At 48.4% G+C, this 72,089-nt stretch overlaps 2 protein-coding genes and 1 long non-coding RNA gene across 3 annotated transcripts; 1 reads left to right on the top strand and 2 right to left on the bottom strand.

The window, feature by feature from the left end:
- Positions 1-13,887: 13,887 nt before the first annotated feature.
- LOC120969076 (uncharacterized) lies at positions 13,888-16,345 on the bottom strand. The gene has a single exon (XM_073504400.1). The coding sequence runs from the start codon at positions 15,961-15,963 to the stop codon at positions 13,888-13,890; it is 2,076 nt and encodes a 691-aa protein (XP_073360501.1). The 5' UTR covers positions 15,964-16,345.
- A 3,543-nt stretch (positions 16,346-19,888) lies between these two features.
- Positions 19,889-21,713, bottom strand: LOC109786313 (uncharacterized). Its single transcript, XM_020344892.4, has 4 exons — positions 21,387-21,713; positions 21,102-21,282; positions 20,592-20,876; positions 19,889-20,465 (listed from the first exon to the last, which is right to left on the bottom strand). The coding sequence occupies exons 1-4, from the start codon at positions 21,665-21,667 to the stop codon at positions 20,199-20,201; spliced, it is 1,014 nt and encodes a 337-aa protein (XP_020200481.1). The 5' UTR covers positions 21,668-21,713; the 3' UTR covers positions 19,889-20,198.
- Positions 21,714-47,428: 25,715 nt separating this feature from the next.
- Positions 47,429-48,406, top strand: LOC141026423 (uncharacterized). Its single transcript, XR_012188526.1, has 3 exons — positions 47,429-47,545; positions 47,628-47,657; positions 48,035-48,406. It is a non-coding gene; the product is annotated as an uncharacterized lncRNA (long non-coding RNA).
- The last annotated feature ends 23,683 nt before the right edge of the window (positions 48,407-72,089 follow it).

The following is a 72,089-nucleotide window of genomic DNA, read 5'->3' as shown; positions in this document are numbered from 1 at the left end:
AGTGACTAGAGAACTCTGTCAATCACTATCTTATTTGGAAGATTAACTCCCACTTGATTCAAGTGATTGTAGTACTCAAACATTCTGAGCACATGCTCACTAGCTGATCAATTCTCCTCCATCTTGTAGGCAAAGTACTGTCAGAGGTCTCATACCTCTCGACACGGGCATGAGTATGAAATACCAATTTCAACTCTTGGAACATCTTATATGCTCTGTGGCGTTCAAAACATTTTTGAAGTCCCGGTTCTAAGCCGTAAAGCATGGTGCACTAAACTATCAAGTAGTTATCATACTGAGCTTTGTCAAACGTTCATAACGTCTGCATCTGCTCCTGCAATAGGTCTGTCACCTAGCGGTGCATCAAGGACATAATTCTTCTGTGCAGCAATAAGGATAATCCTCAGATCACGGATCCAATCCGCACCATTGCTACTAACATCTTTCAACTTAGTTTTCTCTAGGAACATATCAAAAATAAAACAGGGGAGCTAAACGCGAGCTATTGATCTACAACATAGATATGCTAATACTACCAGGACTAAGTTCATGATAAATTTAAGTTCAATTAATCATATTACTTAAGAACTCCCACTTAGATAGACATCCCTCTAATCATCTAAGTGATCACGTGATCCAAGTCAACTAAACCATAACCGATCATCACGTGAAATGGAGTAGTTTTCAATGGTGAACATCACTATGTTGATCATATGTACTATATGATTCACGCTCAACCTTTCGGTCTCAGTGTTCCGAGGCCATATCTGCATATGCTAGGCTCGTCAAGTTTAACCTGAGTATTCTGCGTGTGCAAAACTGGCTTGCACCCGTTGTAGATGAACGTAGAGCTTATCACACCCGATCATCACGTGGTGTCTCGGCACGACGAACTTTGGCAACGGTGCATACTCAGGGAGAACACTTTTATCTTGAAATTTAGTGAGAGATCATCTTATAATGCTATCGTCAATCAAAGCAAGATAAGATGCATAAAAGATAAACATCACATGCAATCAATATAAGTGATATGATATGGCCATCATCATCTTGTGCTTGTGATCTCCATCTTCGAAGCACCGTCATGATCACCATTGTCATCGGCGCGACACCTTAATCTCCATCGTAGCATCGTTGTCGTCTCGCCAACTATTGCTTCTACGACTATTGCTACCGCTTAGTGATAAAGTAAAGCAATTACAGGGCGATTGCACACAATAAAGCGACAACCATATGGCTCCTGCCAGTTGCCGATAACTCGATTACAAAACATGATCATCTCATACAATAAAATTTAGCATCATGTCTTGACCATATCACATCACAACATGCCCTACAAAAACAAGTTAGACGTCCTCTACTTTGTTGTTGCAAGTTTTACGTGGCTGCTACGGACTGAGCAAGAACCGTTCTTACCTACGCATCAAAACCACAACGATAGTTCGTCAAGTTAGTGTTGTTTTAACCTTCTCAAGGACCGGGCATAGCCACACTCGGTTCAACTAAAGTTTGAGAAACTGACACCCGCCAGCCACCTGTGTGCAAAGCACGTCGGTAGAACCAGTCTCGCGTAAGCGTACGCGTAATGTCGGTCCGGGCCGCTTCATCCAACAATACCGCCGAACCAAAGTATGACATGCTGGTAAGCAGTATGACTTGTATCGCCCACAACTCACTTGTGTTCTACTCGCGCATATAACATCAACGCATAAAACCTGGCTCTGATGCCTCTGTTGGGGAACGTAGTAATTTCAAAAAATTTCCTACGCACACGCAAGATCATGGTGATGCATAGCAACGAGAGGGGACAGTGTGTCCACGTACCCTCATAGACCGAAAGCGGAAGCGTTATGACAACGCGGTTGATGTAGTCGTACGTCGACACGATCCGACCGATCCAAGTACCGAACGCACGGCACCTCCGAGTTCAGCAAACGTTCAGCTCGATGACATCCCACGAATTCCGATCCAGCAGAGCTTCGAGGGAGAGTTCCGTCAGCATGACGGCGTGATGACGGTGATGATGATGCTACCGACGCAGGGCTTCGCCTAAGCACTGCTACAATATGATCGAGGTGGATTATGGTGGAGGGGGGCACCGCACACGGCTAAGAGATCAAGAGATCAATTGTTGTGTCTATGGGGTGCCCCTCTCCTCCGTATATAAAGGGGGGAGGAGAGGGCCGGCCAAGGGGAGGAGACGCGCCCAAGGGGGGGAGTCCTACTCCCACCGGGAGTAGGACTCCTCCTTTTCCTATTTGGAGAGGGAGAGGGAAGGAAGAGGAAGGAGGGAGGAAGGAAAGGGGGGCCGGCCCCCCTCCCAATTCGGATTGGGCTTGGGGGGGGGGATGCCCCCTCCCTTGCTCCTTTCCCCTCCTTTCCACTAAAGCCCATTAAGGCCCATATACCTCCCGGGGGGTTCCGATAACCTCCCGGAGCTCCGGTATTATCCCGATCTCACCCGGAACCATTCCGGTATCCAAATATAGTTGTCCAATATATCGATCTTTATGTCTCGACCATTTCAAGACTCCTCGTCATGTCCGTGATCACATCCGGGACTCCGAACAACCTTCGGTACATCAAAACTCATAAACTCATAATAGAACCGTCATCAAACTTTAAGCATGCGGACCATACGGGTTCGAGAACTATGTAGACATGACCGAGACACGTCTCCGGTCAATAACCAATAGCGGAACCTGGATGCTCTTATTGGCTCCACATATTCTATGAAGATCTTTATCGGTCAAACCGCATAACAACATACGTTGTTCCCTTTGTCATCGGTATGTTACTTGCCCGAGATTCGATCGTCGGTATCTCAATACCTAGTTCAATCTCGTTACCGGCAAGTCTCTTTACTCGTTCCGTAATACATCATCCCGCAACTAACTCATTAGTTACAATGCTTGCAAGGCTTATAGTGATGTGTATTACCGAGTGGGCCTAGAGATACCTCTCCGACGATCGGAGTGACAAATCCTAATCTCAAAATACGCCAACTCAACAAGTACCTTCGGAGACACCTGTAGAGCACCTTTATAATCACCTAGTTACGTTGTGACGTTTGGTAGCACACAAAGTGTTCCTCCGGTATACGGGAGTTGCATAATCTCATAGTCATAGGAACATGTATAAGTCATGAAGAAAGCAATAGCAACATACTAAACGATCAAGTGCTAAGCTAACGGAATGGGTCAAGTCAATCACATCATTCTCCTAATGATGTGATCCCGTCAATCAAATGACAACTCATGTCTATGGTTAGGAAACTTAACCATCTTTGATTAACGAGCTAGTCAAGTAGAGGCATACTAGTGACACTATGTTTGTCTATGTATTCACACATGTATTATGTTTTAGGTTAATACAATTCTAGCATGAACAATAAACATTTATCATGAAATAAGGAAATAAATAATAACTTTATTATTGCCTCTAGGGCATATTTCCTTCAGAATAACCATTACTTAAGATACAAAAGGAATGATCTTTACTACTAGCAAGGAGACCACGAATCTGTGAAGCCATAGTCAGTATTGAGGTCGATGATGACATCACTCGATGGCTGAAAGTGAAGGTGGATGCATATTGCTGCGGCAATTTCTACCACAGGGGCTTTGGGGAGGTAAACTAGTAGGGTGGATTAAACCAGGATGGCCACTTCAATGGTTGAACGAGCAACACCTGTGTAGTGGCACGCTTTGGTGTATCATGCCCTCCCTCTTCATCTTGTGGCTGCAGGGGTTGCATTATGCGGATGCGGCCTTGCGTGCAGCCACACCATGGTCGGGATCTCCTGCTCTGGGGACGATCGTCTTTGTTGGGTCCTCATGTTGCGGCTCCATCGATCGCAGCAGTGGAAGGCGGGATGGGAAGGAACGGTGGGGTGGTGGCGCCAATCGGGCGGAGGAAATGCGAAATGGCGGCAATCAGGGTAATCGGCGAAGAAACAGTGGTGAGCTTGTCCAAATGCATGAGCTTCGGGTGGCGATTTTGGGCAGTCCAGGTGTGTCGGAGTCCAATGCAGGGGAGGTCCGGACACCCGGAAATCTCCCATATGTTTGGTTTGTGGTTTGTGGTATTTCGGACATCTGGATTGGTCCGTACAAATTTGATGATTGTCGTTGGATGGAAAATAATGAATGGACGACTATCCGGTCCAGACATTTAGCGACAATTTGGTGCACCGCATTGGAGATGCCCTGATGCGTGTACCTTTAGTAGAAGAATTAGTACCATACCATACATAAAATAAAAGGCCAACATTATTAATCAGATTTATAACTTAGATTACGTTAGTTATGAATCATGCACCAACGTATATCGGATTTTTAACCCAAATTATGGTATGAATAGTGTAAAAAGCACCATCAATTACAAGAACTCGGCAATTTCAGCAATGACATCACTAGTAGAAAAAGGGCCTTTAGTCCCGGTTCATAAGGGCCTTTAGTCCCGGTTCTGGAACCGGGACTAAAGGGTCGTTACTAAAGCCTCCCCCTTTAGTCCCGGTTCTTACACGAACCGGGACTAAAGGCCCTCCACGTGGCTGCTGCCTGGAGGTCCACCTTTAGTCCCGGTTGGTAACACCAACCGGTACTAAAGGATATTTTATGATTTTTTTGAATTTTTTTATTTTCAAATTTCTGAATTATTTTAACCTCTAATCTCTAATCACCCCTCATCACCGCTCAATTTAACCTCTAATCTCTAATCACCCCTCATCATTCCAAATCATCTAACTTCTCGGACGTCCAGGGGAGGCAGGGGAGGAGACACCGCCAGGCCAGCTACCTGGTCCAGGGGAGGCGCGCGTCTCTTCGCCGACCTGCCTCTTTGACGACGCTCGCAAGCTGTTCAGCGGTTAGCCCGCAAGGTACAAATGGACGCTGGCCACGAGTTCTTGTTTCACAATTTCCTTTGCGACTCGGATGATTCTTCATCCGACGATGAGGAGATGGTGGCTGCCGTGTTGGTCATCCATGACCACTTTAGTAGGCATCGGCCGTTGTTCCGGGGCTCGATCCCGGGCCACACTTCGGCGTTGAATCGCGACCGAGAGAGCGGCCATTTCCTTCTTTGAAAGCACTACTTCGAGACACCCAACCCGCGCTTCAAACATCACCAATTCGGTGCCGTTTCCGTACGGCTAGGCATGTTTTCAACCGTACTCGGGAGGGGCTGGTCGGGTGTGATAAGTATTTTGAGTGCAAGGATGATGTCCTTGAAAAGATTGGCTTCTCCTCTTATCAGAAATGCATTGTAGCTATCCGGATGTTTTCATACGGAGTTCCCGGTGATCTCATTGATGAGTACGTCCGTATGAGCGAGTCTACATGCCTAGACTCCATGTACAGGTTTTGCAAGGTTGTGATTGCAGTGTTTGGTCCTGAGTACTTGAGAGAGCCAAATGCTGAAGACACAGCCCGCTTGTTGGCGATGAATGCTAGCAGGGGCTTCCCGGGGATGCTTGGTAGCATAGACTGTGTGCACTGGGAGTGAAAAAACTGCCCTTCTGCTTGGCAGGGCAGTACAAGGGCCATGTCAAAAGCTTGCACTGTCATACTTGAGGTCGTGACCTCACAAGATCTCTGGATCTGTCACTCTTTCTTTGGCATGGCCGGATCGCACAATGATGTCAATGTGCTTGAACACTCTCCGGTGTTTGCAAGGCTTGCCGAAGGCAACTGCCTGCTAGTGAATGTTAACATGAACGGCCAACACTACCGCAAAGGATACTACCTAGGTGACGGTATCTATCCTCAGTGGACTACGATTGTCAAAACAATCTCCAAACCTGTAGAAGAGAAGAGGAGGAGATTTGCACAAGAGTAAGATAGTACTAGGAAGGATGTGGAGTGTCCCTTTGGTGTTCTGCAATCTCGATGGGGCATCGTTCGGTATCCCGCTAGAACTTGGAGCACCAAGAAGTTGCGGGAGGTGATGACTGATTGTGTGATCATGCAATATGATCGTAGAGGGTAATCGCCCGGAACGTATCTACGACCAAGGGTTTCAGTTTCAGGGTGACAATGTTGTGCCTGAACATAGAGGAGCAACAACGTCTGCACCCAATTTCATCATCAAATGTGTGATTGGAAAAATCACATTCAGCTGCAAGATGATTTGGTTGAGCATATGTGGGCTCACGTTGGCAACTAATAGATGTATCTTATTTTAAAATGTATTTGAGACAATCTAATTTTTATTGGACTTGTAAACTATGATATATTTATTTAGCTTGTGAACTATGATACTATACTTGGTTGTTTGTGAAACTATGTAAAATGTTTGTATTTTGTTTGAATTATGTTTGAAAAACCATGGCAACCCGGCCGCGAGGGCGAAAATGGGTCTACGCGTTGGGCGCACTGCCGACCCAAACACAAAAGAGAGCGAACGACGAGCGGGCGGCCGACCCAAACGAACAAAGCGCGTGTCCGTTTGGGTCGGCGCATTGGTGTTGCTCTAAGGGCATCTCCAACGTTCTTCCTAAAACGGACACATTATTTGTCCTATGGACTTATCCTTCATTTTAAATGCATAGCAATATGAGCAATAGTACGATATTCATAGCACCTAATCACAACCAAAAAGAGGTGGATGCTTACAGTTTTTACATGCGCCCGTTCACAATAGAACCAGTCTGGTAGTCCATTCAAAAAATAACATTTTTGCCCTTCAGACCTGCTGTCCGAGCCTCTTCGCTCACTCTTCCATCGCATCCTCCTCCTCACCATCCGTGTACTCACTATCCGCCTCTTTATGGGATGTCTCCATGGAGGCTGCTAAAAGCTTCAACATTCTAATTCTAACATGGACGAAGCACACGATCATCGCCACATCGAGATCCAACTCGTCCACTCCTCATGGTCAACATCCTCTGAAGCGGCTGGGAGCTCAACCTTCTTCTTTTCGAATTTGGTCTTCTGCTCTTCGAAGTTGATCTTCTTCTCGGTCGCCGCCCCTTCTCGCTTCAACTTCGCGCGGAAATGATTGGAGCGGAGAGGGTGGGTAAGCGTGGGTTTTAGTGCGGAAACAATACGGACCGCTCACAATGCGCATGTGGAGGTCCGGACTCCCGCAATGCCCCCTTGGTTTGCTACTGATTTTCGAGAAAATGGACAGGCACATGCGTTCGCCGACAAATACTTGACCGTGTTAATGACAAATTGCGTCCGGACAGTTTGGTCCAAAAAATTGCGTGCATTTTGTGGGTCCATGTCGACGATGCACGACTAAGTCAAACAAAAACGTACGATACAGTTCATCCATAGACGAATTCAAGATTACATAATCGATGCCAGCATAGAAACAACAAGCGTAAGAATCCCAAAGATTCCTCTAGCTACAACCTGTCGAACGTCCTTGCCGTTGCCGCTGGCACTGCTCGCCCTGGTCACGTCTGGGTCAATCTTGCCGTCAGTTTTCTGCCCCTCCTTGTGGTCGTTATTGTCTTTCTCCTCCGTGTGGAGAGACGGCGGAGCGAGAGCGAAACCCTGGAACTCGACGACTGCCGCATCGGCGTCCACGTCGGTGTCGTTGTCATCGTCGACAGCGTATCCGTCTTCCAGACGTACCACGTAAAAGCAAAACTCCTTGTCCAGCTCCACCGGCGTCTGCAGCTTCACGCAGGGGTTCTCCGCCGACAGCCTCCCGAGCAAGAGGTTCCTGGTGGCGATCTCGACGCAGGCGGCCACGTCGACGCTCTCACCGCCGGCTGCTCTCCCCGGACGAACGAGGTAGACGTCGGTGACGAAGAGGCGCTGGTCGGTGCTCCTAGGTGCTAGCGTCTCCTCCTCGCCGCACTTGAGCCTCGAAAACAAGGGATGTCGTTGCAACCGCTGCCCCTCCGTGTCCATGTCCAGCTTCCTGATCGTGGACGAGACCTCGGCTTGCTTTGTGCCTTTGTGCATCGACGCCTCTGCTTATATACACAGGACTTCGTTTCCGATTGGCGGTTAGCATGCCCCGGTCCCGCCAAACCAATTCAAATTGAAATTCCGACTCGGAGCAGCCGCCTACGTTACGTCCCAGCGTACACATCTATTTTTACTCTTTTTTTATAGGAAGTATACGTTCTTCTTACACTGTACAGTAAAATTATAAATACAATTAAGAAATATATATTATATCTATACCTCGATGGAGTGCGTGGGATCTCCTCGATGGAGTGCCAGCTCACCGGATCTCGCCGGCTTCGGTCGAATCTGGCCGGCTTTGGCTGGTTCTAGTTGTTTGCGTCCGTGGAGTTTCTGCCGTAGCTGGGAGCTCCATTCTTCGGCGTGGGGGTGCTCGTGTGGTGGTGGTGGGTGCCAGATGTTGGATCTGGTTCGTCTGTTTTGGCAGATAGATGGCGAGGGCGGAGGTGGCTCTGGTGCGGCGGTGTCATGTTCGCTGCGTCAGAGGTGTGCGGGCCAATGGAGTGCTGCGTGGGAGTGTTGGTCGTGCTGCTCCAGGTGAAAGCCTCGCCGACACCTGCCAGCCGGCGGCGGTGGCGCCGGTGGGTGTCGCTATCCTCCTTGGAGGCGCTGTCGTGGAGTTTCGCGCTTCCAGCGCTCTTTGGTCATGATTTGCGGGCGAAAGTCACGATCCTATGAAGGATCGGGCAGTGGCGTCGTCTTCAACGTCGTTTTCCCTCTTTGGTGCGCTGTATTCGAAGATCTTGGCCTCTTTTGTACTTCCTGCAGGTTGGACGTGCGCGGAATCACGGTTGGCCGGCGGGCAACCGGTGATGCTAGTGGTTGGCGTTACGACTTGTGTGGCGACGACGATGTTGGCGCGCAAAGCTGGGTCGCGGCTTGTCCTTCTGATGTTGAGGTCCAGTGCGCCAATGGGTGTGTCTATGCTGGCTTCTGGCCGTGACAGAGAAGTCTGAGCTGCCTGTGATGTTTCTGCATCAACTATGACTCTATGAGGGCGGTTTTCAGCGGACGGTACTCTTCGGATGATGTGCTGGATTAGATCAGTGCGACGCTCACAACTTTCTCCTGTGTAGCTCTTCAACAAAATCGGAGTTTTCTTGTCCTTGACGCTTCGGTCAACTGTTTGGCATTTGTTTGTGGCCAGGTCGGCTGTGCGTGCCCCTTGTGGGGTTGTGTATGGGTTTTCGCTTGGTTTTCCTCTAATTAACCTGGAAAATCTCTCATTCTTAATCAATAAAAATGGCAAATCTTTTGCCTCGTTTAAAAAATATATATGTGGTAATGGCATGTCCAACGCGTTCCTAAAATGGACACATTATTTGTCCTATGAATTTATCTGTATCAGTCCACAAAGATGGATACGGAAGCTGGCCATCCAATCACATCCCCTAAAAGCCGCCCAGGTCTGACTATCCTTTATTTTAAATGCATAGCAATATGAGCAATATATATATGATATTTTTGCCCTCCTAGACCTGCTGTCCAAGCCTCTTCGCCGACTCTGCCACCGCTTCCTCCTCACAATCCGCGTCCTCACAATCCGCCTCTTTCTGGGACGTCTCCATCACGGCTGCCAAAAGCTTCAACATTTTAACATGGACGAAGCACACGATCATCGCCGTATCGGGATCCAAGTCGTCAACTCCTCATGGTCAAGATCCTCTGAGGCGGTTGCGAGCTCAACCTTCTTCTCTTCGAATTTGGTCTTCTCCTCTTCGAGGTTGATCTTCTTCTCGGTCGCTGCCATCAACATGTTAAACCTCTCCACATTCTTTTCTCTCTACATGTCATAGCGCTTGACATATGCCTCCTTCGCCAAGATGTTCTCAGACCTCGTCGTCATCTTGACCGGCGCCCCTTTCCGCTTCAACTTTTGGCGCAGAAATAATTGGAGCGGAGAGGGTGGGCAAGCGCGGGTTATAGCGCGGAAACAATACGGACCGCTTACAATGCACGGCCGGAGGTCCGGACTCCTGCAATGCCACCTTGGTTTGCTACTGATTTGCTAGAAAACGGACAGGCAGATGCGTTTTACTAGACTGCGTTAATGACAAATTGTGTCCGGATAGTTTGGACCAATAAATTGCGTGCGTTTTTTCTTTGAGAATCACCGCGGGGGGGGGGGGGGGGGGGGGGGGGAGCTCCCGCACCTGAATATATTGCTCAAAGGACTGCTGTGGCAGTGAGTACAGAATTACATAGGCACGGTGCAACGTGCAGAGAGGTAGGAACGCCACGAGAAGGCGTCCTCCTTGTTTTGAGCGTCCGCGTTGAAGCGCCAATCATGAGCTTTCATTAGTTAATCAGCGGGCTTACAATCGTTCTGTAGACAGGAAACTATAAAAGTAGGTACAAAATTGATCAAAGACACCTCCTTCTATTTGCTCACGCCTGCTTGGCACAAAGATGTGCCCCTTCATTAGCCTCCCGACCAATGAAGTTCAATTCGAAGAGTTCCAAATTGCCGCTGAGCTCTTCAATCTCCTGGTTTCGAAGATGTGCCCCTTCACTGACTCACTGTTCGGACTTGCTCATCATGATGCCGCGCATTCCTCTGACACCACACTGCCCAAGCACCACATAATATGATCGCTGCATCATGTGAAGAAACTTTCTCACTGTCTATAATATCCATTGCCCAAGAATTCTGATGAAGCTCTGGAATGTTAACCGAAGTAGCTGCCTTCAGTTCTTGACAAAAAAGATGCGCCCAGGTGCATTCAAATAATGCATGCATGATGGTTTCATCCCGACCACATGAATGGCAGAACGAGATCCTCTCAACATGTCTTTACTTCTGTCTAGCACGGCAGGGAATAAAACCTTTTATCACACGCCACCAAAAATGACGAACCTTAGGAGGCACATTCATTCTCCATAGTTTCGTCCAGAAGGATTGTTCGGCTCCTCTTTTGAACCAATAATATTATTAACTGTCGAGTTCGCTGTTAGAAGGGCCCTGTAAGCTGATCGTACAGAGAAATTAGAATGCCTCCCCAGGTTCCACGCCCAAATATCCTCAGCTAGCCTTCCTTTTGGAATTTTCATAATAGCCTGAGCAAGGGGATCGGGAGAGAAAGCCGCCGCCGCCAGTGTCTCGTTTCTGCCTGCCTCTGCTCGGTTCCCCTGCTGGCCTAAGTAGCTAGGTCGTCCATTCTGGGCCTCCGTACCGCTTGCTGGGCTTGCGGGCTCATCCGTTCTTCTCTTGGGCCTGACCGCTAGTGTGGGCTGGTGCGGTAGGGGCTGTAGGCTGGGCCGTAACAGTCTCCCCTTCTTGAGAACCAGCTTGTCCCCAAGCTGGAGCTTCTGGATAATGGTGTTGCAACTCGTCACGGTCCTCCCAGGTCGCCAGGGACGCTGGTTGATCAGTCCAGCGGATGAGAACTTGCGGGACTTGGTTCTTGCCACGGCGGTGGAGACGAGTGCCCAGAACTTCCACGGGCTCGGGACTGGGTGCTGCTTCCGCTGGTAGCTCCTCCAGCGCATGCTCTGACGAAGGAAGTGCTCGCCGCAGTTGAGATACATGGAAAACTGGATGAATGCTGCACGAGGCGGGAAGTTGAAGCTTGTAGGCGACTTGGCCGACCCATTGCACCACCTAAAACGGACCAAAATATTTGAAGGAAAGTTTTTGGTTAGCTCTCGTGGCCAGCGACCGTTGGATGTAGGGTTGGATCTTCAGAAACACCCAATCATCCACCGCGAACACGCGTACTAATCTTTTCTTGTCTGCAGAGTCTTTCATCTGTTGTCGCACTCGAAGCAGGTGCTGACGAAGCAAGGCCTCCATCTGCGCTCGGTCTTGCAACCAATCCTCTAGATCCGGTGCAGTGCAGGACAGTGGGTCATCGATGCCAAAGAACCTTGGCGCGTGCCCGTACAGAGCCTCGAAAGAGGACGTCCCCAAGGCAGAGTGTGGTGAGGTATTGTACCAGAACTCAGCTAGAGACAGCCATTGGGACCACTTGGTTGGGCATGCATGGACAAAACACCTCAAGTAAGTCTCCAGACACTGGTTTACTCGTTCTGACTGCCCATCCGTCTGCGGGTGGCGAGCTGTGCTCATGCGTAGTTCAGTGTGCGTCAGACGAAACAGCTCCTTCCACAGGATGCTTGTGAAGATAGGGTCACGGTCGGAGACAATCGCTGCTGGCAATCCGTGGAGCTTGTAGATGTCGTTGACAAAAGCCTGAGCCACTTGGAATGCAGTGAACGGGTGCGACAATGGAATGAAATGGGCTAGTCGCGAGAACTTGTCCACCACCACTAATATGCTGTTGTATCTGGCTGATTGCGGCAAACCTTCAACAAAATCCATAGTGATGACCTCCCAGGCTTGTGTAGGCACGGGTAAGGGTTCTAGGAGCCCCGGGTACCTGACTCGTTCCGGCTTGGCTTGCTTGCAAATCTGGCAGTCTTCGACGAACAGTCTGACGTGTTGTTTCATCCCTGGCCAAGTGAACAGCCGCCGCACTCGCTTGTATGTGACGTTGAAACCAGAGTGCCCTCCAATCGCACTCGCATGCAAGGCTGACAACACTTGTTTCTGAACAGGCACATTGTTACCTAACCATACCCGTCCATGCTGCTTGATGATACCTGAGTCCAAAGTAAAGTCGTCCTTGTTGGTTGCCCTTGTAGCTAGACGAGCCAGCCACCTTTGTGCCATAGGGTCTTCATTGTAACCCTGCTGAACTGAGTCTAACCAAGCCGGCACCGTCGCCGTGATCGATGCCAGATCTCCTTGTGGGGGTCCCAGGCGTCGAGATAAAGCATCTGCCACGCGATTGTCCACACCTCTTTTGTAGACTATGCGGTAGCGCAGGCTGAGGAGCTTGGACATGATCTTTTGCTGCCAAGGTGTCGCCAACCGTTGGTCTTCAAGGTGCACTAAGCTTCGCTGGTCAGTATGGATCAGGAACTCGTCGTTCTGCAAGTACGGCCGCCAATGCTCGACCGCCAATAGGATCGCCAGCCCTTCCTTCTCATATGTGGACAATGCGCTGGTACGTGGACCCAAAGCCTTGCTCAAGAAAGCTACCAGATGTTTGCCTTGTTTCAGGACGGCACCGATGCCTTTGTCCGACGCATCTGTTTCCAGTTCAAATTGGACCTTGAAATCTGGCAGTGCTAACACTGGCGCAGTTATCAGTGCTCTTTTAAGTTCCTGGAAAGCTGTTTCCTCCAACTCAGTCCATCGAAATACTGTGTTCTTCTTGAGCAGGTCTGTTAATGGGCGGCTGGTGATGCCAAAGTTCCTCACAAACTTGCGATAATACCCCGCGAGACCGAGGAAACCGCGTACCTCCTTGACGGTGGTTGGTGTTGGCCATTTTGCTACTGCCGCTACGTTTTTATGGTCAGTGCGGACTCCATCTCCACTGATTTCATGCCCCAAGTACAGCAGACTGGGCCTGGCAAAGGTGCACTTGCTCATCTTAATCTTCAGCTGGTGCTCGTCGAGTAGCTGGAACACTTCTCTCAGCCGCTCACAGTGTTGCTTCAATGTGGCGCTGTGCACTAGGATGTCGTCAATAAAGACCAGTACTCCCTTGCGGTTCACTGGAGCCAACACTATGTTCATTCCTCCTTGGAAAGTTGCCGGTCCCCCCGTAAGGCCGTACGCCAAAACCTTGAACTGAAAGTGGCCATGGTGGGTCTTGAAAGCGGTCTTGTGTTCATCTTCAGGCTTCATCCGAATCTGATGATATCCGGCTCGGAGATCTAGACTAGTGAACAGCGTGGAACCCGCCAGCTCGTCCAGTAGCTCATCGATGACAGGCAGAGGATAGCGGTTCTTGACTGTCACTGCATTGAGTTGTCGGTAGTCCACGCAGAAACGCCAAGACAAATCCTTCTTCTGAACGAGCAGCACTGGTGAAGCAAAGGGGCTGGAGCTGGGCGTGATAATACCTTGGGCAAGCATGTCTGCAACCTGTTTCTCAATCTCACCCTTCTAGGCCGGGCTGTATCGATATGGGCGCACGTTGACAGGTTTCGCCCCGGGCAGGAGAGGAATTGTGTGATCGAAAGAGCGCTGTGGTGGTAGTCCTTTTGGTTCCTCAAACAGGTGTCCAAACTCGCTGATCAGGGCCTCAACTTCAGCAGGCACCGGCACTTCGGTGATGATTGGCTCCCCTTGCTCTGCAGCGTACAATTGAACCATGCGCGCGACACCCGAGCGCTGCAACAACTCAGTGAGCTCGTCGCTTGATAGCTGGTGGCACTGGCTGATATTCGCTCGAGCACCTTGGAGGTGGACCGTGTCGCCCTTGTAGTCAAAGTCCATCGTCTTCTCGAGCCAATGCACCTTCATTGGGCTATGCTGTGCAAGCCAGTCGATGCCAAGGATGACGTCGTAGCAACCCAACGGAAGCACCTTAAGGTTGGTGTCGAAGGTGACCCCGTGGGTTTGCCATGGGCACGCCGGCAGCTCCTGGTCGCATCGCATGACGCCTCCGTTGGCCACGCGCACCGTCAGAGGATGCTTGGCCTTGACCACGCCTTGCAGTTGTGTGGCGAACGACTCACAGATGAAACTGTGGGACGAGCCAGAGTCGACGAGAATCAAGACCTCGCGCCCTTGCACCCAGCCATGGAGACGCATGGTGGTAGGGGATTCCCCTCCGTCGAGTGCCTCCTTGGAGATGACGCAGCAGTCCGCGCTCCGATCGCTGACTGCGTCGTCACGCGCGCTTGGTTCACTGATGTCCACCGATTCGCTGTGCATCATGGCGAGAAGCTCCTCAACCACATGCAGCTGGACGGTTGGCCCACAGCGATGATCGCGCCCCCAGTGCTCGCCACAGGTGAAACAGAGCCCGCGGGCGCGTCGGTACGCACGGAGGGCTGCAATCTTGTCTTCTGTTGGTTGAGGGTGCGCCGCTTCCAGTGCGCGATGATCCGCGCTGCGCCCCTCCATTGGTAGCGCTGGCTTGGTCGGCGCAGCTGCTGGTAGCGGTGCCAGAGAAAGGGCTGTGTGTGGCACGCCTCGGAACGTAGCCGGTGCCGAGTGCCGACGATCCTCCCTCCTATCTTCTTTGCGCATAGCTTCCAGCACTTCCTCCTGTAAACAAGCAAGATCTACGGCAGTATCAAGAGTCTTGGGTCGATGTAAAACTACAGCAGCACGTATATCTTTCTGTAACCCATCAATAAAATGCGTAATGAAATAAGATGGCTCCCACGATTCATGATGGGCCACTAAATTGTGCATGAGCTGGGTGAACTTCTCTGCATATTCAGTCACGGAACCACTCTGCTGCAGACGATTGAATTGTCGCAACAGAGACTGGAATTCCTCTCTCCCAAACTGTGCACACACTGCCTCTGCAAATGCACCCCAATCCGTATAGATAAGGTGCGCCCTGGTGGACTGCAACCAAGACAGTGCCCCCTCAATGAAATACATCGCGGCACAACTCACCCAAGTGTCAGGACTAAGTGTACAGACTCTGAAATACGCCTCACACTTCAGACGCCATGCTCGTGGGCCATCGCCATCAAACAGAGGAAATTCAAAACGTGGGGGAGGTGGAAATCGGCTGAATCCGAACTGACGCTCTCCCATAAACGAACTCTCTGCAGCAAAGGGGTGGAAATCGGCCATACCCGTGACCGGAGGTGCCCGCGGGGTCCGTTCCCCCGGCGACAACCCCCGGTGATCTTGAGTCCTGCTGTGGCCAACGGGCCCGTGGACGTCGCCACTGCGAGGCAAGAGGCGCTCGCTGGGTTGAGGAAGACGCGCGTCCGCGATCGGGGAAGGCTTGAGCGGCGGTGCGGTTGACGACGGAAGGAGTGGAGGAAGATCCGTGAGACGAATCGGATCAAGCACCGGCGCGGTTTCCGGCCGCACCTCCTTGAGCAGCTGTCGCAGTTCGCCCACCTCCGGACGCAGGTCCTCGACCGAGCGCTCGACGGCTGGTCGCCACCCTTGGAGCTCGAGGACGATGGGGTGGATCTCGCCGATCTGGGACGATATGCCGCTGATCGCCGCCGTCAGATCGGCCAAGGCCTTGTTGGTTTCCTCCATGGCTATGGTCTTGCCGCGACGGGTTTGGATGATCGAAGGAAATCGACCGGCCAGGGTTGAGGTGGTGGGTGGAAAGGCTGCTGATACCAAATGTTACGCTCCCACTAGGCAATTAAACTCAATCACAAGCGGAGTACAGAGGAATTGGAGGTTTTCGATCTAGGGTTCATGGGATACAAGGAAGGAAGGGGATCGGGAGAGAAAGCCGCCGCCGCCAGTGTCTCGTTTCTGCCTGCCTCTGCTCGGTTCCCCTGCTGGCCTAAGTAGCTAGGTCGTCCATTCTGGGCCTCCGTACCGCTTGCTGGGCTTGTGGGCTCGTCCGTTCTTCTCTTGGGCCTGACCGCTAGTGTGGGCTGGTGCGGTAGGGGCTGTAGGCTGGGCCGTAACACAGAACCTCTTCATTCCAACCTCCTGTTACATGATCCAGTAGTTGTTCCACCCTTATGACAGTAGCATTAGGTATCCTAACAATTGGCTTAAGCCCATGGTTAGATGGGATCCATGGGTCCTCCCAAATCCTTGTACTTGCTCCATAACCAATCCGTTTAATTATAAACGTACTATGCAATTCATCCATAGACGAATTCAAGATTACATCATCGATGCTAGCATAGAAACGAGCGTAAGAACCCAAAGATTCCTATAGCTACAACCTGTCCAACGTCCTTGCCGTTGCCGCCGGCACTGCTCGCCCTGGCCACGTCTCGGTCAATCTCGCTGTCAGTCTTCTGCTCCTCCTTGTGGTCGTTATTGCCTTTCTCCTCCGTGTGGAGAAACGGCGGAGCGAGAGCAAAACCCTGGAACTCGACGACTGCCGCATGGGCGTCCAAGTAGGTGTCGGCGTCATCGTCGACGGCGTAGCCGTCTTCCATACGTACCACGTAAAAGCAAAACTCCTTGTCCAGCTCCAGCGGCGTCTGCAGCTTCACGCAGGGGTTCTCCGACGACAAACTCCCGAGCATGAGGTTCCGTGTGCCGATCTCGACGCAGGCCGCCACGACGCTCTCACCGCCGGCTGTTCTCCCCGGACGAACGAGGTAGACGTCGGTGACGAAGAGGCGCTCGTCGGTGCTCCTAGGTGCTAGCGTCTCCTCCTCGCCGCACTTGAGCCGCGAAAACAAGGGATGTCGTTGCAACCGCTGCCCCTTCGTGTCCATGTCCATGCTTGATCGATCTGTGGGCAGAGTTGCACGTACCTGCAGTCCTCATCGTGGACGAGACCTCAGCTTGCTTTGTGCCTTTGTGCATGGACGCCTCTGCTTATATACACGGGACTTCGATTCCGATTGCCCGTCAGCATACTCGGGCCCCACCAAACCAAATCAAACTGGGATTCGGACTACATGGCACTCGATAAAAAACATGCTGGGACATACTTTGACGAGTTCCGTCTACATGGCACTCGACAAAGACATTTTTTCCCTTTTTTCCCCATTTTTTCTTTTGTGTATTATTAGTTTTCTTTTCCTTTACCTAAGTTATTTCTACATTTTTTTCTTATTTTTCTTTCTTCCCCCTACTCTATTTTATTTTATACAACCATTTAGTGCATTTATAGGCATTTAGTGAATGTAAGTAAAATTTGAGCTGTAAGTGCATGAAAAAATTGTCAAAATTGGGTTGAAAAATCTTAGTTGTTTTATTGAGTCTATGTTTAAGCCTTATTCAAGAGGAGAAAAGGAATTCCAGACATGAGAGTGCCATGTCTCGACCCCGAACATGAAGATTATTGGGTTGTTAATTGCAAAAGGTGCAAACGAAGTCTCAAAAACATGAAACTTGGTATATGATCCCTAAGGGATGTGGTAAAATTTTGAGAAAGGCTTCTTGAAAAAAGTAACGGACATTGCTTAGAACTCATACTCCCTCCGTCCGAAAATACTTGTCATCAAAATGGATAAAAAGGGATGTATCTAGAACTAATATACATCTAGATACATCCTCTTTTATTCATTTTGATGACAAGTATTTCCGGACGGAGGTAGTATATACCATCTACGAGGGGGAATCAAGATTTCATGGGAACGGGCCAAGTTTGAAGGCGAAGCGTCTTCTAGTTCGTCTGTTGGCCTTGAAAAAATTGTACACTTAACATACACCATTACATGTACCATGTAAAAATTTGGATTTTTTTGGGGGTTCATTTGTTGTATTTAAGCTATTAAGTGCATTTTTAGGTATAGTGGTTATAATGAGAAATTGAACAGCAAGTGCATGAGAACTTGGCAAAATTGGGTTTAAAATCAAATTTGTGTCCTTGAGTCCATGTTTAGGCCTTATCCAAGAAACGAAAATGAATTTCAAACATGAGGGTGCCAATACCCAACCCCCAACATGGAGTTTATTAGATTTCAATTCCAAGAAATGCAAACGAAGTCCCAAAAACATGAAACTTTACATGGTGCCATTATATGATCCCTCTAGGACGTGACTAAAAATTTAGAAGATATCACAAAAGTTGTGACAATGATGCTTATAAACTGGACTGCCGCGTCATCCGTTGGCCTTGAAAAATTTCTACACCCAAGATAAACATTACACGATCCATGTCAAAATTTAGCATTTTTGGGGTGAACTTGCTATAGTTAATATATATAGAATAACTTGTTCTACACCCCCTAGTAACGCTAAATACAAAATCTAGTAAAACGGTGTATAAAATATTGTAACCTAGAAAATACTTTTTTACTACCCAAGTTTGTAATTTAGTACATTTTTTTGAAAATTACTATATTTTGCATAGTGTGTTACTATATATAGTAACGCTAAAGTAAGAGTGATTGTAGAATAGTTTATTCTACACATCAGTAACGGTACATACAAAAATAGTAACATAGTATACAAAATATAGTAATTTTTGTAAAAGTGTATTAAATTACAAACTTGGGTAGTAAAAATATTATTTTCAGAATTACTACATTTTATACACCATTTTACTAGATTTTGTATATAGCGTTACTAAGGGGTGTAGAATAAGTTATATTCAAATGTACTTGCAGTTCAAATTTAATTTATATTCAACTAAAGACAAATTTATTAATAAAATGTCTAAAATATTACAAATAATGAAACCTAGAAAAATCAAACTATTTTTCTTAAACTACAATGGTCAAACAAAAATAACACAGTAAAATCTAAAAAATGTAGAAAACCAAAATTTCTACCTCTCACCAATATTAATTCTCACTCATTTGGTATAAGGTTCCACTATATAATTAATACGGATCGGAGGGAGTACGTATCTTGGGGCTATGGTGGGTCAAATTAGTAGGCATGTTACCATGGGTGGGTGTCTAGACGGGCATGCCACTGTTCCTCTAACTACGAATTGTGCGCTTATATGTGGCAATCGCCACGGGTGATTTTCACCCATGGCTAACCTGGGCCCGGACTACCAGTGGTAGGTGCGTGGAAGAGCTCGCCATTGATAAAGTTATTCTAGTGGTGGTCCAACATTTCCACACGCCACTATTATCAGGCCAGATTAGCAGTGGTGGGTTGCTGGGCCTACCCCCACTGATTTGACCACACCTATAAGCAGTTTCCTAGTAATGGTGCGGTTGAAGCATGGAACCGGCTAGGTGAGTGCTATAACCATGCGACATGGCATTGAGCTCCCAGCCACCACCTCACCAGTCTTGCAAATATTCAATGGAGCGATGAACACTAACCGCTGGCACTTCCATTTCACGTTTCGTTTTTATGTGTGCCAGATGGATGTCTGATCAATTTGACCAACGCGCGTCCGCACCAAATGCATCATATATCTTGCCTTTGGGCTAATAAACATTGTCTACAAATTATTTATCAGTTATGACTAAGTATTTGATAAAAATAAAGTTATGACTAAGCACACCATGTTACTGAATTTTTTGCCTGTCATGTCACATTTGAAGGATGAGATTGCATCAACATGGTGATAGTTCGGTTGCAACAAATTAGAAGGACCTTAAAGAGATTAACCATAAATAAGCATGTCCTCGATGGGATCTTATCAGGTCTTCTCTTCTTTTATTCTGATGATTCTAGCCTTACATGCCACGGAGCTGGCGAGCTTTTTGAAGAAAAAAAGGTACAGGAACCATAAATTGCTTGTGGCATGGTGTAGGTAGATCCTTACCATCTTAAATATAAGTGTAAAATAAAACTAATAAAGCAAGGCTGGTTTAGGGAGAACCCTAGCCCTCTTATTGCTACAGTCGAAAATTGTAGCTGCACCAAGTAAAACATGCTTGCTAAGCAGAATTGTCGAGCGTGTAGATACCAATTGAATTGATGGCGTAACCCGTAGATCCCCCAAAGAAGCTCACAATTCTGTTGTTCTGAGGCACGGAAAAGCTGAAAGGGGTGCCTATCCCAGGAGTTCCGAAAGGTCCATGAGTGTTGCCGAGGTTAGTGACCAGCTTAAGGGAATACATAGCAATATTGTTTGATCTGGATTCATGGCCGTATGTTCCTGACAGCCCCGTCAGAAACTCCGTTGGGCCTAGCTGAAATGTTTGCTGCCAAATGGACAAAACCAAACCATAAGTGATGCCATAATTTTGGAATCTCAATGAACAAGGACAAGAAGACGAAACATATTATTGATCAAATGGATGAGGAAACGAATAGTGAACAAAACTCACACTGTCAACTTTGTTGCCACGAAGAACGCTATTACCAAAAAGTTCGCTGGCGTGTTCCTGGCCATCTTGGCCGATAAAAGTGAAAGTAAGTCCATTAACAGCATAATGACGGAAGACCGTCATACTCTTTAGGCGTACAGACATGTTTGGGTTGAACTGGTAAAGTTTTTCACCAGTTCCACCCCATGGTCCATATTTTATGGGAGTGGGGGCAGGACGCGGCTGAACAGGAGGCTGAATCGGCTGGCTTGGGGCAGGAGGCTGCGGAGTGGGTGAAGGCTGCCCCTGTATATGCAAGTAGTGAAACATTGTCAGCAATGTTTCTTTCCTTTGAGAAATGCACATCCAACTTGCTCGTAAGAGTAGAAATAAAAGCAGAAACAAAAAAATTGTACGATTTGGAATACCGGTAGAGAGGTTTGTGTGATCCGATATTTGCAAAATGTATGCGTATGTAAAATCTAAAGTTTGAGTGAGGAAAACCTATACAAAATTGAATATAACGCTCACCTTCCTGTGGCAGACTGCATCGATAGTAAGCTCTAATACATCTCCATCTGCTACCTTTTGATGTATTTTTCTCTGGATGACACCACGAGCCATAGCGAAGTCGCCAGTCCCACCAACAATAGCCCATTCACCTTGTTCCTCAGCAGTTGCTCCCATTACAGAAAGCGTGGATCCTTTAAAACTGTGTGATTCACAAATATCATATGCATGTACCAAGACAATGTGATGCTAGCTAAAGAAGAGTAACATGTTAGCACATTACAGGACAAAACACAGACAAGTTACCTGTCAAGCTCGAACACTATGATGAATAAATTGCACCAGTCAGCAGCATTCACACGAATGCCTTTTGCACGAGCGACTAGCTTTGCGTCCGGGGCCACACCATCATATATTGCCCAGTCGTTGATGGTTGTGAGACCAAGGTCAGTAGTAGCAAATCCATCTATCACTACATACTGGTTTTTCTTATCCCCAGAATTAATCCTATGCAAATACAAGCTTTGGAAGTCAAGCTTAGTGTTTTCCAGTGCCCCGGCATAACCAGTGACCTTGAAATTGGCCATTTGGGGTGGGTGGGGGTGAAGAACAACTGAGGATACCTATGAAGTGTAGAGCTTTTCTCTTGGATAGGGGTATTTATAGCATCCATAGAACGCTGCCAAGCCTTGCTTCAAATTAGTCTCACAAGTCTTCAAGTTTAGTCCCAGCTTGCTGATTGGCTATCTCTCCAACCACTCATCTGTTTTTAATACATAGTGACGACTTTTCTATCATCATAATGATCTCGAGATCTGCAACAACACATGAGTACTGTTGGCTCATGCTGGATATACGTAGCTAATAAATCAGGCCAAACTGCCAAAGAGAACATGAGTACAGCTATTGCACGTACGTGACATGAATGCAAGAGCACATGAGTGCTGCTTCTCCTTGAACACTTATGTTAAAAGTATTCACCATCAAGTCTACGCCTTGCTGGGGACCATAGTGAAATGGCTTGATTCTGTGGCGGGTAATTGCTCTTAAGAAGGTCATCTTTGGTTAGCACCTTCTTGATGTACCAAGGCTAGCCCAGAGCCCTTCAATCTTGAACTCCATGGGAGTCAAGCAGTATGACCGAGGGGAAAAGAGACGATTGTTCCTTCTTAGGGCGGTGAGTTAAGTTGAGAAAATGATCCAACTTTAAATCACGCTATCTCCACTGAGTCTTCGCAAGCCTATCAATCGCCTAACCATGGAATATTATTTCAGTTTTGAACAAAAGGTGGATAGATCTCATTAGCTCCCCACGTCGTTCACCCCTGGTGACATTTTTTTTAAAAGGAGATTATCCCTGGCCTCTGCATCTAAACGATGCATACTGCCATTTTATTAATTATTCACAATGATGTACAAAATAGTATATCAAGTAGTCTGAAGCCACCATCTTAGCAACAACTGTCTCTACTCCTATTCACTTGACGAAGGGGTGCCGATAGTCCGAGCCTAATACCAAGCAGACATCGCACCAAAGCCTAACATATAAAGCCGGAGGCCCCAACCGAGCCACGTACTGGGTTTGGGGTACAAACCGGTCCGGCGCATTCTTATGTCTCGCCGCCGCCGTCTTCCACCAATCTATCTTCAGAGCAGAAATTAATGCACCGACCTTGCCAGGTCTCTCTGCCATCGACGTCACCATGATGCCATACATCGTCCTCCTCCTGCGTGAGTCCATCTCCGCGCATCGGACGCCGAGTCTCCACTGCGCCACGCCGCCAAGATCCGCCGCCATCAATGAGTAAGATGAAGCACCGCTCCACCAAAGAAGCCGCCCACTGGTCCCTCAAGCCCGTGTAAACCTCCAAGAATGACGCCATCAAGGGGGAAACGACACTAGAGCGCCGTCGTCATCCGGTCTACTGATCTAAGGTTTTCCCCGGAGGTAACGGATAGAGGTCTGGAGCTTTTGCACGGCGATGCCTTCAAGAAGGTAACGACACAAAAGAGTGCCACCATCGCCGGTCTTGGCAACAAGCCGAGAACGAGGTTATCACCCGGATCCACTCGACAAACCTCCATCTCGCATCGTGCGCATGGACCACCACCGATCTCCTCTGCCGCGGAGCGAGAAATCCACTTTAGCCAGATCAGATATGACCAGAGGGCCAACCACGCCTGCAGCTGACCAGACCACCAAATCCCTCAACGCCGCCGCCAATCCGAGGTGCCGCAGCCAGGTGCAGCAGCTCCAGCACTCATCCTCCGTCTTTCGGCACTGGGAGTGATACGTCCATTTTGCATCATGCTTTTATATCGATATTTATTGCATTATGGGCTGTTATTACACATTATGTCACAATACTTATGCCTATTCTCTCTTATTTTATATGGTTTACATGAAGAGGGAGAATGCCGGCAGCTGGAATTCTCGGCTGGAAAAGGAGCAAATATTGGAGACCTATTCTGCACAGCTCCAAAAGTCCTGAAACTTCACGGAAGCAGTTTTTGGAATTAATAAAAAATACTGAGCGAAGAAAGTACCAGAGAGGGGCCACCCACCATCCACGAGGGTGGGTGGCGCGCCCTACCCTCATGGGCGCGCCCCTGCCTCGTGGGCCCCCTGACAGGCCTCCAGTGTCCATCTTCTGCTATATGATGTCTTTTACCCCGGAAAAAAATCATAAGCAAGCTTTCGGGACGAAACACCGCCGCCACGAGGCGGAACCTTGGCGGAACCAATCTAGGGCTTCGGCGGAGCTGTTCTGCCAGGGAAACATCCCTCCGGGAGGGTCAAATCATCGCCATCGTCATCACCAACGATCCTCTCATCGGGAGGGGGTCAATCTTCATCAACATCTTCACCAGCACCATCTCCTCTCAAACCCTAGTTCATCTCTTGTATCCAATCTTTGTTCCAAAACCTCAGAATTGTACCTGTGGGTTGCTAGTAGTGTTGATTACCCCTTGTAGTTGATGCTAGTTGGTTTATTTGGTGGAAGATCATATGTTCAGATCCTTAATGCATATTAATACCCCTCTGATTATGAACATGAATATGATTTGTGAGTAGTTACGTTTGTTCCTGAGGACATGGGAGAAGTCTTGCTATAAGTAGTCATGTGAATTTGGTATTCGTTCGATATTTTGATGTGATGTATGTTGTCTTTCCTCTAGTGGTGTTATGTGAACGTCGACTACATGACACTTCACCATTGTTTGGGCCTGGAGGAAGGCATTGGGAAGTAATAAGTAGATGATGGGTTGCTAGAGTGACAGAAGCTTAAACCCTAGTTTATGCGTTGCTTCGTAAGGGGCTGATTTGGATCCATATGTTTCATGCTATGGTTAGGTCTACCTTAATACTTCCTTTGTAGTTGCGGATGCTTGCAATAGGGATTAATCATAAGTGGGATGCTTATCCAAGAAAGGGCAGTACCCAAGCACCGGTACACCCACATACCAAATTATCAAAGTAACGAACGCGAATCATATGAGCGTGATGAAAACTAGCTTGACGATAATTTCCATGTGTCCTCGGGAGCGTTTTCCTTCATATAAGAGTTTGCCCAAGCTTGTACTTTGCTACAAAAAGGATTGGGCCATCTTGCTGCACCTTATTTACATTCATTACTTGTGGCCCGTTACAAATTACCTTATCACAAAACTATCTGTTACCGATAATTTCAGTGCTTACAGAGAATACCTTACTGAAAACCGCTTGTCATTTCGTTCTGCTCCTCGTTGGGTTTGACACTCTTACTTATCGAAAGGACTACGATAGATCCCCTACACTTGTGGGTCATCAGGGAGCAAGCCACCGCCGCGGAGGCTCGGATCTGGGGGGCGCACTTTCGCTCGCCCGGGTGCCCCGCGCCACCCTACGCGTGAGAAGGAGAGGCTCCTCCGCCACCGCCGTCGGCCGCCTGGGCTTAGCCCGACGGCTTCCTCCAGTGGAGGTGGAGGGAAGGGATGGGAGGGGGAGTGACCGTCGGTTAAGATTGGGGCCCCTCGACCGCCCGAATGGGGGGCGACGAAGGGAAGAGGAAGGGAGGAAGCAGCGGGTAGCGGTGCTGCAGTGTGGCGGCGCCTGGTGACATGGGGGAACCCTAGCCGCCGCTACCGCTGGGCCCTCCTCCCACCTCTCGTCTCACCGCACTATGACCGGAGGGCTGCCGGCAAAGCCCGGGTGGGCGCCAGGCAAAGTTGTCAGAATCTAGATTCTGAATCGGATCGGAGCTCCGTTGGTAGGATCGTGAATCGTAGAATTATAACTACAAGGATTGTAGAATCTTAGATTCTATGAGCAAAATCGTAGAATCAGAGGGGCTAGTTTGGATCATAAGGTCGTAAGATCTTAAGACATGAGTCATGATTCTGACAACTTTGGCGCCAAGGAAGGTGGCCGTGGGGCGTTTGTTGTGATCGCTGCTCACAGGGAGGCTAGCATGGTGATGGTGCATTAGACGGATCGACGCAGAGGTGAGGCGTTTTCATGCTGGCTGGGATGCCAGGAGGGCGCATTCATGGTGGCGGGTGCTGTTGGGTGGGTTGTGGCCCATATCTGGTGCGCTGCACCGCCGGGCAGCATGGTGGTCGCTTCTCGCCGGCATGGTACTTGGGGTCATTGCGGTTGCGCCTTGAGGCAACAAGACCGATCCTGATTTAGTGTTTGGTGGCATCATTCCGGAGGTGCGGTCTCTGGATGACGATTAGAGACAGAGGACATGGATGTGCAGAGGCGGCGAAGGAGACGATCTCTGGTGGTGAGATGTCGGTGACCACGGTCCCTTCTGCTGGTACACGGGCGACAACATTGGCCTGCCACATCCTAATATGGTGGTTCTCTTCTCAGTGGGCAGGTGATAGTGTGGTCCTATGGTGCTAGGTGATTGCTGCGACCGGATGAAGGATCTGGAATCTTCAGATTCGGCGACAGCAATGATTATGTTTGGCTGACTGATTTTGATGTCATGTAAGGTGGTGAAGCATGAAGACGGCGAGGGATTCCCAGAGCCTTTCGACTTAGGATTTTGACGGTACCGGTGACCTTCCTCCGTCAATATTCATCACAATGGGCGATGACAACCTTCGCTGTTCGGAGCCTTTGGTGACTACCGGCTATTTTCACGGCTCGATTGCCTGCTTGTGCTAACATGGTCTTCACTTGTGTGGTATCTCACATCAAGACCGCGCTATCCATGTAGCTGCTAGTATCACGGAAATTTGTGACATCTACACATGATGACTTGGATATGTTGGTGCTTCTCATGTACCTATCTCGGATTTTGGGGTGAAAACTTGAGGTCTAACCTATTTTGTTATATTTGGCAATGGTGATGTTTCTTGTGTCCTTTTATTAAAAGGAGGATGACCCCCGGCCTCAGCATCTGGGCGATGCATGCAACCATTTTATTAATTATTCACAAAGATCTTACAAAGTAATACACCTGGTAGTCCAAGGCCACCATCTTGGCAACATCTGTCGCTACTCCTATCCACTTGATGAAGGGGTGCCAATTGTCCGAGCCGAATACCAAATAGACATCGCAGCAAAGCCTAACATCTAAAGCCTGAGGCCCCAACCAAGCCACATTGCTGGGTCTGGGCACACACCGGTCCAGCGCACTCTCAGAGGCCCCCGCTGCCGTCTTCCACCGATCCATCTTCAGAGCAGGTACCGACCCATTGATCTTGTCAGACCCACTGTCGACGCCACCACAGCGCCAAACAACTCCACCATCCTACACGTATCCATCCATGCCCATTGCGAAAACTCCACAGTGCCATGCCGCCGAGATCCGTTGTCGGCCTTGAGGTAGATGTAACACTACTCCCCCTCTTGTCCCCTCCAGCCAGCACTTGCTCCAAAACAATGCCCCTGGCAGGGAGAACGACACCGAAGGCGCCATCATCATTGAAGGCATTGCTCAGAGTTTGTCAAACTTTTTCATCAGGGTGAGGACCCAAGATTTAGCCTTTTGTGGTCGTATCTAGCGACGACAATGCTTGAGCGGCATTCCCTTCTTGATGATGTTGCTGTTGGAACAGCCTTCTCGCTATACTTGTGATGTCAAGAGTTCGTTGGTGCGCATATGGTCGTTTTGTAGCTTGCTGGTCATTATTTTGATCCAGTCAGATTTTTTTACTCTATGTGCGCATATGGTCGTTTTTTATGTCTTTGCTAGTTGTCAGTGTGATTTTTATGTGTGTGCATTGGTGTTGTCTATGCGCATCCTAATTATGCGGCGGCTAGGTGTGTGCCCACTGTGTTTGTATCTCATAGATGCTTCATTTTGAGTTAATAAAATTTACCCTCGGTAGAAAAATAATCATGTTTTGTCATGTGCATGTTGAACAAATTCACTGACAGATGTCCTCTTCCTGTCAGCTCATGAACATGGTCTCCAAATTATTTTACCCATCATCGCTTTATTCTGCAGGGCCTACGTCAGCACTCCCAGGGCTCCCTCGTATGGCTCCTGAGGGAGTCCTGGACTAAGGGGTCCTCGGGCGTCCGGCCTGTTAGCCATGGGCCGGACTGATGGGCTGTGAAGATACGAAGACTGAAGACTGCACCCGTGTCCGGATGGGACTCTCCTTGGCGTGGAAGGCAAGCTTGGCGACCGAATATGTAGATTCCTTTCTTCGTAACCGACCTTGTGTAACCCTAGATCCTCCCGGCGGTGTCTATATAAACTGGAGGACTTAGTCCGGAAACGGGGATACTCATTACCATAGTCATGCAGGTTAGACTTCTAGGGTTTAGCCATTACGATCTCGGGGTAGATCAACTGTTGTAATACTCATATTCATCAAGATCAATCAAGCAGGAAGTAGGGTATTACCTCCATAGAGAGGGCCCAAACCTGGGTAAACATCGTGTCCCCTGTCTCCTGTTACCATCGACCTTAGACGCACAGTTCGGGACCCCCTACCCGAGATCCGCCGGTTTTGACACCGACATTGGTGCTTTCATTGAGAGTTCACTGTGCCGTCCCCAAATGGTTCGATGACCCCTTCAATCGTTAACAATGACACTGTCAAAGGAGAAACCTTCCTCCCCGGACAGGTCTTCGTGTTCAGCGGCTTCGCACTGCGGGCCAACTCGTTTGGCCACCTGAAGCAGATCGATAGCTACGCCCCTGGCCATCAAGTCAGATTTGGGAGCTTGAATTACGTTGCGGACATCCGTGAAGATTTGATCTTCGCCGGATTCGAGACTGCGGCGACCGCTCCTGGTCACCTTGACGAACATGACCTAAATCTGTCGTCAGACCACATCCAGGAGATAGCTCCTGTGACCCCTCTGGCCTTAGATCCAGAGCACACTGCGGCATCCTAGGATCAGAGGCTCGACCCCACCACGGAGGCCACAGACTCCCCGGCGCTGGAGCCGCACATGGACTTAACCTCACACAATACTCGCGTCACCGGAGCTCCGGACTCTTCTCCGGGTATAAGTTCCGAACCGCGTGAGTCCGCGGATGCCGAACTTGATCGCTTGTCGATTTTCGAGTTCAGCACCGCAGACATCTTCCAGCACTCGCCCTTGGGCGATCTGCTGAACTCGTTAAATAACTTGTCCTTGGCGGGGGACTCACAGCCGAATTATGTCCGTTTCGAACTGGAGGCTGATGACGAAGGAGAATTTTGCTTCCCACCCACCACCCACTTCATAGCCACTGTCGAAGATTTAACCGACGCGGTTGACTATGACTCCGAAGACATCAACGGTATGGACGACGATGCCGGAGATGAGGAGGCCCAAAACCCGCCGCTGACCGGACGATGGACGGCCACTTCCTCATACGACGTCTACATGGTAGACACGCCGAAAAATAATAGTGGCGCTGACAAGGAAAACCCCACAAAGGAAGACCCTCCTAAAACACAACCAAAGCACCGGCGCCAGCGGCGCCGCTCTAAATCCCGCCGCAGTCGGGACAACAACACCGGCACAGGAGACGATAACACTCCGGATGGTGCCGAAGACACAGAAGAACCACTACAAAAAAAAGACACATCCGTGACATTTTGGGCCAAACGAAATTTTTTTCTGTCATACATATGACACTTCTATGACAATAATTGTGACAAAACCCGGTATCATCATAGATGTGGTGGGCTCCTACTTCTATGACAAAAAATCATGACAGAAAATGGGCTTTTCGTCCTGGGCGGGCCGGAGACGCAGCTGCATGACATTCTTTGGGCCGTCCATGACGGAATAAACCGTGGTAGAAGCGAGGGCGAGGAAAATTTCGGGGAGTTCCCGGTTACGGTGGGAGGTCGGGGGCCGAGCGATGCGCGTTTCTCTCGTACACGTACGCGTGTGTGTTCGAGGCATTGGCTCTAACTGAATCCGAGCGAGGCGTTGGGCTCTAACTGAACCCGAGCGATTGCACTGCAGGCTACGCGTTACTGAACCCGAGCGATCGATCGATGGCTGTTAACTGAACCCGATCGAGCGATTCCTTCGCTACTGCTGCTAACTGAAGCCGATCGATGCTGCCTCTGGGATGAACAGTGAGCGTTGCGCGGGGGGGAGGGGGTTGGATGAACAGTGAGCGGTGGCATTGCCTCTGGATGAACAGGACCCCTTGGTGTGGTGGAGGGCTGGATGAACAGTAGACGGCGGAGGGGTGCCCGTGGAGGGGTGGTTGAACAGGACCCCGTGGTGTGGAGGGCTGGATGAACAGTAGACGGTGGAGGGGTGCCCGTGGAGGGGTGGTTGAACAGTAGCCGGTGGAGTAGCGCGCGGTGGAGGCTGGATGAACAGGAGCCCGTGGAGGTTGGAGGAGGTCGACGGTAGGCCGTGGAGGCTGGAGGAGGTCGACGGTGGAGATGAACAGTATCCCGTGGAGTCCCGTTTTGCGGTACGCCACACCCCTCCCGATGAACATGACCCCCGTTTCGACCGTAGGAGGTCCGTTTCGTCCGTTTTGCGGTATACCACACCCTTCCCGAACAACAGAACCCCCGTTTCGACCGTAGGAGGTCGTTTCGTCCGTTTTGCGGTACGCCACACCCCTCCCGATCAACATGACCCCCGTTTCGACCGTAGGAGGTCCGTTTCCTCCGTTTTGCGGTACGCCACACCCCTCCCGATCAACAGGACCCCCGTTTCGACCGTAGGAGGTCCGTTTCCTCCGTTTTGCGGTACGCCACACTCCTCCCGATCAACAGGACCCCCGTTTCGACCGTAGGAGGTCCGTTTCCTCCGTTTTGCGGTACCCCACACCCCTCCCAATGAACACGACGCATTCCGTTGCCTCCCCATGAACACGACGCAATTCGTTGCCTCCCCATCAACACGACGACGACGCTGTTTCTCCGTTCCGACCCAGCCATGTACACGAGCCCTGGCCGTACGTATGCGCGAGTAGGCTTTCGAGACCCCGCCCGTATGTACACATATGTGGCCGTATTTTCTTTCTTGCACCCTGGCCGCTGTACGCACGTGTACATGCCACGTGTGCGCCTCTACTACGACACGTACGCGCCTCTACTACGACACGTGCGCGCCTCTACATCCACAAGTATATATGTACGTACACGTTCGCGACCAGAATGACAACGCTACGTATGCTTCGACCAGGTGGGTCCCGACTGTCAGGCACTTGTTTCGCAGAAAAAAGGCACTTCCTTGCCTGTGAAGATGTAGCTGGTGGGTCCCAGTAGTCAGGGGGGCGAATCGTTTTTTTTTGCCCGGACGCACTTCCTTGCGTGCGAATATGTAGCTGGTGGGTCCCAGCAGTCAGGGGAAACATTTTTTTTGCGAAATACAGTGGCCCGTCCGGTGGGTCCCAGCTATCAGGTGGAGGAATCATTATTTTCCGCGTAATAAGGAGGCACTTCCTTGCTGCGGCCGTGGACCCAGCTGTCAGCCTCTCCACGTACAATCCACGTCCGATGGAAGTCGTTCCTTGACCACGTTGACCACGCCGCACCGAGAGCACCAGGGCGCTGGACGACGGTGAGGCCTAGGAAGGGGACGACGGGGAGCCGGGGAAGACGCGGCAGTGGAAGCCCGCGCGGAGAGGAGTGCGAGGGTTCACTGGTTCTGCTGCAGTGTGAGGCTGCCGTCGCCGCAGGGCCTGGCCAGCGGTGGGAATAGTAGTGGGCGGTGAGGCCTCCGCGGCAGCACAGCCGGCCACGGGAGGCAGGAGCATGCGGCACGACCGGTGCTGCTTTGGGCGGCTGGAGCAAGAAGACCAGAGGTTGAAGAAGCACTACGGCCGTTGGATGGACATCGTACGGTCACTGGAGCTAGAATCGTTCATATTGACTAAAGTTGATAAAGGCCCCCGTCCTAGTCAACTTTGTAGGCCCACAAGTCAGCCTCCCACCATGGTGGGTCCCAGCTAGCAGGGGTAGTATTCATTTTTTTGTGCGTAATAAGAAGGCACTTCCTTGCGTGCGAAGATATAGCTGGTGGGTCCGAGCTATCAGCGGCGGTAACGTTTTTTTCGCGAAATACAGAGGCCCTTTCGGTGGGTCCCTGATGTCAGGTGGAGGAATCATTATTTTGCACGTAATAAGGAGGCATTTCCTTGCGTGCGGCCGTGGACCCAGCTGTCGGCCTCTCCACGTACAATCCACTTCAGATGCATGTCGGTCATTGACCACGTTGACCAGGCTGCGCCGAGAGCACCCGGGCGGTGGACGACGGCGAGGCCTACGAAGGGAACGACATGGAGGCAGGGAAGACTCGGCAGTTGTTTCCCACGCGGAGGGGAGTACGACTGTACGAGGGTTTACTGGTTCGTCTGCCGTCGCCGGAGAATAACAGCAGGTGTGGGTGAGTAGAGGGATGGCTAGGCCAGCGATGGGAGTATGGTGGGGCGGTGAGGCCTGCGCGGCAGCAGAGCCGGCCGCGGGGAGGAGGGAGCAGGCAGTCCCGCCGGCGCTTGTTTGAGTGGTTGGAGCAGGAAGAGCAGAGATTGAAGAAGCACGACGGCCGTTGGATGGCCATCCAACAGTCACTGCTTGTGCGTCAACCTTTTTTTAGGAAAGCTTCAAATCTGTGGACGCCCATCTGCCATTATTTCTAATAATTTACAGCCCATTTGCTAATTATTAAGGTTTTTTTTGGAGCCCATATTCTTTTTGTTAGCATTACAGCCCATATTGTGGCCACGGTTAAAAAATTATACGAAATTTTGCATATTTCGGTGCGGTCCGAACTGTTTTTAATCCCGAAATTTCGACTCACATTCAAACTGATTTTAAAAATAAATGTATATCAATATAAAATCCAACAAATTCTCCACGCATAAAAATTAATGTAATTTAAAATCTCGAAATGAAAAAAAAGATATTTGAAACTAATTGCTGGTTTGATGTGTTTTAAAAATGTACAGCCCATTTCTCATTACTGATGGGCCATCTTCTCGGTCAGCCGAATGAAAGCTCTCCTCGTCTTGAAAGATTTGCAGCCCAACAGGCCTGACAAAGCGACTTACTTGGCAAATCACAAAAAAAACTGGGCTGTGGCCGTGGACCCAGCTGTCAGCCTCTCCACGTACAGTACTCTTCCGATGGAAGTCGTTCCTTGACCACGTTGACCACGCTGCGCGGAGAGCACCACGGCGGTGGACGACGGAGATGCCTAGGAAGGGGACGACACGGAGCTGGGGAAGACGCAGCAGTGGAAGCCCGCGCGGAGATGAGTACGAGGTTCACTGGTTCGGCTGCAGTGTGAGGCTGCCGTCGCCGCAGGGCCTGGCCAGCGATGGGAATAGTAGGGGGCGGTGAGGCCTCCACGGCAGCACAGCCGGCCACGGGAGGCAGGAGCATGCGGCACGACCGGCGCTGCTTTGGGCGGCTGGAGCAAGAAGACCAGAGGTTGAAGAAGCACTACGCCCGTTGGATGGACATCGTACGGTCACTGGAGCTAGAATTGTTCATATTGACTAAAGTTGACAAACGCCCCCGTCCCAGTCAACTTAGTAGGCCCACAAGTCAGCCTCCCACCATGGTGGGTCCCAGCTAGCAGGGGGGTATCCATTTTTTGTGCGTAATAAGGAGGCACTTCCTTGCGTGCGAAGATATAGCTGGTGGGTCCGAGCTGTCAGCGGCGGTAACGTTTTTTTCACGAAATACCGAGGCCCTTTCGGTGGGTCCCTGATGTCAGGTGGAGGAATCATTATTTTGCGCGTAATAAGGAGGCATTTCCTTGCGTGCGGTCGTGTACCCAGCTGTCGGCCTCTCCATGTACAGTCCACTTCAGATGCATGTCGGTCGTTGACCACGTTGACCAGGCTGCGCCGAGAGCACCAGGGCGGTGGACGACGGCGAGGCCTACGAAGGGAACGACACGGAGGCAGGGAAGACTCGGCAGTTGTTTCCCACGCGGAGGGGAGTACGACTGTACGAGGGTTTACTGGTTCGTCTGCCATCGCCGGAGAATAACAACAGGTGTGGGTGAGTAGAGGGATGGCTAGGCCAGCGATGGGAGTACGGTGGGGCGGTGAGGCCTGCGCGGCAGCAGAGCCGATCGCGGGGAGGAGGGAGCAGGCCTAGACGGGGCAGCCCAAAACCATGTCCAACACTTGCCAAGACTTCGTCCCTCGTTTTCTCTGTGTTTCGCACACTCGACATTGTGTGGGCATTTTGACTGTGCATCATATGAAGATGTGCTATGCATGAATGTTGATCAGCATGATGTTAACTGGCTGGTAGTTCCATTTTCGACCATGAATAAAACTTCCAACATGATGTTAACCCTGTTTGAAAAGGCCGTGTTAATATAAATGCTCTGCTTCTGAAAGTTGCAGTTTCTTATCTGAAACTGAACTTGCAGTTTCTTCTCTGAGAATCACATTGTCTGCACTTTTATACTCCTATGAAACTACACTTTTTTAAGTGCTAAAAATAGATCTCTAGAATTCATAAAATACTTCATGTGCTCAATACTGCAAATCTGAAATTCAAAAGACATTCATATCTGAAAGTACTCTCAAAATACACAATACAAAACAAAATTCACAACCTGCAAATACTGACAACCCTAAGCTCCTCCTGACAATTCACAACCTGCCCGACTATTGGGCTGGGGGGGGGGGGGGCAGCCCCCTCCTATTCCTCGGCGGCAGACAACCGCCCTGTGAGACGATGTGAACGGCGAGGGAGACGATGGCGGGGAAGCGTCATCGGGCCAACTGTTTTTCTCCTCTTGCAGTTGGGTTCGGTCGACGAAGACTCCACCGGCTCGCTCTGGTAGGACACCCTCTCAAACGGCACCCTGTAGATGCTCGATCCTTGAATCTCTGGAGGATGCTCCATCTGGGATCGATACTCCCACCTCCGCTCCCTCATGATTGGATTCGGTGAATCTGTTTCCTTCATGGCCCAGAGGAGCAGCTCTATGTACTCCGGCGCGACTCCCTCCGGGAGTATCGCCGCCTTTTCGCTCTGTTGCAGATATTTGGCCATGGATGTCGCCGTCGCCGCTAGTTGGTCCTTGTTGTCAAACCAAGACTGTATCTCCAACATCCTAGCTAGCTTCACAGGGTCGCCGTCTGCGATCCTCACGTATCGGTTGTACTCCTCCATCGATCTAGTTCTCCACAGCACCTTCACTCGCCGGCGGTGGTTTTTGAATGGAAGAGGAGAGGAGCAGCGCTGGTTTTGGATTAGAACGGGAGAGAAGCGACGCTAGTTTTGGACTGGAACAGGAGAGGAGGGGCGGTGGTTTTGAAATGGAAGAGGAGAGGAGCGGCATTGCATTTAGATTGGAACAGGAGAGGAGCGGCGGTGGTTTAAGAGGAGAAGAGCGGAAGAGCGGCGCTGGTCTTGGAAGTATTTTTTTGTTGTTTTGCGTATTTTGGGTCAAAGTTTCACCACGTACTGTATTTGACAAGCAAAATGTGAATGCATGTCACCAAAAATTGTATCGTTTGGTTTGTTTCTGAATGTACTTTCAAATTATATTATTTTTGCAACATATAACATATATTTTATGTGCGAAGAGAGCAACACTAGCAAGCAAGCGCGGAGGCTCCTGCCTATATAGTGGAGTAGTACTAGTTTTCTTTTGTCTACGGGAGCCGGCTTGACCTCGTCAATGACTGTCGAGAAGTCTTCATGCACGTGGCCCGGAGGCGCAGTTGTCGTCATTTTTATCTAAAGCGCCGGATTATAACATATAACACGAAAAAATGCCACATGACAAGAAATCACAACCTCACTGCCCAAAGGAGACAACATGAATCCCGACGGACAAACTAGACGAGGAACAAAGATCAAATTAAAGATAAACTCGTAGAAAAGGTGTCCGTTGATAGATGTCCTAATTAACATAACCGGCTTGACCTAGATGGCAGCCGAGTAGTCACTGTTCGTGCATGTGCCCCCAATGACTAGCCCAACTCAGTTGTCGATGTTTAACCCTCGCAGTGATCCGAAGCACATGACACCTAATTTTGCGAGATGACAAGAAACCTTTTTTTTAGATTTCTCACCACAACTACAGCCATGTACAACACAGCCTGCACGATATGTAGACGATAGCCAATCCAGGCGTGTCTGCTGGAGTCTGGTCACATGCATGGACGAACTGATCTTTCGTGTCTTGCAGGGATCGTCCAGGCACCAACGTAGTACAACACTTCTCTAGTACTATCGCTCGTCTCCCTCTTCTATTAAGTCAACCGACTTGCGGGGCCGGGGAGTGTGCCTATGGTCGGTTCTCAATTGCCGTCCCACATGTGTGTGCAAACGCAATATGACGCGCGTTCCATTCGGAGAGCAGCGTGCCAGACGGACCGACCGTCTGGGGTGCGACGCGAACGCGACGGGCGTGCTGTATACTCAGTACATGTGTACCGCCGTTTTCTAGACGCTTTGCTCCATGGCGCGGGCACAATCCATGGATAAAAAATTAGTATACTGTATACTATTTAAAAGTCGAGGGCGGGGCTTTTCCTGCGCTATAGGCGGGGCAGTTCCGCCTAGTCGGTTTGACAGAGACGCGAGAAGACGAGGGAGTAGGCTGCTGCAAACGTAGGGCTGTGTGATTTGACAGCGAGTTACTACTGGACAGGTGGGGCCCCGTGATTTGACTTGCCATTATCATTTTAACTGCGGCGCTACGACCGGCGTGAGTCTCCCGATTCCTGACCACCTCCATACAGGTGCCTCTCCCAATGCTCCAGCATGTAGTAGAGGTTGGCTCTTGCATGAGAGCCCACTTCTCCACTTTTTCCTTGCCTCTCTTTCCTCCACATATGCAAAAATGCCATGTAAAGCGCACTATTGTACTTACTTTTACTTGCTCCTACAGGTGCTTAAGCTTGCCACATAGGCATAAAGTCTGATGTGGCAAGTTAATCAAGAAGAGAGAGACTAGTTTGGTGACCCATGGAAGAAACGGTGCTAAGCGCATGTACCTAGGTGAAAAGACAATTTTCAGTCTATAGCTAATTAAATGAAGCAAACTTAGCAACACCATTTCATTGGAAGAGGTCACTCCTTGGCAAATGCAATAAATACTAGTACTCCCTGTGTTCCATAATATAAGAACGTTTTTGGCACTACACTAGTGTCAAAAACGTTCTTATATTATGGGACGGAGGGAGTACGAAGAAAGAGATAGAGAGGAGTAAAAAAATTACACTTATAGCCAACCTTATAGCCAACCTTGTTGTAGTATGAGTGACTAAGTGATGACTATGTATGACATGCCAACATCAGATAGCCTAACGCACCGTGTTAAATCTCCAAGGGCGCGACCGCGCGAGCGACGCAACGGTCGTGGTAGGTGCGACCATGATACGGGCTGCTGGCAGCCCTTGGATCTGAGATCAAACGGTCGCATGCTAAGTTGCTGAAAATTTGCAGAATAACCCTCCAGGATAGGATATTCACCCATAGGTCTAGAATCACGCCATGCAACCGTTCGATCTCATATCCAAGGGCTCTCGGAAGCCCGTATCATGGGAGAATGGAAAGCCACTACCCTGCCGTTCGCACGCTGGCAGTTCGCTCCTACTCGTCCCCGCACGTCCTTCAATACTACAACGGTTCGCTCCTAGTCGTCCCGTCCATTCACATTACGGTAGTTCCACTAATCCTAACCCTCCTCCCAAATCCATGGCGTCCCAAATCTCCACGATCGGAGGTGAGTACAAGGTTAGAACCATCACCGGCGATGACTTCGACGTCATCTACACCCGTTCTTCCGCGACGGTGAAAGGATGCCTTTCTCGCTTCAGACGCATGTTCGAAGACTCAGATGATGAGTGGGTCGCTGGGCTAGATGTTGAGTACACCACAGTCCTGGGACGAGAGAAGGATCTAAAGGACGAAGAGAGGAAGAAGCCCGCCGTGATCTAGGTTTGCGTGCATGACTTATGCTTGGTCTACCACATATGCCATGCCAACGTTGAGTGCCAGGATTTTAAGGGCTTCCTCGAGAGCAACCACCGTTATTTTAGTCTGACTAAAAATAGTCTCTTTAAGAGGCTAAAGTTCCAAGCACCCCTGACTAAAGAGGGGCTAAACCTAGTCTTGAGACTAAAAAATTTTAGTCAGGGGTACCCCTACTAAAATGGGGATTAGTCCTCTCTCTACTCATTTAACTCCTCTCCTTTAACACAGGCGAGTTCTGGATTGGAGGGTTTGGAGGATAATAAATGCTCATTAACTTGATTTTAGCCTTTTTAGTATTTGGATCCAAGCATGGGTGAGGCTAGCATGTTTTAGTCCCACTACTTTTAGTCATGGGACTAAAACGTATCCAAGCACCCTCTTAGTTTTATTTGAGGGGTGGGTTGTGCTGGACACCATTATTGTGACTAGCCTTTTTAATAGTACTATATGCATAATTTGGCGACGAGCGCTCTCTATATGTACCACCTTTTTTTAATTTCAAGTTTTGCTCCATGGCGCAATCCATCGATACTACTGTTGTACAAAAGTATACATTTTTTAAAAGGCTAGAGGACGGGGCAGTCTAGCTTGGTCGGTTTCATGAGAGGCGAGGGCCTTTGTGATTTGACGGCTCATTACTGCTGGAAGGCGGGGCCTTGTGATTTGACTGCTCGTATAAATGCGACGACGACCTGATCCAGGAGGAGCAAAGAACTGTGTGGTATACTCAAGTTTTCCACTGGAGTAGTACTGCGACGGAGGAGCACGAAACACGGCAGCCCAGTGCTATATGGCGATAAAAAATGATCTAATTTGCTAGTCATCTCATTGTTAGCATTGTTCTATTCATTCCCTCAAAAAAACATTGTTCTATTCATGCCTCGTAGAGAACGTGACACGTGCGGCGAAACACTCGAAGCAAAAGAGAAACACAGGAGCAAAAGAAGAAGGAAGATTATCACCCCAAATGATCTAATTCGCCGCGGAGTCGTAACTGCTTCTTCATCGCCTCCATGACCTCCATCTCCTTGCGCGTCTCCTCCGCCATCTTCTTCATTCTGTCCATGACGCGGGATTTCTCGACGCGAGCCTTCATCATCTGTTCCACGGCCGCATTACGTACCTTGACAGCAGCCGGGTGCTCGATGCGGAGCTTCGCCAACTCCTCCTTCTGTTCCATGACGAGGGCCTGCAGCATCTTCATCGAGGAACTACTATTCTCATACAGCTTCTTCCAGCCGGCGTTCTTCTCCTTCAACAGGTCGATCTCGTGGCAGAGCTTCGCCTTGTCCTCCTGAAGTCGCAGGATTTCGCCGGTCGCCTTCTTCTCCGAGGCAATGCTCTTCTTCAGCAGCATCACCAAGCCGGCGGTCAACTCCCCTGCTGATTGAGCTCAGCGGGCATGTCGTCGAGGCTCTCCTTCAGCATCTCCATCAAGCCTTGGATGAACTCCTTCTGCTTATTGAGCTGACCGGGCATGCCGTCGAGGGATAACGACTCCAGCTCCGCCGGCTCGGCATGTTCGCCTCCGCGGGTAGGGCGCTCCTGGGAGCCATCGCCTGCCCGTGAGAGATCTTTCAAGGTCTCTGCGTGGCGGCGAGCCCTCTTTTTTTTCGCAGCCTTAGTTGCCGTTCCCTTGTTACGAGTAGTTCTCGACCTAGAGCTCTGCTCACCGGCTATGGCAACGACGGACGAAGAAGAAGCACTTATGAGGAGGAAAGGTAGAGTAATTTTCGGTTAGGTAGTTCTCCTTTTTATAACCTAAGTACTAGCACTACTACTAATACCTGCATAGTGGGAACACGTTCAAGTTTGGTACGTACTAGTAGGTGTGAGCAGGCTTTCGAATGTGATGGGAACATGGTAAAGATTAATTGATGGTTTTGGTTTCGAGGCCCGAAACAGCTCCCGATGAGTTTAGCGGAACATAAATTTCAAGTACTACACTGCTCAAATGCGTAAATATTATGTTACTGTCAAAAATTGGCACAAAATACGAAGGAGACCAATGGAAGTACTACTAGCAACCCACGATTTAACTACTCGCATGCGCGCAGTGGAGTAATAATGTCTTTCTTCCGCCCCCACGTCCACTCAATTTGCATGCGCTGTATTGATTGACCATCAATGAAGTGAACGAATTTACACACGTCAAATTATCACATGGGGTGGATCTTGGTACAAAATTGCGTCCGCCCATGTACCCGCTTGTGCGTGCGAGGGAATGAGTGCGTGCGTGGCGTGCGTGCACATCTTCGCTTTGTGCATGTACCGCCAGTATGGCTTAGGGAAGACGAGTACATTCTTCTGAAACCAGCAGCACGTCATTGTGATCAATCCACGCAAGGAGGTCGCGACAAGGCCTCCACATGTGCCACGTGGCTTCATGAACTGTAATAGAGACACTGTGTAGCGTTCCATTGGTATTCTAATTTACGTGTTTTGCACATACTCGAAGTACTAGTAAGGTACACGTGCATTGCACGCATCAGATTTTGCAACCAAATTATGAATAAATACCACACTATAGCATGTAAGCTCTCAGTCATATATGCCTGATGTAGCCCTTTGTTTAATTCTTATAGTTCATCTCATTCAAAATCAATTAGTTTTTATAAAAAAGCTAAGAACGCGGGAATAGGAAAAACATGGGATTATAGTGGAATGTCGTCTTGAATCCTACAGGATTGTACGAGTGTTTGATTGTGCATAGAAAAAACGCAGAATTCTTTCAAAGAGGTTTGAGTGGATGGGATGTTTCCTATGCATGAAATCTAGTTCAAATGAATCATATGGAAAAATTCCTATGGTTTACAATCCTACGAATCAAACAACCAAGATAGGAAAAATTCCTAATGATTAGAATCCTCCAAAATTCCTTTGAGAATCCTTTGAATCAAAGAAGCCCTTAATCTATTTTATGATTCATGGAATTGTGCGTTGTAAAGCATAAAGTAAAAACAAATAATGGCAATTCAACTAGAAAAAAAGTTTGGGCAGTTATGATACGGAAGATTCTAGAACAAAAGAGAACCACTGTTGTTTTGAGGTTTGTGCATTATGCTTAAGTTCAACCATGGAGTCTGCTAGATTGTACATGTGGCAAAATCCGGTGGGGGCTAGAAGATGGTGTGAGGGGCCGAGTGGAGGGAGACTATGAAGGAATACACAAGTGCGAGATCGATATTTAGAGAGAGGGGGCGAACACGTGCGCTGTTGCGCGCAGTGGCGGAGCCATGAAAAATAAATGAGCTAGGGGGCCAAGCATTGCTAATCCTTTACGAGGAGGGTCAATTCATGAACTTAAACCATTTTTAGCAGCAATTGTCTAATGATCACATTCATATTTGCCTCGATATATAGTGATGTTAGGGGGGAGGGGGGCAGGGCCCTTACTGCCCCTGTCTTCGCCACTGTGCACGCGTCTGAGAGATGAAGCGGAAGGCATGGATGATGAGAGGGGGGCGTTGGATATATAATTAATGTGGGTGTATTAGCTATATATGTTAATCCTATATAGAGAGGTATAGATTGATCGATGTGGACGTGGGAAAGAGGGTGAGACCTCACTGGATATATCGATTGATCTGTTTGTGTGGAAAACTATGAAAGACCTAGCTATATACACACATACATAGAGGAACATCGATCGTTGCGCATGCACGCGTGAGAGATAAAGAATGCCCGATATGTTGGGGAGGGGGATGTGTGTGGGTGTGTGCCTTCATGGGAGACCTACCTGAAGAAAAATATTGTATGCGTGCGATGGATAATGCCGACTGGTAGTGTGTGTGCATGCATGCACGAGAGAAAGTTAGTGGTACAATTATAAAGAGAAGACTACTGTGTGGGTGTAAAAGAATAGGTGAGGTCATAATCAATGTAAAATTGAATTCAAATATTTGAATAAGAGATCCTGATGTTTGAAACCCATGCATGCACGAATATAATGGAGATCTGCGCGGTGTGGTTTGGAAACGAGCATGTTGTAATGTATACACATTGAACAAGGTCAGACTGATTTGAATTTGAGATACCGATGGCAGACATCATTTGGCCACGTCGCATCCGTGCATGGACACACTATTCTAATTGGAGATGATGGGCGGCTTTCGCATCACATGTCTATATCTATACCCTATATATATATATATTTTATTTTATATTTTTTTATATTGTGTGCGGGTAACTTTAACTTTGAAAGATGGTCGTTGGATGAGGCGAATCCGATGGTCCAAAGGTGGCAAATTTGAGCACTACTGGCCGTTGGATATCATCTAGATTCCACCAGATTTCGCCACATGTATAATCTAGAAGACTCCATGGTTGAACTTAAGCATAATGCACGAACATCAAAACACAAGCACTTCTTATTTGTTCTAGAATCTTCCGTATCAGAATTGCTCAAATGTTTTTCTACATGATTTTCCATTATTTGTTTTTAATTTATGTCTTACGACGCACAATTCCATGAATCTTAATATAGATTAGCTTTCTTATAAAAACTAGATGATTTTGAATGAAATGAACTATAAGAATTAAACGAACATCTACATCATGCATATATGACTTATAATGTGGTATTTATTCATAATTTGGTTGCCAAATCTCATGCGTGCAATGCACGTGTACCTTACTCTAGTCTAAATGGTGTTTGTGTGTGTGTTGTGCGTGTTGAGGTGCAAATTGTCTTTTTTTGGGGGTACACGTTAAGCTTGTTCTTCCAAAATTTCAAGCCGCACCTTGTTATGTCGAAAATTCAAGCTAGTGTCTCTGTCTATCGTGCTGCGAAACTCCCGCCTCTTCAACCCGCGCCTTGTTAGCCTGAATTATTTTAGATATATCTTTGTGTCGTTGTGCTCTGACAACTCCCTCCATCTCAACCCGCGCCTTGCTATTCCGAAATTAGAACGCGCGCGAAAACTCCCACCTCCTGTGAAATCCCAACACGCGAAATGCCCGTGGTACCCCTGAACCGAAAGAATCGCCTCAAATCGGTGGGGGTACTTTCGTAACTTACCCCATATTTCGGACAAGCGCGTCTCTAAGCCATGGTTCCCCACTGCCATCCCATCCGCCGACCCATTCGTAGACCGAGGCCGCGAAAACCCGCGACGAAACCCCACACCCTGCTCCGTCCGCCACCCAGCCGGAGCCTCTTCCCCGACGACGACATCCACAGCAACACCTCGACGTCCCTCATCCACCGTACCGGATGAGGATCCGTCGTCGATCTCATCGTCCCGCCGGCTCAGCCCCCCGTCCTCCACCTCCAAGGAGCTGCCCCGACGTTCGCCTCGTCTTTCGTGCCACCTCCATTCCCACACCGCCGTCTTCACCTGCACCACTTGAAGAGCATCATCATCACCGTTTCCTCGGATGAAGCTGCGGCCTAATCGGCGCCGCCAAAGAGGTTGTACACTAATCGCCGCATTTTCTTCTTGATTCGATCTCACGGTGCTGCCGGCACTCGGTCCCGAGCCGACACGGCGCGGCTCCATCCACGGCGGCGTCGCCGGCCACTTCCTCCACGGCGTCGCTCCCTCAGCGGCGACGTCCACATCAGTAGGAGCTGCTGCTGCTTTAGCTCTCGCTCGCGCTGCTGCTCTCCTCTTGCTCTCGGTCCCCTGCCTGGTCTGCTCTTGCTATTGCTCTTGCTCGCGCTGCTGCTCTCGCTCTTGCTCTTGCTTGCGATGCTGCTCCGATTTAGCTACATTTCAGTCGACTGAATCGACTTTTGGGTCTGTCGATTTTCAGGGGGTGGGGGGGGGGCTCGCCGGGGTGAAGGAAGAACCAGCCGCAGCGGAGAGGGGGCTCACCGGAGAGGTACCCCACTATCTATCATAGGGTTCAGGATGGGGCAGTGGTCGCCGGCGGTGGCGGGGCGTTGGCGGGGCGGTGGCGTGGGGATCGCCGGAGAAAAAGCTCGGCACGGGGGGGCCTAGAGGGATAGCCGGGGCGGCGGCGGACCGGTGGTGGGGAGTGTTTTCGGGGCGGGCGGGGCGGCGCACCGCCGGCCGCGGGCAGCGGGGGGGCTGCTGTTTGGCCGGTGTGGCTGGCGGCTCAGGGGGGTGGAGGTTGAAGATGAACCGCAGGCCCTCGATTTCGTATCCAATGGCTGCAAAATCGACTGACCAGAGATGAAAAAGTTAGTCGACCGACGTGTAGCCTCACCTTGCTAGTGCGTTCAGTTTCGACAGCAAAATTCAGTTTCGACAGTTAAGTTCAGTTTTGACAGTTAAGTTCAGTTTCGACAGTTAAATTTAGTTTCGACAGTTAAGTTCAGAGATGAGCGGCTGATGTATTTTACATCTAGCACTTTGTGGTTATGTATTTTACGTCATGTATTGGAGATGCTATTAGAATTCCACTCAGGTTAACGTTATTCGTTGTCTCTCTTGTCCTGCTTCAGCCTCGGCGTCGTACAACTCACCGGAGCTGCTCCAACGACGAAACCCTCCATCACAGCAGAGCAGTACCTCGGGCTCCATCTCCAGACACGTAAGTTCTTCTTCCCCTCCTCCGACAGCCAAGTCAGCCGGAGCATCCTCACCGGCCAACCCAATCACGCTGAGATCGACATGGCTTCGCCAAAGAGGTTGTACACTTGTTGCATCTCTTTTTTACTCTACATGTTATATATATTGTCCACTGAGCACTCGTAGTAACGGGAAATACGATTATTTTATCCTACTATATGACAAGCAGTGAGGTACCAGGTAACTTAGCTATCCGTGATGGACTCTCTTGAACGCCATCATTATTTATCTCTGCGCATTTGAGTTGTGCATTTGTCGATGGGCCTGGGAGTTGAGCTAGTATGGCAGTGGCCTGGGTCCAAAGTAATAGAAGTAGCACAAAAACATTTTTTTAGTCTAGGATTTTCCTTGCTCAAGCCTACCTACTAGAATCGCCAGTACTTGAAAGGAAAAGTGAATGAAAAACATCGAATTTGGAAAGTTTCCTATGGTACTACTTTTCATGAATTTGGTGCAAAGGAAAACTGTAGGATTTGTTCCTTTACTGTCTCCTTGAAAGAAAAACCGTAGGAATTCTAATTTTCACTTCTCCTCCTTTTCATATTCCTATTCATCAAGCACAAGACTAAGAGATAGTAGCATAATAGCATTATAACCGTACATTTTCTTGTGGTTTGACTTAATCTCACCATGCTTTTTTGCATCCTGTGATCTTCCAATTGTTGTGAATCAAACACCCAGATTGGCAGAAATCCTGCGTTTTTAAATTCTCTGTTTTGCACGTGCATTCCTATTCTATTCATGTCTATTTCCTATCCCTGCATTGTTAGAATCCTCAAATTCAAACAGGCCCTTACTCAATTACTTCTGTTACAGATATGTGTCAAAGAAAACCTTGTGTGGTTTGTCCACCCCAGCTCAGCTGCTCCAACGATGGAAGGGTTCACCACAGTAGGGATCCGCTCTCCAGACTGTCTTTCACCACCTCAGATCTTCTTCCTCGCCGCCGGCAGCCACGGCAACTGCATTACCATCATCAACTGAGCAGATGACCTTGAGGACTACACGGGTCCGCAAGAGAGGTCGCACTCTTCCGTGTCTGCTTACGTTATGCGTCGCTTAATATGATGACATGCTACATTATCGTCATGTTCACCTATTAGACTCCGAGTCAGGTCCAAACTAATGTTGAAACTTGAGTTTTTAAATGGTTGTGGGGTACATATTGGGGCAGCAATCAGTACTATCTGTCTACTATCTGGTTAATCTCCGGTGTCTACTATGAGTTTCATGTTGGGTGCAAACAAACATTAAAGGAGCCATTATCTGTATTTTTTAACTAAAGCTATTATCTGCCTGCTATCATTGGTTTTGGGTCTATCCACAGTTTGCTACCATCACTCTGGATTTGTGCATGCACTCCTTACATAATCTCACTATGTTTTATTCCTATGCATGCCAGTTATTGTACACAATGGAACTGATCATGTAGAGCAAAAGAGATGAGCCTTGCGTGGCAATAAAATTTCATGCAGACGTCATAACATGGTGGGCGCAAAGGCAGCCCCCCTCCGCCCATTTCAGATCGTAATCAAGAGGAAGATAACTGTTCTGAGGGGGATTCAGAAGGAGAAGACCACTCCTATTTACCCCATGAGGTCTTCGCTCTAACTTGGCATGTTGTTGTTGGTAATATCATGCATATGGTGCCTTGCATTGCTTACTGTATACATTAAAGATGTCATCTGCTTAGTTTAGACATGCTTTGTGTCAATGCCATCTGTTTAGTTTCTTTATCGTATATGTGAATCATGCAATGCCATCTTGTCTAGCCAGGCATCATATATGTGAATTTTGCAATGCCACCCTGGTTAGCCAGTCATCTTATATGTGAATTATATCATGCCATCATTTTTTTATTACGTGTTAAATTTGTCAACAATTTTAGTACATTCAATTACTCTTCCCGTGCATCAGCCATTCGGCATAGTCATCGAAAAATCTGGAGTGGAAACAAGGTCTTCAGAGCAGACAATGCTATCTGACGAAGCGCATGTCTTGCTGGTTACCGATAGCTCCTCAGAGGAGGATTCAGAGACAGATAACCAGTCATATCCCCCCCCCGTGGTGCATGCCCTAACTTGGCAGGGTTATGTTGCTCATATCATGCGTATGGTATCTTGCATTGCTATGTCATTTGCTTAGTTTAGACATGCTTTGTGTGAATGCCACTTGTTTAGTGTCTAATTACCATATATGTGAATTATGCAATGTTATCTTGTTGCAAGGCATTATGTATGTGAATTATGCAATGCCATGTTGTTTAGGCAAGCGTCATATATGTGAATTATATCATGCCGTCCTTTTTTTTGTATTTCTCATTGCTTTTGTCGACAATGTTTGTATATTCAACTGCTCTTCCTGTTCATCAGCCTTTTGAATTGGTGATGGAGAAATCTGGAGTGAAAACAAGGTCTTCAGAGCAGACAATGCTACCTGCTGAAGCAGATATCTTGCTGGCTACAGATAGCTCTTCAGAGGAGGATTCAAAGGCACATGACCAGTCCTATTATCCCCCTGAGGTGTATGCTCAAACTTGGCAGGGTTATATTACTCATATAATGCATATGTTGTATTGCAATGCTTAGTTGTTACATCATATACACAATATTGAATGCCATCTCCTTAGTTGACACATCATATATGCGATTGCCCTCTGCTCACTTCCTTAGTATATAAATCATATATTTGAATTATGTCATGCCATGATGTTTACATAGACAGCATGTATCTGAATTATGGCATGCCAACCCATTTTCTAAAGACATAATATAGTTATATCATCTCATCCTGTTTACATAGTCATCATATTTTAAATTATGTCATTCTATCCGTGAATTATATTATGCCATCATGTTTCCATCGACGGCATGTTTGTGATTTATGGCATGCCAACCACTTTAATAGACACATCGTATAGTTATATCATGTCATCATGTTTACATAGTCATCATATTTTGAAGTATGTCATTCTATCATGTTTAGTTAGCCATCATACATGTGAAATTGTGTCATGCTATCCTGTTTAATTAGCCATCATATATGTGAAATTATGTCCTGCTATTATGTTTGCTTACACAACATAAATGTGAATTATTTCATGCCCTGTTTTCTTCCCTACTATCCATTGCACCTGTCTATCTTACAATGTCTGTACATTCAATTACTTTTCTTGTTTATCAGCCATTTCAATTGGAGGGAGTGATGGCAGTATCTGTGGGAGTAAAAACACAGTCTTCAGAAAAGATCGTGCTACCTGTCGATGCAGATAGAACCACGGTTGTACTTGCCCAAGAACCAGCCCCACCACACATAACCCACACTCATGCAGATTGTACCCCTACCCAGTTGGACAGGGAACCAGCTACACCCCTTCTAACCCCAACCCCAGCAGATAGACACCCAGTTCCCGTTGACACAGCACCGTCTCCACCACAGAGCACCCAAACACGAGCAGTTAGTACGGCAACTGCAGTGCCCAAATCACGGGGACCACCACTCCGAACCCGAAGTCAACGCTTAAAGGAGAAGAAGAATTGTTCTCAGGTCAGGTTCCGTAGCTATGGTTCATACTACTTTGCTCTTGCATCACTGTATTTACTGATACCAACTAATTTCAAATTTGCAGGATGCAATTGAAACTCCAATGGCGCAACAGGTATGTTTTAAACCTGTTTCTTCAACGTGTTTGGTTGTTTGCTGTTGTAACTTGCTCTATGTTGATTTCAGTTTCAATTGAATAAACAGTTATGTTCTCATGCCATGCACATTACAAGTGCTGTTATTGCCGTGTAGTTTCCCACACTTATATTCTGTCTATCCTGCTTTGTCTTAAATAGATATGATTCGAACTATATCTATCTTGATTTGGCAACATAAACTAGAATGATATAGACCATATAGTGACCATACTACATAGATATATGTTTGTTTCATGATGTTATCCTGTCCACCTTACTACTGAACTGGTTTACCAAAATGAGTTTCATATACTACATTGTAAACCGGAGATGTGTTTGTTTGTTTCTCTTTTAGAACGCGGATAAAATATTGGAGAAGAGTACCCTGTTATGCAATGGTAAAGGAAGTAATGCAGATAAGGTTCAAGATAGTGAGACATCCTTGTTGGTCCCCAAGAAAGCTGATAAAAACTATATTGAAGACACTGAGACAACCCCAAAGTCCTGTCTTGATGTAGTGTTCGAGTTACTGGCTACCATTGCTGGCACCAGCTCTTCGAACTCGTTGCCTGAATCAGTTCGGCTTCTTGAGTCTCAACTTCAAGTTGAAAGACATCGATCAGATGTTATGCGACAGGAAGCCGAAGGACTGAGGAAGTCCCTGCATAATTCAGATGCATACTTTCTGGTGCAACAGCAAGCGCTGGAGGATTTAAGCGCCAAACAAGAGAAAGTTAATAAGCTTTCTAAGCATCTTGCCAGCATTATGGGTACCCAGGATATTGTTTCTTGAGCTCTTCTGAAGTGGTTTCAGTTCTGGACTTGTTTTGCTGCGGCGTTTATATGCTGTTGTGTTCCCTATATTTGCACTGGTGGCGAACTTTGATGCCCAATGGATGTAATATGTGTAATAGCCGTGATAGCCTAGTGTAAGTTGCTTGCTTATTTATTTCCTTGTTGTCTTGTTTATTTGTTTGCTTGTAGTCAGTGCAGTTCTTTTTCTGCGGTTTGCTAGTGGCTGCAATAACCTATTTTTTAAAACTAGGCCACAATAACCATGGGCTAGTATTTACTGTAGTGACACTGGGCCTCCTACGGGCTGTAGAAACAGTGGGCCTTCTACGGGCCGTAGAAACAGTGGGCCTCCTACGGGCCGTAGAAACAATGGGCCTTCTATGGGCCATAGAAACAATGGGCCTTCTACGGGCCGTCGAAACAATGGGCCTTCTACGGGCCGTATCATCAATGGGCCTTATACGGGCCGTATGATCGATTGGCCAAACATGGGCTAAACAGACCGCATTCTGGCCGTAAACGGGCTAGAGTTGGAATCGTCCGTTCATGGGCCGACCAAAACAGGCCATCGTTAATAGGCCGTATTTGATGACGCTATGAAAACGGCCCAACGTATTAACGGACCACAAACGGGCCGACTGTAACCACGGACTGAATTTGGCCCACAAGCAGAAAATGACAGTAATGGGCCGTAAGTAAACGAATGCTGGAAAATAGCCCAAGAATAAATGCGCTCTGAGAAGGCCGAAAGATAACATGGGCTGGAAACGGCCCAACGGAATAACGGGTTGTTAATGGGTATAAAGTGATGCACTGTTCTTTACGGGCCAGTTTCACCACGGGTCGTTAATGGGTGTAAAGTGATACACTGTTCATTACGGGCCAGTTTCACCACGGGCCGTTAATAGGCCAAGAGTTACATAGGGCCTCATATGGGCCGAAAGACGTCATGGGCCATACATGGGCCAGAAGTGAAAACGGGCTGGAATCATATTGGATGGCCCAGATGATGCTACTGGGCCTAATTCGAATAGGGCGTAACGGGCCTTGGGTTAGCAGGCTGTAAATGGGCTATATGCGAACAGGCCGTTAACAGGCTTTCCATGGGCCGGCCCGCCACCTTTTGACCAAGTCAAACGGGTCGGCCTTTTCACAGGAATGGGCCTCTGTTGGGCCGTGCCACGTGTCGACGTATCATAGGCGCCTTCTGTCCAATGAGTGGATGACATATGTCCCAGCGATGAGCCGACACGTGTTTCCTCCAGCCAATGATGATTTTACATGTGGAAAATCCCCATTGGTCGGGGCTGTTAACGGGTTATCGGATCCAAAACCCGACCCGATAGCTTAACGGTGTTCCGTTACGGTGGATGCCACATGTCGGTCACCCTTGACGAAAGCACTTCTGTGACGCGCGATTTATCGTCATGGAAGTGGACACTTCCGTGATGATAATTTTGGTAATGTCATGGAACACTTCTACGACAGCACAGGTATGACTATCTCGATTCTGCCATAAATTTGTCATGGATGTACATGCATGACAAAAAACGCGACCTACTGTGACAAACACGTATCATCACGGAAGTGTATTTTTTTTGTAGTGAACCCGATGAACAAACTGCCGAACAAGACCATCGGGAAGATGGGAAAGTCAGCCCTGACGAACAGGCAATGGAAGAAGACTTGGAGGATGGTAGTTACCATCCGCCCTCCGAGGAGGAGGCAAGCCTCGGCAACAACGACTTCATCGTGCCTGAGGAGCCTGTAGAGCAGGAGCGCTTTAAGCGCCCGCTAATAGCCACTGCAAGGAGCCTGAAAAAGAAACAGTAGCAGCTTCAAGCTGACCAAGATCTGCTCGTCGACAGATGGACTGATGTCCTGGCAGCCGAAGAATACAGCCTCAGACGCCCAGCCAAGAGTTACCCAAAGCGAAGGTTGCTACCTCAGTTCGATGAAGAGGCGTCGGAGCCCATACCTCCCTCACGTAACGCGGCCGATCGAACACTACGTGGTCAGGACAGTGCGGAGGATCGACCACCTCGTGGTCCGGATAGAGCGGCAATTCAAGCCGAACAGCCCGCCCCACCGCCATGGAAAAATAGAGACAAAACAGTTTGGGGTCATACGTACGACCTCCGGCAAACCCTGGGCAGTAGAGCAGGACATACAAGATCGATCTACGGATCGCGAGGACGTGCCTCGACACGGGACGACGGCTACCTATTTGACGCGACAAACCTAGTCACGCTCGAGCCGATAACCATAGAAGGACTCCACCGGAGCTACGTCGCGACGCGGCCCGATATAGAGGCGCCGCACACCCTCTTTACTTCACTGATGAAGTAATGGACCATGAATTCCCTGAAGGGTTCAAACCCGTCAATATTGAATCATACGACGGAATAACCGATCCCGCGGTATGGATCGAGGATTTTATTCTCCATATTCACATGGCCCGCGGAGACGACCTCCATGCTATCAAGTAACTCCCACTAAAACTCAAAGGGCCAGCTCGGCACTGGTTAAACAGCCTGCCTGAAAATTCCATCGGCAGCTGGGAGGACTTGGAAGAACCCTTCTTGACAACTTCCAAGGTACATACGTCTGGCCGCCAGGCGCCGATGACTTAAGTCGCATAGTTCAACAGCCCGAGGAGTCAGTCAGGAAATTCTGGACTAGGTTCCTAACTAAAAAGAACCAAATCATCGATTTTCCGGATGCAGAAGTCCTAGCGGCCTTTAAACATAGCATCCGCGATGAATGGCTCGCCCGCCACCTCGGCCAAGAAAAGCCGAAATCTATGGCCGCCCTGACGGCCCTCATGACCCGCTTTTGTGCGGGTGAGGATAGCTGGCTGGCTCATAGCAAAAATACGGCCAGCGAGGCAGGCCCCTCCGAGGCAAAAAACAGCAACAGCAAGCCCCGACGCAGCAGGCACAAACGCCGAAGCAATGGCGATAGCACAGATGAAACTGCTGTAAACGCCGGATTCGGCGGCTCCAAGTCCGGTCAGCGGAAAAAGCCGTATCAAAGAAACAATCAGGGACCATCTAGCATGGACCGCATACTTGACCGTCCGTGCCAAATTCATGGCACCCCGCACAAACCAGCCAATCATACCAATAGAGATTGCTGGGTTTTTTAACAGGCCGGCAAATTAAACGCCGAGAACAGGGAAAAGGGATCACAAAGCAAGGACGACGAGGAGGAGCCCCGGCAACCGAACACAGGGGGACAGAAGAAGTTTCCCCCTCAAGTGAAAACAATAAATATGATATAAGTCACACACATCCCCAAAAGGGAGCGCAAACGCGCACTAAGGGACGTCAATGCGATAGAGCTAGTCGCTCCCAAGTTCAATCCATGGTCATCATGCCCGATCACTTTTGATCATCGGGATCATCCGACCAGCATCCGGCATGGCGGATCAGCCGCACTAGTCCTGGACCCAATCATTGATGGATTCCACCTAACGAGAGTCCTCATGGACGGTGGTAGCAGCCTCAATCTGCTCTATCAAGACACAGTGCGCAAAATGGGCATTAATCCATCAAGGATCAAGCCAACAAAGACTACCTTCAAAGGAGTCATACCAGGAGTAGAGGCTTGCTGTACGGGCTCAATCACACTAGAGGTTGTCTTTGGATCCCCCGACAACTTCCGAAGCGAGGAGTTAATCTTCGACATCGTCCCATTCCGCAGTGGTTATCACGCACTGCTCGGACGGACGGCATTCACTCGGTTCAACGCGGTGCTGCACTTTGCTTATCTTAAGCTTAAGATGCCCGGTCCACGCAGCATCATAACGGTCAACGGAAACACGGAACACTCCCTCCGTACAGAGGAGCACACCGCCGCCCTAGCAGCAGAAGTACAGAGCGGCCTTCTCAAGCAGAACCGTAACCCGGCTGCCGAGCCCCTGGACATCGTAAAGAGGGTCCGAACTACGGTGCAGCAGGACAGAGTGGCTCATCAAGAGCTCGACTAGCAATTTGGCCTCCGTCCTAGCCCTAATCAGGTAGTGGCATTCGTACTGCGTGTACATAACTACGCACTCAAAATCCCATGGGTATCAACGGAGGCATGGCTAGCTCGCGGTCCACAGTGCGGCTCGACCGACCCTCGGATTCGCACACCTTCACCTTTCCGTTTCATTTCGGGTTTTTTCTCTTTTCGAGGTTTCTTCTGACAACCCGTTTGTCGGACACACCAAGGAGGCAAGGAGCTTTGGCGTACAAGGGAATCTCCAGGTGGTCTCTGCTAACGATTGCTATACCTGTTTTACATACCCGCACGCAGCTCGCTCTTGGTCATGGCATGTTAAAATAGCCTTATTTGCTTATCGCATTTCTTGTATAAGTACGCCTCAACATATTAATCACATTACAATGGTAAATAAATGGTAGCATCAGCTTATTACTTGATTTTCTCCTGGCCTTTGTATTTATTACTCATCGAACCCATACACTCTGGTACGTATCAGTTCGCCAAGGGCTTCATCACGCCCCGCAGTACGACAATAAAGTCCGAACACTTTTTATAGTACGGTTCGGCACCACGAACTTATAGCAGTATATGCATCGGCTCCGAATCATGTCTTTGGTCAATAGTTGGGTTTCCCGGCTCCTGTGCTTACTACCTTACGTTCCGCTATATCGGCTAGGGTAGTAAAGGGAGAACTACTGCGTTTGTGTCCCGGTTCTTCCGGACGAGCACCTCAGTAGAGAAAGCCGAAAACTGACTGTCATGATGCAGCGAGAGCTGGTTAGCTGTTCGAGAGGTTTCAAATCCTTAGAGATTTTTTCCGCTTTATGCGAGGAATCGTTTTTTATCCGATCAGGCGTGCATAGCGCCCCTAGCTCGGTCTTCCAAATACCAGGGGCTTCGCCAAGATTTCTTATTGTCAAACCCCTATCGCTACGTGAGGGCGATAAAAGCCGTATAGTCCGATTGACTTGCTCGTTGCGCTAAACACCTCCTTTAAGGACCAGAATGTGGAGTAAAGAGTGTTTGGATTTATCCCGAACACCCCCGTAGTATCTACGTGGGGCAAAAGCCGACGACTGGTTAACCCTCAGATTACATAAATGGCCGCACAGGAGGTAAATTTTAAGAGTCACAAGCATTATATTACATAACGACCTTGTTTCATGGTTACAATACATGATAACATGAATGTTTTCATGGGAATATAACATCCTTCGCACATTGCTCCGCCACAAGGCGGGATCCCTCCAGGACACTATCAAATATAGCTCGTGTCGGCGGTGCTCCTTGCCCTCAGGCAGCCCTTCGGTCATATGCTTTTTGGCATCCATCTTCACCCAGTGCATCTTGACGCGGGCGAAGGCCATCTGTGCACCTTCAATGCAGACCGACCGCTTTATGACTTCAAGCCGCGGGCAGGCACTAACAAGCCGCTTCACAAGTCCGAAGTAGCTGCTGGGCATTGGCTCGGCAGGCCATAGCCGGACTATTAGGTCCTTCATGGCTAGCTCGGCCGCCTTGTGCAGCTCGACCAGTTGCTTCAGCTGGTCGTTGAAAGGCACTGGATGTTTTGGTCCGAGATATTGAGACCAGAACAGTATCTCCGAAGAACTCCCTTCTTCGGCTCGATAGAACTGGGCAGCATCCGATATGCTGCGCGGCAAATCCGTAAACACCCCTAGAGAGCTCAAATTCGGGTAAGTAAAAGGAACGTTTCCTTCACAGACTTGCTTTGCATAATGAAAGCCTTACCTGCCGCGATCTTCTTGGCCACCTGGATTTCCTGGAGGGCGCTCTGGGCTTCGGCTCGAGCATCTCGTGCGCTCTAGCTGGCCTTCGCAAGTTCGGACGCTTGCGTCTTAGAATCACGCTCCAATGAATCGTACTTCTTGACGGCGTCCTGGAGCTCTTGCTGGACCTCGCTGACCCGGGCCTCGTGCTTCTCGTGTGCGGCGCGCTCCTTGGCCGCTTTGTCCTCGGCCTCGGCCAACGCCTTCTTGAGGGCCGCCACCTCGGTCGTGGCCCCTAACAAAGTTCATGACGCATTAGTCCGCACGAAACATTCATTCTTCCTAAAATATACGCGTAGGTTATTGCATACCTTGGCTGTCCTCCAGCTGCTTCTTTACGAGGCAGAGCTCTTCGTTGGCTCGCTCAAGGCTCTGCTTCAGGCCGGAGACCTCCGCAGTATGAGCAGCAGCAGCCAGCAGCGACGCCTGCTTATTCACATAGACATCTTATGTTAGACTCCTGCAAAAATTGTTTTGATCCTCTGTTCGGCTTTTTCTTTCCGAACATCGAACAGAGCATCAGGGGCTACTGTCTACACTGTGACATTCTTTCTACTATTATTACCTCAAAGCCTGTTAAAAGGCTAGTGCAGGCCTCGGTCAGTCCGCTTATGGCGGACTGAACCTTTTCGATCAACGTACCCATAAGGGCACGGTGTTCATCCACAATGGAGGCGCCTCGCGGCACTTCCTATAGATTATACGGTGCCTCTGGTTGGACAGAGGTCACCGGCGGAACAGGCACACGTCCTCCTTTCGGGGAAGGCCGTTCGCTGAACTCCGGAGCTGTGTAGGTCTCCGGAATGGTATCCGGCTGAGGGCCGAATGGAACTTGGCCCCCATCACCAGTCCCCATGGGGGCTTTTTCCCCCATGTGTCCGGCGGCCGAGGAGTCATCCTGGGGCGCCACCCTGACGATCTCCGGAACCTCCCCTCGGTCTGGGAAGGTCCTTTGGGACACCACCTCGTCACCACCCTTGGGCGAGACAGAGTGAGCGGGCGGCGGGGACATGCTAGCCATCTCCTTTGAGTCCAGCGAACCCTCTGTTGAGGATCGCGGGGAGCTATCGCGCGTCGGATTGCAATGGCACAATTTAAACATATTAATATTACAAAGCGGAAAGGCCAGGCATCTGATGTGCAAGAGATTTGGGGTACTTAGGAGGCGGCCCGAGGCTTGGTCCGGGGCATTCGCTCCGGGCTGCTATCGACATCCCACGCGGAGTTATCCGCAGGGGAGTCCTTCCTCCTCTTGGGCACCTTCGCCTCCAGATTTGGGGTGGCCCCCCTTTTCTTCCTTCCCCCCTCGGGGGGGGGGGGGGCTGCCGCTTTCCTCCTCCCCCTCACCGTCGTCCTCGGCGGCCGAAGAGTCAGTCTCATCTTCGGACGACATGTCCGAAGCACCCTTTCGGCGAAGGCCACTCCTGGTCCCTTTGACCGTCTTCTTGGCCTTCTTCTCCGGCACATCATAAGGCGCTGGAAACAGCATCTTCGTCAGGAGTGGGGTTTCTTCATCTTCGGGTAGCGGAGCTGGACAATTAATCCACCCCGCTATGTCGGTCCAGGCCTAAAAGAAATTGATATGAAGGCTTAGACTCCCTCCTCAAAATATGCCAGTAAAGGCTATACCTTGAAAACATGAAAGAACTTACCGAATTAGCCTGGCGCTTTAAGCTAAGCCCACGATCCTCGGTCGTAGGCGGTGGTGTCTCGCCGGCCTTGAAGAGCACTTTCCAGATGTCTTCGTGCGTCGTGCCGAAGAGCTCTAATAGCGTCTGGTGCTTGGCCGGATCGAACTCCCACAAATAGCAGGTCCGGCGTTGGCACGGAAGGATCCGGCGAATGAGCATAACCTGGATCACGTTGACAAGTTTGATCTTCTTAGTTATCATGTTCTGGACGCACGTCTGGAGTCCAGTCAGCTCGTTCGGAGAACCCCAGGTTAGGCCCTTCTCTTGCCAGGATGTGAGCCACATCGGAACTCCGGATCGGAATTCAGGGGCCGCCGCCCAGTTGGTATCGCGCGGCTCGGTGATGTAGAACCACCCCGACTGCCATCCCTTCACTGTCTCTACAAAGGAGCCTTCGAGCCAGGTGACATTGGGCATCTTTCCCACCATGGCACCTCCGCACTCTGCTTGTTGACCGCTCACCACCTTCGGCTTCACATTGAAGGTCTTCAGCCATAGGCCGAAGTGAGGTGGGATGCGGAGAAAGGCCTCGCACACGACTATAAATGCTGAGATGTTGAGGATAAAGTTGGGGGCTAGATCATGGAAGTCTAGCCCGTAGTAAAACATCAGTCCGCAGACGAACGGGTGGAGAGGGAATCCCAGCCCGCGGACGAAGTGCGTGAGGAACACCACCCTCTCATGAGGCTCGGGGGTAGGGACGATCTGCCCTTTGGCCGGGAGTCGGTGAATGATCTCCTTGGCCAGGTATCCGGCCTCTCAGAGTTCCTTGATATCTCTCTTTTTAACGGAGGAGGCCATCCACTTGCCTCCAGCTCCGGATCCGGACATGGTTGAAGCGCTTTCTCGGGCGGGGAAAGCTAGAGCTTGGGCGCTAGAGCTCAAGAATGCATGGGCGGAGGAAGGAGAAGGCGTAGGTGAATAAGGACGAATCCTTATCCCCTTATAAAGGCCGCGAATGTCAAACGCCTCCCCACTCGCCCTAAAACTCGCCTATTCCTAAGGGCTATGTAAACGGCACGGTTGGGTTACCCACGCCCGTATTGATGAGAATCCCGCAATACGGGGACACGGTCTCTGCTTCGACAAGACGTGCCAATGGCAACCGCGTCTCGAAACATGGAGCGGCAGACACAAAACGGTTCCAAATTATGACCGGGTGGACGTGATGTCATGTTGTAAAAAGTTATCAGCGGATTGGACTCATGGAGTATTATATTCTCTCTGCAGTTGTGTATGGTGTGTGTGGCAGGTCCGGATACAATCATCCGTCCAGAGACTATCTTGGAGTTCGGAAAGGGGAACCTGCCTTGCAATGCCAAAGACAAATCGGCGCGCCGGACTCCTCGTCATTGAAGCCAGGTTCAGGGGCTACTGAGGGAGTCCTGGACTAAGGGGTCCTCAGGCGTCCGGCCTGTTAGCCATGGGCCGGACTGATGGGCTGTGAAGATACGAAGACCGAAGACTGCACCCGTGCCCGGATGGGACTCTCCTTGGCGTGGAAGGCAAGCTTGGCGACCGAATATGTAGATTCCTTTCTTTGTAACCGACCTTGTGTAACCCTAGATCCTCTCGGTGTCTATATAAACCGGAGGACTTAGTCGGGAAACGACGATACTCATTACCATAGTCATACAGGTTAGACTTCTAGGGTTTAGCCATTACGATCTCGTGGTAGATCAACTCTTGTAATATTCATATTCATCAAGATCAATCAAGCAGGAAGTAGGGTATTACCTCCATAGAGAGGGCCTGAACCTGGGTAAACATCGTGTCCCCTATCTCCTGTTACCATCGACCTTAGACGCACAGTTCGGGACCCCCTACCCGAGATCCGTCGGTTTTGACACCGACAGCTCCCTCCAGGGCGATCAGGGGCCCAACCCCAGCGCCCCGGCCGCCGCCCCCTGCCCCCTCTCCTCCACTTTGTCGTCCCCAGGCTAAGCTCGGGCACCACCAGTGATGGGGATGGCAGGGATCTAGGCTGCAGCCCCGCGGTCTGGAGGGACCGATGACGCGAGATCGCCCGTCGGTCTTCGTCTTTCCCGGTGGTTCGGCGCTGCTCCAGCGGCCTCATTGGGAGGGCGGATCAGGAGGGGATGTGGCCATGGTTGACTGGTTGGAGGCGCCTCCGGTCGGATCTGATCTGGCCGGTGCCGCTGGCGGTGGTGGCCATCTCCTCCATCGGAGGTGGTCGGCCTGAGGCTGGATGGTCAGATCTCGAGATCCACCATTAGTTTTGGCTGCGAGTCGGGAAGACATGGTTGCCGGTGAAAACCGAACCGATGGCAGGCGATGGCAGCGTGCTGAGTCTTTACCTTGATGAAGTCATCGTCATGTAACTACTGTCGACCCACTCATGCTGCTCCAGGGGAAACCCTAGGACCTGGTCTTCCAGATCAGACGATGGTCGTACTACAGTGTCGTTTTCTCTCTTGGGAGTATCGTTTGTGGAGCAGAGCTGGAAAACAGAGGCAGGAGGTGGAATGGCTTCGACTTGCACGGTGCTTTCAGTGGAGATGTCAAGTCATGCCTGGCTGACAGGTGCTACGCTGTGTCATGTCTGGTCGGCAGGTGCTACGCACGACAGATCTTCCAGAATCTTTGTGTCTAGACGGACGAGCATGGCGCGGTGGCGTCGTGGGGCGCCGTGGTGGCGTCGACGGATGGACGGACTGACAAGGATGATGCGGATTTCTCTCCTGAAGATGGTCAGCAGTTCGATTATGATTGCGGCGTCTAAAACGTGTGCATGTGGTATACGCTTTAAGTCTGCTGCACCGACTGTGGGTTCCGATACGTTATGTGGATGGATCGACGACGACATCGGTTTTAGATATGGCGAGTGAGAGCACTCCATATTATCGAGCTTTGTAGGTGTGAGTGGTGGCTTCGAGTGGCTTGATGTATGTTCTTGTTAGACCTATGTTGAATAATAAATAAAAATGACCGTATGCATCAATCTCGATTGATGCAGTGGCTGGGGTCTTAACCTCCTTTTCCAAAAAAAAACATTGGAGCACAATGTTTTCCAGAAAAATTTATCTCTGGCACCTCACATGTGGAGCATCGGATCTCATCAAGATGCTAACAATTCATTTGCAGTAAATTAGAAGAACCTTGAAGAGACTAGCTAGTATAAGCAAGTCCTTGATGGGATCTCATAAGGTCTTCCCTTCTTTTATGATGGTTCTAGGTCGACGTGAGACATGGCAGCGATCATTAATGATGTCCTAGACTTGATGCATCCTTGTCCGTAGCTTATGCATAAGTCAAAGCTGTTTCAAACATGGCCAGTGGCGCTGTTGCCACCTTGGCCATGGCGTGGGGCGGCAGAGGAATTAACTTTCCTAATTCTCAAAGTAGCAGTTGCGTATAAATACCCCTAACCTACTATTAGACTAGAAATATTAGGTTTTTAATAAAAAAAATTAGAGTGAACCAATCTGTGGTTGGATGGTTAGAGAGACTGTGGTATCACCATCTCCAAGTTGACTGACCAAGTAGCCATTGATCTGTAGAATACTTTAACAGTTTGCGGCATCTCTGCAGTTGGAAGCCCCACACAAGCATCCATATATAGTACACGCCCTCAATGTATGGTTGCAATTGCTTAATCTTGGCTTGGATCTACAGACCGGGTCATAGTCAATCAAGTAAATTCAAGTCTTAATAGTTTTAGCTAACAAGTAGTATAAACTATGTGATGGATGTGGATTCCAATTAATGCGATGATTCCATCTTGTTTAACTAGAGCATATGTGAAGGATCGGATCACATCGAGATGCTAACAGTTCATTTGCAGTAAATTAGAAGGACCTTGAAGAGACTAGTTATAAATAAGCAAGTCCTTGATGGGATCTCACGAGGTCTTCCCTTGTATTATTATGGTTCTAGATCGACGTGAGGCATGACGGTGATCATTACAGATGTCCTAAACTTAATACATCCTTGTCTGGAGCTATCTACACAGCATGTTATGCATGTCAAAGTTGTATCAAACAGGGCCAATGACAGAGGAATTAACTCTCCTAGTTCAAGCAGCAGTTGTGCACATATACCCTAACCTAGTGTTTAATATAGAAACATTAAGTTTTCAATAAAGTAAATCTTGAAATACTATTGATCTCCAACTTGACGGACCAACTAGCCTTAAAGCATAAAATAGTTGACCTATTTGCGGCATCTCTATGATTGGAGGCACCATACTTGGCTTGTTTGCGACATCTGTACAGTTGGAGGCACCAGACGAGCATTAGCTTACCTTGGTTTGGATCTACAGATTGGATTGCAGTCAATCAAGTAAATTCAAGTCTCACTATTTTTAGTTAATAAGTTGTATAAGCTATCCAATGGATGTGGATTTCAATTAATCTGCTGATTCCATTTTGGTTATCTGGAGCGCATGTGAAGGATTGGATCGCATCAAGATGCTGACAGTTTGTTTGCGGTAAATTATAAGGACCTTGAAGAGGCTAGTTGTAAAATAGCAAGTCCTTGATGAGATCTCATAAGGTCTTCCCTTCTTTTATTATGGTTCCAACGTGATGCGAGACATGACAGTGATTATTATAGATGTCCTACAGTTAATGCATCCTTGTCTGCAGCTCTACGGACTACATAGTCATGCATAAAAGCAAGTACAATAGGGCATAGTTTACGATTTCGAAGTGGCAAAAACTTCGCTCACCCTCGAAATGTACGAAATTTCCGAAATTTTGAAAATTGTTTCGGACAAATCATCGAAATTTTTGTTTGAATTCGAAAAATAAATAAATTTAAACATCTAGATAAAGCAGAGTTTAGTACACAGCTAACCCATGTGCATATCTAACCTGATGTTCGTGCGTTGGTCGGCAATCATCTGGCCGTGATTCGAATCTCAGCTAGGAAATATTTTGGCCAAAAATATATATTCGATTTAAAAATAATAAATAAGTTTTTGCATCTTGTATCAAACTCTGGACCTAGTGATCGTCAAGAAAACTGTCGTACCGCTGCGCTACTGTAAACCATGTTGATTCAATCTGATCCATGTTCTATTTTACATAAAAAGTTAAATCAAACGATTTTTTTTGCATGAAAGGCAAAAAATGCCCCCCCCCCCCCCCCCCCCCTCGAAATTGTCAAAATTTCAGAAATTTCAGGAAATTTAGATGTCAGATAGTGGTGACGTGGTTCATAGAGTTAGCATGTTCATGACTAACGCACACCTACGAAACTTGGGCATGCAGATGGAGTAGGAAGGCAGCTGCGAGATAGAGCAATCACTCTAGATCGCGAGCCCCGCATGCACGTGCCGAAGATTTGTAAATGCTCATGTCTACGCTCTAACCTGGTGTCAGATCCGAGCATCGAGCGCCAGCACGTTAGGTTTGGTTAGTGTAATGCAGCTTAAATGAGTTTATTGATTAGGACCTGAACGCCAAGTCTTCTCATGGCTTAGATATGAAAAACTTTGTTTTTTATTAGCTCGTCCTCACAGTTTCATCATTCATGAAGGAAGACTGGAGTAATTCCAGGTTTTACCTCTTTTTTCGTCATCTCTGAGAGAGATTACTCCATTTAAGAGATTTTTTTTAAACAAGGCAAAAGACTTGCCATTTCATTGATTAAGAGAGAAGGTTTTAAACAGAAGCCGCAAAGCGGCAAATAAAAGGAATACTCTCGGGGCATTACAACACCCAAATGTTTCGCTCCAGCTAAGGCTCATAAAGACACCTCTTGCTTGACTTTGCTGATGATGACCATGGAAGGAACCGCCAAGTTGGGAAAGGCTCTAGCATTGCGTTCGGACCAAACCTCCCAAGAAATGAGCATCGTGAGGGAGGCAAGCGCCTTTGGAGAGCCGAGACGAATCTGAAGGTTACCGATCCACCATTCTCTGACCGAGGCTCTCGCCGCCCAAGCCAATGTAATGATATGGTGCAAGCCAAGCCACGAAAGGATGTCGTTCCAAATGTGCATGGTGTATCGGCATTGGTAGAGCAGGTGAGCCGCGGTTTCTTGGGCTTGTTTGCAAAGAGGACAGAGACCGCAATTGGGCTAACCACGGCAGCTCAGCCGGTCCGAAGTCCAAATCCTATCTTGAAGAACAAGCCAAGCAAAAAATTTGCACCTGGGAGGGGTCCACACCTTCCACACACAGTGGACAAGATCCGAATTGGTGTGACCTTCAAATTGGGCCTTGTAGGCCGAGGATGCCGAGAAAACCCCATCTTTGGTGAACTTCCAGATAATCGAGTCTTCTATGTCGTCATCGAGGGCAACCGTTGCTAGTTTGTCCCAAAGGCTAACAAACTGTTGGATGTGCACAAGTGAGAGACCATTGGTGCTGTCAATGTTTGCTATTCACTGGTTGCCGGCCATAGCTTGCTGCACCGAGGAGTTTTTCTTGTGAGAGAGATCGAAGAGACCCGGCGCTATGTCACGCGGGCGCAAGCCTTGTAGCCATGAAGAATTCCGGAACCTGGCCATCCTTCCATTCCCAACAGTGACCGTAGTGGCAGCTGCAAAGAAATGGCGGTCATCATCTGAGCATGGCACTTCCATGCCTATCCGGGGCTTGCGCTCCTATACGTCCACTCGAACCATAACCATCGAAGTCTCATGGCCTTAGCAAATTTCTTCATATTTAGCACCCCCAAGCCGCCTTTGCTCTTTGGCTTGCAGACGAGATCCTAGTTAACCTTGCATGTCCCTTGTCCGTTCCCGCCCAAAGATATGCATGCCGGATGCTATCAATTTTCTGAAGGACCTCCACTGGGATGTCAAGAGGAGTGAGATGATATTTTGCGATGGCCGTTAGAACAGCCTTGACAAGAGCCATTCGACCTGCAGCAGCCACATGTCTCCCTTGCCAAGGGGGGAGCTTGCCCGCAATCTTATCTTCAAGGTGTTGGAAATGGACTCTCTTGAGACACTTGACAAACAGAGGAAGATCAAGATAATGCAATGGAAACAAGGAATGGACCGCTGGGAAAGTATGAAGAACACTATCCAGGTTGATGCCATCACATTGGATAGGAGCTACAAGACTTTTGGCACAGTTATTGAGAAGAAAGGTCACTTCTCCAAATGAAGCCAGAGTTGCAGCCAGGAATTGAACATCATCCTTAAGTGGTTTGACAAAGATGGCGGCATCATCGGCGTAAAGTGAAGCACCGAACTGTTGGGTTTCTCCCACATAGAGGATGCAGCTGCCCTTTTGAAGTGGCCTTGCTGAGAAGGTGATGGAGTGGATCAATGGCAAGGACAAAAAGAAGAGGGGATAGCGGGTCACCATGGCGAAGGCCACATCCATGCTTCAGAGGGTCGCCCAACACACCATTGATCAACTCTCAAGTTGTCGGTGGAAAGCAGAGCCGAAATGCAATCCTGAAGTCTGACTGGGAAGCGTAGGTGTTAGAGAAGATCCATGAGATAGTTCCAGCGCACAGAGTCAAACGCCTTCTTGATATTCAGCTTGAACAAAAGTGTGGAGTTGCGCCTACGATGCAACTTTCTCGCCAAATTTCTGACATACATAAAGTTGTCGTGGATGCTTCTCTTTTTTATGAAGGCGCTCTGCGCGTTAGAGACAACGGCGTGCATATGGGGGGGGCAATCGGGTAGCCATCATCTTAGCAACGATCTTCGCAAAAGCATGTATGAGGCTAATGGGGCGAAAGTTTGAGATGCATTCCGCCCAATCCTTCTTTTTAATGAGAGCAATGCTCGCCGAGTTGAGCCATTGCAAGTGCTCAGAGTGCAAGTTGGAGAAGTGGTTGACCACAAGCATAATGTCACCTTTTATGATATCCCAACAATCCTTGAAGAAGGCCCCAGTGAAGCCCTCGGGCCCAGACGCTTTGTCACCGGGAAGATCAAAAATTGCCTTTTTCACCTCCTTCTCCGTGAAGGCCACTCCCAGATATGAGAGACGATCACACTCAGGCACTGGTATAATGCCTCAGTTGAAATCGGTGTGGCGCGGCAGACCGCATTTGATGACCTTCGTGAAATGTACTTGAATGATGGACTTCTTATGGTCATGAGCCGTAACCCATCCGTTGTTGTTCTTGAGGCGGTGGATAAAGTTTTTCCTTCTTCTATGATTCACCCGTAGGTGGAAAAAATGAGTGTTGGCATCTCCATCTTTAAGGATGGTAATTCACGATCTTTCTCGCTTCCATGCACGCTCCAAAATGGCTAGGGCAATCACCTTCCGCTTAAGACGTTTCCGTAGATCTTACTCACAAACACTGAGAGCGCGGAGTTCTTGAGCCACATCCAAACGAAGGATAACTTCCAGAGCCATGTGTATTTGCACCTTAGAGTGCGCGATGATCGTCTTGCTCTATCTTCTCAATTTTTTGCTAGTCTCTTTTATCTTGTGAAAGAGGATATGGTATGGGTCAGAGTGGTTAACATTCTTGCTGCAGGCTTCCTGAACAACCTCTTTGAAACCAGGCATCTTGATCCAAAAGTTTTCAAAACAGAAGTACTTTGATCTCTTCGGACCGCTGTCATTTGCAAGGAGGAGGGGGTAGTGGTCAGACAGGGATGACGATAGCGCATGTAGTAGGTGCGTTCCAAAATCAAGATCCCAACCTTCATTACATATAAATATTGTTGGGGAATGTAGTAATTTAAAAAAAATTCCTACGCACACGCAAGACCATGGTGATGCATAGCAACGAGAGGGGAGAGTGTCGTCCACGTACCCTCGTAGACCGTAAGCGGAAGCGTTATGACAACGCGGTTGATGTAGTCGTACGTCTTCACGATCGGCCGATCCTAGTATCGAACGTACGGCACCTCCGCGATCTGCACACGTTCAGCTCGGTGACGTCCCACGAACTCACGATCCAGTAGAGCTTCGAGGGAGAGTTCCGTCAGCACGACGGCATGATGATGGTGTTGATGAAGCTACCGACGCAGGGCTTCGCCTAAGCACCGCTACGATATGACCGAGGTGGATTATGGTGATGGGGGGCACCGCACACGGCTAAAAGATCAACTGATCAACTTGTGTGTCTATGGGGTGCCCCCTCCCCCGTATATAAAGGAGTGGAGGAGGGGAGGGGTCGGCCCTCTCTACGGCGCGCCCTAGGGGAGTCCTACTCCCACCGGGAGTAGGATTCCCCTGTTCCCTAGTTGGAGTAGGAGAGGAAGGGAAGGAGGAGTAGGAGACAAGGAAAGCCCCCCCGCCCCCCAAACCTATTTCAATTCGGCCTCCTGCCCAAGGGGGGTGCACCAGCCCCTTGTGGGCTGGTGTGCTTCCTTCTTATGGCCCATAAGGCCCATAACTTCTCCCGGGGGGTTCCGGTAACCTCCCAGTACTCCGGAAAAATGCCCGAACCACTCGGAACCTTTCCGATGTCCGAATACAGCCTTCCAATATATCTATCTTTACGTCTCAACCATTTCGAGACTCCTCGTCATGTATGTGATCTCATCCGGGACTCCGAACAACCTTCGGTACATCAAATCACATAAACTCATAATACCGATCGTCACCAAACGTTAAGCGTGCGGACCCTACAGGTTCGAGAACTATGTAGACATGACCGAGACATGTCTCCGGTCAATAATCAATAGCGGAACCTGGATGCTCAGATTGGCTCCTACATATTCTACGAAGATCTTTATCGGTCAAACCGCATAACAGCATACGTTGTTCCCTTTGTCATCGGTATGCTACTTGCCCGAGATTCGATCGTCAGTATCTCAATACCTAGTTCAATCTCGTTACCGGCAAGTCTCTTTACTCGTTCTGTAATGCATCATCCCGCAACTAACTCATTAGTTACATTTCTTGCAAGGCTTATAGTGATGTGCATTACCGAGAGGGCCAAAGATACCTCTCCGATACTCGGAGTGACAAATCCTAATATCGATCTATGCCAACCCAACAAACACCTTCGGAGACACCTGTAGAGCATCTTTATAATCACCTAGTTACGTCATGACGTTTGATAGCACACAAGGTGTTGCTCCGGTATTCGGGAGTTGCATAATCTCAGTCATAGGAACATGTATAAGTCATGAAGAAAGCAATAGCAACATACTAAACGATCAAGTGTTAAGCTAACGGAATGGGTCAAGTCAATCACATCATTATCTAATGATGTGATCCCGTTAATCAAATGACAACTCATGTCTATGGCTAGGAAACTTAACCATCTTTTATTCAACGAGCTAGTCAAGTAGAGGCATACTAGTGACACTCTGTTTGTGTATGTATTCACACATGTACTATGTTTCCGGTTAATACAATTCTAGCATGAATAATAAACATTTATCATGATATAAGGAAATATAAATAACAATTTTATTATTGCCTCTAGGGCATATTTCCTTCAGTCTCCCACTTGCACTAGAGTCAATAATCTAGTTCACATCGTCATGTGATTTAACACCACTAGTTCACATCACCATGTGAGTAATATACATAGTTCACATCGCCATGTGGCCAACACTCAAAGGGTTTACTAGAATCAGTAATCTAGTTCGCATCGCCATGTGATTAACACCCAAAGAGTACTAATATGTGATCATGTTTTGCTTGTGAGAGAAGTTTAGTCAACGGGTCTGCCAAATTAAGATCCGTATGTATTTTGCAAATTTCTATGTCTAAAATGCTTTGCACGGAGCTACTTTAGCTAATTGCTCCCACTTTCAATATGTATCAAGATTGAGACTTAGATTCATCTGGATCAGTGTCAAAACTTGCATCGACGAACCTTTTGTCACCTCCATAATCGATCTGCTAAGGATAATTTTGACCGTTGTTCAGTGATCTACTCCTAGATCACTATTGTACTCCCTTGCCAAACTCAGTTTAGGGTATACAATAGATCTGGTACACAGCATGGCCTACTTTATAGAACCTATAGCTGAGGCATAGGGAATGACTTTCATTCTCTTTCTATCTTCTGCCGTGGTCGGGCTTTGAGTCTTACTCAATTTCACACCTTGTAACACAGGCAATAACTCTTTCTTTGACTGTTCCATTTTGAACTACTTCAAAATCTTGTCAAGGTATGTACTCATTGAAAAAACTTGTCAAGCGTCTTGATTTATCTCTTTAGATCATGATGCTCAATATGTAAGCAGCTTCACCGAGGTCTTTCTTTGAAAAACTCCTTTCAAATACTCCTTTATGCTTTGTAGAAAAATCTACATTATTTCTGATCAACAATATGTCATTCACATATATTTATCAGAAATGTTGTAGTGCTCCCACTCACTTTCTTGTAAATACAGGTTTCACCGCAAGTCTGTATAAAACTATATGCTTTGATCAACTCATCAAAGCGTATATTCCAACTCCGAGATGCTTGCACCAGTCCATAGATGGATCGCTGGAGCTTGCACATTTTGTTAGCACCTTTAGGATCGACAAAACCTTCTGGTTGCATCATATATAACTCTTCTTTAAGAAATCAATTAAGGAATGTACTATTGACATCCATTTGCCAGATTTCATAAAATGTGGCAATTTGCTAACATGATTCGGACAGACTTAAGCATCGCTACGAGTGAGAAAATCTCATCGTAGTCAACACCTTGAACTTTGTCAAAACCTTTTTCGACAAGTCTAGCTTTGTAGATAGTAACACTACTATCAGCGTCCGTCTTCCTCTTGAAGATCCATTTATTTTCTATGGCTTGCCGATCATCGGGCAAGTCAACCAAAGTCCACACTTTGTTCTCATACATGGATCCCATCTCAGATTTCATGGCCTCAAGCCATTTCGCGGAATCTGGGCTCATCATCGCTTCCTCATAGTTCGTAGGTTCGTCATGGTCAAGTAACATGACCTCCAGAACAGGATTACCGTACCACTCTGGTGTGGATCTCACTCTGGTTGACCTACGAGGTTCGGTAGTAACTTGATCTGAAGTTACATGATCATCATCATTAGCTTCCTCACTAATTGGTGTAGGAGTCACAGGAACAGATTTCTGTGATGAACTACTTTCCAATAAGGGAGCAGGTACAGTTACCTCATCAAGTTCTACTTTCCTCCCACTCAATTCTTTCGAGAGAAACTCATTCTCTAGAAAGGATCCATTCTTAGCGACGAATGTCTTGCCTTCGGATCTGTGATAGAAGGTGTACCCAACTATCTCCTTTGGGTATCCTATGAAGTAACATTTCTCCGAGTTGGGTTTGAGCTTATCAGGATGAAACTTTTTCACATAAGCATCGCAATCCCAAACTTTAAGAAACGACAACTTTGGTTTCTTGCCAAACCACAATTCATATGGTGTCGTCTCAACGGATTTAGATGGTGCCCTATTTAACGTGAATGCAGCTGTCTCTAATGCATAACCCCAAAACGATAGTGGTAAATCGGTAAGAGACATCATAGATTGCACAATATCTAATAAAGTACGGTTATGATGTTCGGACACACCATTACGCTGTGGTGTTCCAGGTGGCGTGAGTTGCGAAACTATTTCGCATTGTTTCAAATGAAGACCAAACTCGTAACTCAAATATTCTCCTCCATGATCAGATCGTAGAAACTTTATTTTCTTGTTACGATGATTTTCCACTTCACTCTGAAATTATATGAACTTTTCAAATGTTTCAGATTTATGTTTCATCAAGTAGATATACCCATATCTGCTCAAATCATCTGTGAAGGTCAGAAAATAACGATACCCGCCGCGAGCCTCAACACTCATCGGATCGCATACATCAGTATGTATTATTTCCAATAAGTCAGTTGCTCGCTCCATTGTTCCGGAGAATGGAGTTTTAGTCATCTTGCCCATAAGGCATGGTTCGCAAGCATCAAGTGATTCATAATCAAGTGATTCCAAAATCCAATCAGCATGGAGTTTCTTCATGTGCTTTACACCAATATGACCTAAACGGAAGTGCCACAAATAAGTTGCACTATCATTATTAACTTTGCATCTTTTGGCTTCAATATTATGAATATGTGTATTACTATGATCGAGATCCAACAAACCATTTTCATTGGGTGTATGACCATAGAAGGTTTTATTCATGTAAACCGAACAACAATTATTCTCTAACTTAAATGAATAACCATATTGCAATAAACATGATCAAATCATATTCATGCTCAACGCAAACACCAAATAACACTTATTTAGGTTCAACACTAATGCCGAAAGTATAGGGAGTGTGCGATGATGATCATATCAATCTTGGAACTACTTCCAACACACATCGTCACCTCGCCCTTAACTAGTTTCTGTTCATTCTACAACTCCCATTTCGAGTTACTACTCTTAGCAACTGAACAAGTATCAAATGCCGAGGGGTTGCTATAAACACTAGTAAAGTACACATCAATAACATGTATATCCAATATATCTTTGTTCACTTTGCCATCCTTCTTATCCGCCAAGTATCTAGGGCAGTTCCACTTCCAGTGACCATTTCCTTTGCAGTAGAAGCACTCAGTTTCAGGCTTGGGTCTTGCTTTCGGCTTCTTCATAGGAGCAGCAACTTGCTTGCCGTTCTTTTTGAAGTTCCCCTTCTTCCCTTTGCTCTTTTCTTGAAAATAGTGGTCTTGTCAACCATCAACACTTGATGCTTTTCTTGATTTCTACCTTCGTCGATTTCAGCATCACGAAGAGCTTGGGAATCGTTTCCGTTATCCCTTGCATATTATAGTTCATCACGTAGTTCTAGTAACTTGGTGATAGTGACTAGAGAACTCTGTCAATTACTATCTTATCTGGAAGATTAACTCCCACTTGATTCAAGTGATCGTAGTACTCAGACATTCTGAGCATATGCTCACTAGCTGAGCTATTCTCCTCCATCTTGTAGGCAAAGTACTTGTCAAAGGTGTCATACCTTTTGACATGGGCATGAGTCTGAAATACTAATTTCAACTCTTGGAACATCTCATATGTTCCATGGCGTTTCAAAACCATCTTTGAAGCCCCGATTCTAAGCCGTAAAGCATGGTGCACTAAACTATCAAGTAGTCATCATATCAAACTTGCCAAACATTCATAACGTCTGCATTTGCTCCTACAATCGGTCTATCACCTAGCGGTGCATCAAGGACATAATTCTTATGTGCAGTAATGAGGATAATCCTCAGATCACGGATCCAATCCGCATCATTGCTACTAACATCTTTCAACTTAGCTTTCTCTAGGAACATATCAAAAATAAAACAGGCGAGCTAAACGCGAGATATTGATCTACAACATAGATATGCTAATACTACCAGGACTAAGTTCATGATAAATTAAAGTTCAATTAATCATATTACTTAAGAACTCCCACTTAGACAGACATCCCTCTAATCATCTAAGTGATCACGTGATCCATATCAACTAAACCATGTCCGATCATCACGTGAGATGGAGTAGTTTTCAATGGTGAACATCACTATGTTGATCATATCTACTATATGATTCATGCTCGACCTTTCGGTCTCAGTGTTCCGAGGCCATATCTGCATATGCTAGGCTCGTCAAGTTTAACCCGGGTATTCTGCGTGTGCAAAACTGGCTTGCACCCGTTGTATGTGAACATAGAGCTTATCACACCCGATCATCGCGTGGTGTCCCGGCACGACAAACTTTCGCAACGGTGCATACTCAGGGAGAACACTTATACCTTGAAATTTAGTGAGAGATCATCTTATAATGCTACCATCGAACTAAGCAAAATAAGATGCATAAAAGATAAAAATCACATGCAATCAATATAAGCGATATTATATGGCCATCATCATCTTGTGCCTTTGATCTCCATCTCCAAAGCACCGTCATGATCACCATTGTCACCGGTGCGACACCTTGATCTCCATCGTAGCATCATTGTCGTCTCGCCAACTATTGCTTCTACGACTCTCGCTACCGCTTAGTGATAAAGTAAAGCAATTACATGGCGATTGCATTTCATACAATAAAGCGACAACCATATGGCTCCTGCCAGTTACCGATAACTCGGTTACAAAACATGATCATCTCATACAATAAAATTTAGCATCATGTCTTGACCATATCACATCACAGCATGCCCTGCAAAAACAAGTTAGACGTCCTCTACTTTGTTGTTGCAAGTTTTACGTGGCTGCTACGGGTTGAGCAAGAACCGTTCTTACCTACGCATCAAAACCACAACGATATTTCGTCAAGTATGTGTTGTTTTAACCTTCACAAGGACCGGGCGCAGCCACACTCGATTCAACTAAAGTTGGAGAAACTGACACCCGCCAGCCACCTGTGTGCAAAGCACGTCGGTAGAACCAGTCTCGCGTAAGCGTACGCGTAATCTCGGTCCGGGCCACTTTATCCAACAATACCGCCCAATCAAAGTATGACATGCGGGTAAGCAGTATGACTTGTATCGCCCACAACTCACTTGTGTTCTACTCGTGCATATAACATCTACGCATAAACCTGGCTCGGATGCCACTGTTGGGGAACATAGTAATTTCAAAAAAAATCCTATGCACACGCAAAATCATGGTGAAGCATAGCAACGAGAGGGGAGAGTGTCGCCCACGTACCCTCGTAGACAGTAAGCGGAAGCGTTATGACAACACGGTTGATGTAGACATACGTCTTCACGATCGACCGATCCTAGTACCGAACGTACGGCACCTCCGCGATCTGCACACGTTCAGCTCGGTGATGTCCCATGAACTCACGATCCTGTAGAGCTTCGAGGGAGAGTTCCGTCAGCACGACGGCATGATGACGGTGTTGATGAAGCTACCGACGTAGGGCTTCGCCTAGGCACCGCTACGATATGAACGAGGTGGATTATGGTGGAGGGGGGCACCGCACACGGCTAAAAGATCAACTGATCAACTTGTGTGTCTATGGGGTGCCCCCTCCCCCGTATATCAAGGAGTGGAGGAGGGGAGGGCCGGCCCTCTCTATTGCGCGCCCTAGGGGAGTCCTACTCCCACCGGGAGTAGGATTCCCCCCTTCCCTAGTTGGAGTAGGAGAGGAAGGGAAGGAGGAGTAGGAGAGAAGGAAAGGGGGGCCACCCCCCAAACCTATTCCAATTCGGCCTCCTGCCCAAGGGGGCGCACCAGCCCCTTGTGGGCTGGTGTGCTTCCTTCTTATGGCCCATAAGGCCCATAACTTCTCCCGGGGGGTTCCAATATAACCTTCCAATATATCGATCTTTACGTCTCGA

The sequence above is a fragment of the Aegilops tauschii genome, chromosome 7 (assembly GCF_002575655.3).
Source record: "Aegilops tauschii subsp. strangulata cultivar AL8/78 chromosome 7, Aet v6.0, whole genome shotgun sequence".
NCBI classification, from domain to species: domain Eukaryota; kingdom Viridiplantae; phylum Streptophyta; class Magnoliopsida; order Poales; family Poaceae; genus Aegilops; species Aegilops tauschii.
Note: the sequence above shows the minus strand (reverse complement) of the source record. Positions and strands in the feature narration are given on the sequence as shown.

Bases quoted from the DNA above. Each gene is read 5' to 3' on its own strand.
- LOC120969076 (XM_073504400.1), bottom strand. From the start codon at position 15,963: ATGGAGGAAACCAACAAGGCCTTGGCCGATCTGACGGCGGCGATCAGC.
- LOC109786313 (XM_020344892.4), bottom strand. From the start codon at position 21,667: ATGGCCAATTTCAAGGTCACTGGTTATGCCGGGGCACTGGAAAACACT. The intron at 20,877-21,101 runs GTGAGCGTTATA...TTGCATATACAG, and splicing joins ATGCAGTCTGCCACAGGAAG to GGGCAGCCTTCACCCACTCC. The intron at 20,466-20,591 runs GTGAGTTTTGTT...TCCATTTGGCAG, and splicing joins GTGGCAACAAAGTTGACAGT to CAAACATTTCAGCTAGGCCC.